Here is a 52,962-nt window from a genome sequence, read left to right on the forward strand (position 1 = left end):
CCTTCCCCGAAGCCCCCCCATCGGGCCGGGCCCCTGCCCCAGAGCGCCACCCGGGGAGCCCCAGCCGAGTCCCGTGCCTTCGCGGCCACATGGCTCCTGGCGTCATCGCTCCCCTGCGCTGCCGCGCGCCAGGCCTCAGTCCCGGGATCGTTAAACACCAAGACAAAAATGGCAAGGGGTATCAGAAACCCGCCGGGCAAACTACTGCCTAGTGAGTAGATCGGGGGTGGGGGGCTTCCAGATGTGTCTCCTTTCTATCCTGTGGTGCGCCACCGGGGAAGCTAGGGGCGCCGCAGCAAAGTAAGGCCACCGCGGGCCGACGAAGCCGAAGGTGTGTTATGCTAGGGCTGGGGGTGCTCTCCCCGGACCAGCCAGGTGAGCGTCACTTCTTTCCCGAGGCCTCATCCTCCCCAGGTCTCCAGCGCCCGGGAAACCCTGCGTCCCGGGCCACCAGGGGGAGCCGACGGGCGAGGGAGGATGACCTCGCTCCAGTCCAAACCTCACTTCGAGGATACGCAGCTGGGTGTGCGGTCCACGCAGGACGCGACAGAGTCAACCTCCTTTTTTTTTTCTTTTTTCTTTTTTTTTACTGCTGCGCAAATGACTCCGGGGAGTCACCCTGGCTGCATGTGTGGGCAAACAGTGCCCTGCCTCGGGCGCGGGGATCAGAGAATCCCTCAACACGGGCTCTGTAGCCTCTAAAACTGGAGGAGGGGTCGCTGCGTCCTGTAGCCTGGCGGCTTCGCGGGTCAGAGCGGCCCAAGGATTCGCCCGGGCCACGCCGCTTGCTGGCCACCACTCCAGGGATCTGGAGCTTCGGGGCTGGAGTGCTGGGGAGGGGCGTTGGCGCTCCCGCTTCCTCCGAAATCCTTCTTGCAACGCTGGGCGGTGCCGAGAGCGGCGGGGAATGCCCAGAGTCAAGCTTCCATCAGCTTCATGAGAGTTAGGGACGAGCGAAGACCGGGACTCCAATGGTCTCCGGCCCCCTTTCTCGGGACAGGCGTGTGTGTCTGTTGGTCTGTCTTCACTGCGTCCCTGCCTCCTCTTTTCCACTCCAACTAGTGATTGCGTGGGAGCCGAGCGCTCTCCCGGGAGCGGTGCTCACACGCCGCGCACTCTCTCGCGCGCGCACACACACACTCGTCACACTTGCCAGTCGGTATCCTCGGTGTCCTGGGTCCCTGGGCGCCGCTGCTCCCGCAGCTCCTAGGCTGCCGCGGCTCAAACATCTCCGGAGCTCCTGGCCTTGACTTTACCCCAGTCTCTCGACCTGAACCGCAATCAGTACAACTTAAAGAGTGCCAGACCGCTCGCTTGCCTCCACCTCCCTCCCCATACACACACATTTACACCAAATCAGAGATTTCCTTTCTCGAACTTTCCTGAAGGGGCGAGATACAAAACCAAGAGAAGTCCCCTTTCCTTGCAAATTTCCTATCTAAGCTCCAAAATGGCTTTTTATTTCCCATTGTAGTAAAAAGAAGGGAAAAGTTTGCTTAGAGTGGTGGGCGGGAAGGGAGGCGGTGGAAAGTGGATCTGAACACCACCACCACCATCTCTCCTCAGCTTTCTAAGTCGGTTCCTTTCCACCAGCTGAAATCAAACAGTTCTACTAGAAATGATTCCATTCCTTTGAGGTCCTTCAAAAAGGTCCACTTTGGAGATGGACGATAAATCCGCGCTGCCTGGAACCCCCCCCCCCCCCCCCGCGTCATTGCTCCTTCTGGATCCTGCAGTGCAGATCAGACCCGAAGTAGCCCCCAAGGGAGCGGGTTTGAAAGCCCAGCTCCAGGTTCCTGGGGCTGCGTTTGACAGGTCAGCCCCTCGCGCTCCTCCTTTCCCCCTCCTCCCTGTCCGATCCCCCTCTTCCACCCCACCCAGACCCTCGCGTGGGACCCCGACACCGATCTTGGGGCGAAGACGCGGCTGACAGTTAAATTGCAATGTAGGCCGAGGGGGGGAAAGGGACCGTGTCTCTTTAACGGGCCCTGCAGACAAAGCGTCTCGCCTCCGAGCGAGCGGAGTCGGGCGCAGCCGCGCGCAGACCTGTCAGCGCGTCTCCCGCGCTTGGGAGAGAGTTTGCAAAGTCATAATTATATCTCTTAACCTGTCTTGCTCTCTGCAGAAGAAGGTCCCATTATATTGAAATGAGATTATTAGCCATCAAATACTTTCTTTCTCGGGAGTTGTTTTTTTTTTTTTTTTTTTAAATTCAAATACCTTAACGACTTGGCAATTGCATTTTGATCAGATTTAGTTGGCTCCCCAGCCCGGCGCGGGAGCCGGGGTTGGGAAGGCAGATGGTTGGGGAGGCGGGGAGGGGGGTGCCAAAAGAGTTTTTGAAGAGAAGCAACCCCTCTTCTATCCTTCTCTTAGGTCTCAGTTATCCGATGGGGACCTGTCGGTCTGGGGAGGGAGTGTGAGGTAAGGGAACCTGGGGCAAGGTGGGGGGACATCTTCTATTTCCTCCTGGCTGTCTGCTGAAGCCACTTCTCTAAAAAAGGAACCTGAGTTTGGGGTGCAGCCGGTGTGGATCTTGAGGGAGGGACCGGGCTAAATAAGTATGAGGGCTGCAGGAATAGGGGTGGGTCTGGGGCACCAGGTAAGGTCTGAGACTGGAGCTGGCTTAGCTGTTTCCGCTCAGGTTGGCCCAAGGCTCCCGCCAGGTTCCTAGCAGATGGAATTTCAGTATGTAATAAATGGGTTTTGCTCTACGCCCAAGGTCTGTCTGGTTTTACCGAAGATTGTGAGCCCCTTGAGGGGGAAGCCCATCTTGTTTCCAGACCCTGGAACCTCTGTCCCTACTGCCAGAAGAGCCCTCCCCCCACCATCCTCTCCCTGGACTGGGGGTGGGGGAGTGGCAGGGTTGGAAGGAGGCTGTGAGGTGGAAGATTTTCCAGACTCTAATTGTAAAGCCCCTCACTTTGACTTCCCCTGGGTGGGAGGAGCAGCCAGGCTTCTGTTGTCCTTGGCTTCAGCCCAGACTCAAGGAAAATATAGGGAAGCAAGACAGCTCACCAGTCCCACCTCCCCCGCTTACACACACTCTCATGCTTCACATACAATCCTGGTGGGTCCAGTCCTACACCCAGTTCCACTCCATCACCTTCCGGATGAGCATCCGTCTTCAGGTACTCAAAAGGCAAAATGGGATGCCACGTCCAGAACCTTGGCTTCCAGACCAGGCTAGAACCATGGCACCATGGACCAGGCAACCTTTGTCTCTGAGGCTCAGTTTCTCACTGTGCACAAGGGAAGTCTTGGACTTGGGATCTGTACAGTCCCTTTCATCTCTGACATTACTTTCCTATAAAGATTCTTATACAGTGGTCATCTAGAAGATTCCAGAGAGGCCACCCCACTCCTCCCCCTCATCTCTTCAGAAAAGCAGCCCAGGGTCGGGGAAAGAAGTAGGGCTCTAAAAAGTCTCCAGATACAAAGGCTTTAAGGAAATTTCAGTGTCCACTGAAACTGAAGCATGCGTAATGTAGGCCAGGAGTTCCATGGGTAGGGATTGCCTCAATGCACATCATGTTCCCCAAAGGGCATATACAATGTTGTTCACAGCAGCGCTCTTCACAACAGCCCCAAATTGGAATCTATCAAGTCCATTGTCAACAGCATGGATGAATCAACAACTGGTATAGGCACACAACAGAATACTACAGAGAAAAGAGGAAAAATGAACTATTGCTACACAACAGGGATGATTCTCACTGACGATGTTGGGCTAAAGAAACCAGACACGAAGGAGTTCACACGCCATGTTTCCATGTATTAAAAGCTCAAAAGGTGGGGCGCCTGGGTGGCTCAGTCGGTTAAGCCTCCAACTTCGGCTCAGGTCAGATCTCATGTTCGTGGGTTCGAGCCCCGCATCAGGCTCTGTGCTGACAGCTAGCTCAGAGCCTGGGGCCTGCTTCCAGTTCTGTGTCTCCTTCTCTCTCTGCCCCTCCCCCTCTCATGTTCTGTCTCTCTCTGTATCAAAAATAAATAAAAACACTAAAAAAAAAAAGAAATCTTTAAAAAAATAAATAAATGAAAATAAATAAAAGCTCAAAAGGAGGCAAAAGGAATCAGTGCTATTAGAAGGCAAGATGTTGGTTACTTCAAGAGAGGATGAGGGGAAGGGAGTATGAGAGAAGCTTCTGGGCTGATGGTGATCTGAATCTTGATCAGGTTAGACAAGTGTCCATGTAAAATTTCACTGAGATATGCACCTATGCTAAATGCATTTTGTGAATATGTAATTAAGCCTCAAATGGAGATTTTCTTCTCAAACCTCAGCCTCATCCACACACACTCACATTCTAATGCCTCAAACTCCATAACAGCAGGAAGTCAAATATTGATGTCATACTGGGGCCTCCTGCCCTGTGCTGAGCACTGTGGAGCATCCACAAATGTATTGAAGCCCCTGCCTTCAAAGGGTTTTTGGACCAGTCTGGAGACAGATGAGCATCCATGCAACAACTGAGGAACTATCCAGTGGTAGCTAACGAGTAGTTTATGATCATGTGAGCTGGATAGCCTGGATTTGAGTTCCCAGTTCACCCCTTACCAACTGTGTGACCTTGGACAAGTGACTTTACCTCTCTGTGCCCTGGTATCTGAAACAGACAGGACCATACATCTACTTGCTCACAAGGCTGTTTGCGATGATTACATCAGATGCCATGTGCAACAACATAGGGTAGGTGCTCTGTAAATGCTCTTATCACCTGGTGTGGGGCAGCTCTGGCTCAGGCTGGCTCAGAGTTCAGAGAAGAGGGAATGAGTTTAAGTTGGAGAGGGAAGGCTGGCCAAGGAACAGACAACTTGAGCTGTGGAGAGGCTGATGAAAGGGGGCTTTAGAAAGATGATCTGGAGCAAAGGTTCTCAACCAGAGACTATTTTGCCCTCCAGAGGCCATTTAGCATTGTCTGAAGATAGTTTTGGTTATCACAACTCAGAGTGCAGGTATCCTATGAGCACCTAGTAGCTGGAGATCACAGATGTTGCTTAACATCCTATAATGCATGGAGCAGCCCCCACAACAAAGAATTGTCTGATGCAAAATGTCAGTGGTGCCTAGGTTGAGAATACTTGATCTAAAGGATAAAGAGGATTTGGTGGCAAAGGACAGGCATCCCAGTGGGGAGAAGGGTGTGTTCTGGAAGACCTGAGGGCAGATGGCATTGGGGAGCGCCCAGAGGTATCCTTATTCAGGTCTTCATCCCTCAGGCTGCAAGTTCCTCATTCACCTTCCTAATTTTGGAACTTGCTGGGGGTCTAGAAGGCTCATCCTGGACCTGGTTTCTTTGCAGATCTCAGGAGAGACATCAATAAAGTAAAGCAGATTCCTCAGAGATTTGCAAGGCCACAAGTATCACATCTGCACTAGAACCCAACTGGAGGAAATCTCTAGGGTCTAAGGGACTCATGGAGAAGGACTTGTCCACTGCCATGCAATGCATCGGGGAAGGCTGAGGCTCCACCCTCGAGCTCCATCATTGATGTATAGCAAGTTAGGGAAGAAGGGATTGCAGATATTGACTAAACAGCCTAAAAGAGAAAATATGACATTGATTAAAAATCTAAAGGAAGATTGGCACTCAACTTTGGAAGTTCCCAAGAGAACTAGGTGATTCTCTAGGGGCAACTATAATTCCAGGCCCTGGAACTATGTTTCATAGTCATTGGGTTCCAGAAAAGAGGAAGTTGACATGGAATAATCAAAAAGTTTCTTGCCTGAAGCAATTTCTTTGTTCCAGGCACTATTCTAAACACTAGGGACACAGCGTGGAAACCCTCATGGGATGTCTATACAATAGGAGGAGAATGATAAACTAAAACAATGTATAATGTAACACCAGACATTTAATCGAGCGCCTACTGTGGGTTGGGTGTTCTTTATAAATATTCTCAATTTGCAAGAAACTTTAAGATAGGAATTCCTTTCCCCAACTTAAGATAGAGAAACAGACTCAAAGAAGGTATGTGACTTCCCCAAAATAGGACGACTAATAAGTGGAAGATTCAGGATTTAAACTCGGGTGGCCAATTCCTGATAAAAACACTTAGTAAACTTATAAGGAACTTCCTGAACTTGACAAAGACTACTTACAAGAAAACAAAACTCTACAGCCATCATTATATTAATGTTGAAATGGTGACAGTTTCTTCCTTTAGATCAGGACAAGTTAATGGATGTCCACTTCAACATTTCTATTCAACATTGCATTGGACCTCTTAGCCAGGGCAATGAGATAAGAAAAAGAAATGAAAGAGTTAAAGATTGGGAAGGGGAAGGTCAAAATATTATTATTCATAGATGACAAGAAGTTGTATATAGAAGATCCTAAAGAATCACAAACTACTAGAACTAATAGGTGTATCTAGCCAAATCACTGACTACAAGTGATATATTCAGATGAGTATAAGTTTCTTTATACCAGCAACAAAAAAATAGAAAATAAAATTATAAAAAGCAATGCAGTAATAGGTGAGTGATACCTAAAGGGTATGTGGTTTCTTTACAAGGTGATAAAATGCTCTAAAATTGATTATGATGATGATTACACATATCTGTGAATATACTAGCAACCATTGAATTGTACATTTTAAATGGACAAATTGTATGGTATGTGAGTTATATCTCAATAAAGCTGTTCTTTTAGAAAAAAAGATAAAGGTAGGTATTGCAGAGACTCCTCTTCTTACACTACCCATCGCCATCACCAGTACAAAGGATACAGAAGTGCTGACGCGTAGGAACACATGTACCCCAGTGTTCATAGCGGCACTTTCTACAATAGCCAAATCATGGAAGGAGCCTAAATGTCCATCACCTGATGAATGGATCAAGAAGATGTGGTATATATACACAATGGAGTACTACATGGCAATGAGAAAGAATGAAATATTGTCATTTGCAGGAAAGTGGATGGACCTCGAGGGTGTTATGCTAAGTGAAATAAGTCAGGCAGAGAAGGATAGATACCATATGTTTGCACTCATAGGTCTAACAGGAGAAACCTAACAGAGGACCATAGGGAGGGGAAGGGGGAAAGAGAGTTGGGGAGAGAGGGACACAAATCATGAAAGACTATTGAATACTGAAAATGAACCATGGACTGAAGGGGGAGGGGGAGGGAGGGAAGGGGGTGATGGTCATGGTGGGGGGCACTTATTGGGAGAGGCACTGGGTGTTATATGGAAACCAATTTGAAAATAAACTATTTAAAAAAAAAAAGAAGGAAAGAAAAATCCCTTAGGGGTGCCTGGGTGGTTCAGTCAGTCAAGGATCTGATTTTGCCTCAGGTCATGATCTCCTGGCTCCTGAGTTCCAGGCCCACATCAGGCTCTCTGCTGTCAGTGTAGAGACCTCCTCAAATCCTCTGTTCCCCACCCCCCCACCCCACCCTCTGTCTCTGCCCCTCCTCTGTTTGTATGCTCTCTCTCTCTCTCAAAAATAAAACATTTTAAAATTCCTTATAAAAATACAATTTACAACAGGAGCAAAACCCCTCCGGTACCCAGGAACAAATCTAATGAAAAATGTGCAAGACTCCTACACTGAAACTATAAGACATTGAGAAAATTTAAGGTCCTAAATAAGTGGACAGATATACCATGTTCACAAATGGAAAGACTCATATTTTAATGATACCAGCTCTCATCAAACCAATGTATAGATTCAATACAATTCCAGGCAAAATTCTACCAGGTTGATGGGTTTATTGAAATTGAACTCAGGTAGTTCTGAGTCCATGACCCACTGATACTGGACACTAGAGAAAAAAAATCCGAGGGTCGCAGTGTACCCTGTGCACAGGGTTACAGGCAGCCATAACTTAAAAACCATTAACCCTCCATTATAAGACCAGAACCCTGAAAAATCCAGCTGGGAGTAGAATGAGAAGATAAAACTATTCTCGGTTCAAACAAACAATCGCCATGCTTTTAGTAGACACACAAAAAAAGACCATGATTGACTGAATATATTTTTATTTAAACAAGAATGGTAGAGAGGCCTGGGATTTGTCACCCATCACAAGTAATATCATTAAGGATATGGCTTCCTGGATGGAGATATGGCTCCCTTCCAATGGGGTATAGTGTGCAGTGACTCCCCTAGCAAGGACTTGGTGAGTGGGTCAAGAAATCCCTGGGGCCACACGCCCATGGGTATCAGCTTTCGTGGTGGTGTGGCATTGCAAGAAATTCTTGACCCACCCCAAGGTGGCCCCTGGGCCTTGGCCTTGGCCTTGGCCTTGGGCTCTGGAGAACTCTGGGAGAGTTGAGCCCTGAAGATAATCCCCGGAGGAGACTGCTGCTTCCTCCCGGCTGAAAAGTTAGGGAGCACCTGAGAGGCTGGGTGTCGAACTGGAGGGGGCCGGGGATGTAGCACTGCCTTGGTCCTCAAACTGCACCCACAGAGGTGGAGCTCAGAGACATTGGGCACAGAGAAGCAGAGCTTATTCCCCGATAAGTGAGAGGGCAGAGCCCTCAGGCTTTCCTCTGCCTCCCATCTTGATCCCTTAGGGTGCTTGGCTTTCCTAAAGGAGAAGAAATTCAGATCAGTCGAAAAGAGAAATAAAGAAAAGGCAAAGACAGAGCCTCCCTGTCCCAATGTAATACTCACTCTGCCTCTTTTGAAGAAAAGTTGTTTTCCTCCAGGAGCAAGGACTTAGACATGGATTCTACAAAAGGGTGTCTCTTCATTTTCTCTAAAAAGAAGATAAATAGATAAATTGAGAGCTGGGCTGGGGGGGGGCAGCAAAATATCAGTGAGTCAGAGGAGTTTTCAGGGAAGGGAGAGGAGGGTAAAGACAAAGAGGAGAGGATTCAGGCTGGAAGATTAGAACATCCCACAAATCCTCTCTCCCAACACACACCTCCAGTAGGGGAATCAGTCAGACTGACGCTTTTATGCAGTCTGGGCTGGTAACTGAAATGTGAGAGAGGGGACGAGAGGAAAGATGTAACTGAAGGCAAGGGGGAAATTCCCTTTTCCATCTCTTGCAGTGTCTTTTTGAATCCACAGAATTCCACTTAGTGGCATCACGGAAGATGCCTGTCCCTATTATGATGTCACAGATGGGTTGCAGCTAGTCAGTCCCAAAGACCCCATGTTGAGTCGCTGAGTGACGTCTCCCTGGAGCCTAGAAGGTCCTGCCTCTTCCTCTGATTGTACACTAATAGCATCAGTTCTGGGAACATGTCAGGCTCCTTCTTCACTCCGGTTACCACATGCCCAGCACAGTGGGACCTGACATGGAGAATACAGCACTCTTCCTGATCTCATGGAGCCTGCAGTCTAGCTGAGGAGAAGCTCACACAGGACACCATGTGAATACCATTGGTGAGTACCCGCCATCTGCTGGATTCAGTGTGTTATACCAAGAGCTAATCCAGTCCATCTCCACAGGCTGGGGAATCCAGAAAGATTTCTGCTGGGGGGGGGGGTGGTGGAGGAAGAGTAGAGTTAGGCTTAAGAATGGATGTGTTTGAGTCAAGGAACCAAGAAAGAGTAGCTGGACAAATGCAAAGCAGGATCAGGAGCCAGGAGACCAGCTTGGCTGGGATAAGGGATTCACATTTGAGGAAACCAGGCAAAAAGAGGACTGGAAAAGCAGTGTGGAACCCTAGTGGGAGGGTCTTAGGTTCCAAGGAGAGAATTTAGGGCTTATTGAGGGTAATCGAAAGTCTCTGGAGATGAGCTACAGAATTATATCAGCCAGGGGCCCCACAGGAAACAGATGCGCATTCAAGTTTGAAGAATCAAAAGAAAATTTGATGAAGGGTGTATTAGGTTTCCTAGAGCTTCTGTAACAAATTACCACAAACTGGGTGGCTGAAACAGCAGACATTTACTTCTCTCCCAGTTCTGGAAGCCAGAAGTCTGAACTCAAGGTGTCAACAAGATTGGTTCCTTCTGGAGGCTCTAAGAGAAAACTGTCCCATACCTCCCTCCTAGCTTTTGGTGGTTGCCTGTAATCCTTGATGTTCCCTGGCTTGTAGCTGAATCATTCTAATCTCTGCCTGTATCACCATATGGCCATCTTCCTTGTGTGTCTTCACATGGTCTTCTTATAAAGGCATCAGTTAGGGCCAACCCCAAATCAGTATGACCTCATCTTGACTAATTACATCTGCGAAAACCCTCCTTCCAAATAAGGTCACATTCTGAGACTCTGGATGGACATGAATTTGGGAGGAAGGAACTATTCAACCCTGTACAAAGGGTAGCTGGGGCTATAAATGCAGAGAGATGTAACCACTTCTTAAAGGAAAAAGAAAGAGTCAAGTAGAAGAACCAGGAGAAGAGTCAGATAGAGAAGACCACCTTGAGAGGAGCTGTGACCTCTGGTGAAGCCCAAATCAACTCTGGGAAAGGAATCAGGTCAATAGGTGCTCTACCCTCTCACTCTGCTCCCTCTCTTGGACCTTCAGTCAATTTTCCCATCCAATATGAAACCAAAGGACATGAAGGTCATTCTTGCAGCCCATACAGATCATCCACCCAAGGTGGCCAAAAACGGGTTCTGGAGAAGCAAATGGAAGATGGCCAGTATGTGGCATAATGCCAGTAAGGGGTTGACAGCAAGACACATTGAGAGGAGACAGATGAAGATCCAGGAAAGAGTAAAGGTCTAGACAGGGACCAGCCCTCACATCTGGTCTTCTTTAAAAATGTTTTGATGTTTATTATTTTTGAGAGAGTGGGAGACAGAGTGCGAGAGTGGGAGGGGCAGAAAGAGGGGAAGACATAGGATCAGAAGCAGGCTTCAAGCTCTGAGCTGACAGCACAGAGCCCAATGTGGGGCTCGAATTCAAGAACTGTGAGATCATGACCAGAGCTGAAGTCAGACACTTAACTGACTGAGCCACCCAGGTGCCCCACATCTGGTCTTCTTTAGGACACCAGTCATGTGGTTGACTTTGAAGCATACATTTGTGTTAGGACAGGGAGCCTTAGGGGTAGAAGGATGGATTCCAGCCACTGGAAAAGGAAGCATGATGAGGTGACTTAAAGCATCTGAGTCCATAGGCTGGCATGGGACCAAATTTAATCACAGTCACATTTGTGGGCAGACTCACATTATTTGAAACTTGAATTTGAGTGCCTTTAGGTGGATCCTTCATGCCCAACTCTGCCCTCTGCCTCAACCATTTCCCATTGTGCACATTTCCCTTTCAGTGCACACTTAACTCATGTCCACTACCTGCCCAGCCCCTGGAAGTGTTTGAGTGTTCAACCTCTACTTGAAGACATAGAGTGGAGAGAAGAAACAGACTACCTTTGGGATAAAGTTCCCCACTGCTCTGCATCCCCCTACCCCCACATAAGACAGAATCATGGGGGTAGGGGAAGGGATCGGCCCCTGAACTTTGGAAAAGGCCAGGTGAGAGTATGGCCCAGGTGAAGGGCTAGTGAAAAGGCTTCCTTTAAATGGAAATGTTTCCTGGGAAGCCCTTAACTTTTATTTTAGATGCTTCTTGTCTGTCAGGAGACTTGGACAAATTCTCTAATACCTCTGAGTCTCAGTTTCCCTTTCTATGAATAATGATGCCCATCTCATAGGGTCACTGCAAGGATGAGATGAGAAAATGGTCATTTCCAACTATAATATCAAGGATCGTGGAAGTTACTGTCTGCTTGCTTTCTGCACCTCCTCATCTCCCATTCCCTAATTCATACTGATCATTCTGCCAAGACCGAGCCAGTCAAGGTCACTAGTGACCTCCACGTGGTCAAGTCCAATGACCAGTTCTCAATTCTCATTATTACCAACTTATCTAATGGAACACCTTAGGCTTTCTATCTTCTTGAAATACGTCCTTCACATAGGCTCTGGAACACCACACTCTCCTGGTTTTCATATGACCTCCTTTTCAGTCTCTCTTGCAGGATCTTCTTCCTCTTCCTGACCTCCTTGAGAGTCAGTTTCCCAGGACTCCATCCTTGGGACACCCCTCCCCACTCTCTACACTCACACCGTTGGTGATTGGATGAGTATCCTGGGACTGCTATAACAAAATACCACAAACTGGGCGGTTTAACCCAACAGAGATGTATTTTCGAGCAGTTCTGGAGGCTAGAAGCCTGAAATCAAGGCACATCGTCCCTCCAAAGGCTCAAGGGAAAAATCTTTCCCTGCTTATCCTCGCTTCTGGTGATTGCCTGAAATCCTTGGCTTTAGCAGGGCAATTCCTATCTCTGCCTCCATGTTCCCATGACTGTCTTCCTCTATGTGTGTCTGTGTTCAAATCTTCCTCTTCTTAAAAGGATACCAGTCATTGGGTTAGAGCCCATCCTAATGCAGAATGATCTCATCTTAAGTTGATTAAACCTTCAAAAACTCTATTTCCAAATAAGATCACATCCACTGCTCATAAGGGATATAAACTTTAAAGGGATGCTACTCAACCCAGTACAATGGTATCGTGTGGTTTCATGGTTTTGAATATGATCTGTACATTCTTGACTCCCTAATGCATATCTCCAGTCTACACTTGGTTTCTATTTTCCTGCTTCATATCTCCTGCCCTCTCCACACCTCTACTCACAAGCCTAACCATCACTTCAGATCTACTGTGTTCTGAATGAACTCTTGCTCTACAACCTTGATCTTCCTCCTTCTCTGTAAGTGGCTCTATTTGGCAAGCAGTTACACAAGCCAAAAACTCTGGAGGTATCCTTTGTTCCTCTCTTTCTCTACACCCCAAACGCAATTCATCAGAAAATTACATTGGCTCTAATTTCAAACTATATCCAAAATTCAATCACTTCTCACAACTTCCACCCCTACAAAGCTACCATCCATTGTCACCAACTATAGGAGCCTCTGACCTCATCTTCTGCTTCCCTCCTCATTGCACTGTCCCCTGTCAACTGACAATCTGAATTTATACTCATGAGGATCTGGTCTGCTTCTGCTCTCATATTGAAACAACTCACAAAGTCATGTCTCTCAGCCGTAGCCTTTGGAGGATTATAAACAAATTTTTAACTTCTCTCAGGGGGTTCTTCTCCTCTTGATGCCATTTGTGGTTTCTGAATTGCTTTATTCATTCATTATTAATTCACATTTATTGAGTACCTTCTATGTGCCAGATACCCTCCTGGGCTCTAGGAAAATAAGAATAAGTAAGAAATAGTCTCCTCTCTTCATGTATTCCTCATCTAGTAGGAAAATGGAGGAGTAAACCACATATGATCTATGCATAAGGAACTATCTTCTTTTTTTAATGTTTTATTTATTTTTGAGAGAGAGAGAGAGAGAGAGAGAGAGAGAGAGAGAGAGAGGGAGAGAGAGAGAGACGGCGTGAGCAGGGGAGGGTCAGAGAAAGAGGGAGACACAGAATCTGAAGACAGGCTCCGGGCTCTGAGTTGTCAACACAGGACCCGATGCGGGGCTCGAACCCACAAACCATGAGATCATGACCTGAGCCGAACCTGGATGCTCAACTGACTGAGCCACCCAGGTGCCCCAGGAACTGTCTTCTTGAGCCCCAGAGAAGAAGACACCTAAACCAGCCCCTTAGAATATCAGAAAAGATGACTCCAACACCACACAGGAAGGTGCCATTGTTTTCTGTATCTTACCCAGTGCTAAGGATTACTGCATATTTCTTGAAACATATTCATTCAAAAAATGTTTGGGGGGGGGCACCTGGGTGACTCAGTTGGTTAAGCATTTATTTCCTGCTAAGGTTATGATCTCACAGTTTGTGAGTTTAAGCCCTGCGTTGGGATCTATGCCGACAGCTCAGAGCCTAGAGCCTACTCGGATTCTGTGTCTCCCTCTCTCTCTGCCCCTTCCCCACTCATGCTCTGCCTCTCTCTCTCTCTCTCTCTCTCTCTCAGAAATAAATAAACACTAAAAAACTTTTTTTATTCAACAAATACTTAGTGAGTAAGGTGCTGGGAATAAAACACTGAACAAGCAAAACTCCGGCCTTTATGGAACTTATGTTCTATTGGGAAAGACAGATAACTAACAAATAGGCAAATATAATGATAGTGTGGCCAATGATATGAAGAAAATTAAAGCAGGTAAGGGAATAGAGAATGATGAGAGGTTTGGTTTTGGAGTTGTCTATGAAGCCCCTCTGAGAAAGTGACATTTCAATAGGGAAAGGGTGCAGTTTTCTGGGATCACAGTTTTCCAGACAGAACAGGAAGGAAGAGCAGGGAGGCCAGTAGAGGCATGGAGCGGATGACGGCTGTGATGAGGTCAGAGGGTAAGCAAAACTCCCATCACAGGAGGCTTTGAGAGCCCAGGTGAGGACTCACAGTGCATTTTAAGTATGAAGAGGTTAGAATGAGAATGAGTTGTGCAGACTGTCTTTTAAAGAGAATTCCTCGGGGTGCCAGTGTGGCTCAGTTGGTTAAGCGGCCGACTTCAGCTCAGGTCATGATCTCATAGTTTGTGGGTTCGAGCCCCGCATCAGGTTCTGTGCTGACAGCTGTTTCAGATTCTGTGTCTCCCTCTCTCTCTGAAACCTCCCCCACTCACACTCTGTGTCTCTCTCTATCAAAAATAAATAAACATTAAAGAGGATTCCTTCAATTACAGGGAGTTAAAGATGGAAACTAAGAGACCAGTTATCAGGCCCAGTGGTGGTCCATTTGGGTGCTTACCATGGCAGGACAAAACACTAGAGTACTTGGACTTCATTCTAAAGGTCTTGGGACCACTGAATTCTTTTGATCAAGAGTTTGTGACATGACTGGGTTTTTTTCAGAACAATCACGTAGACAGCAGGGAAGACAGATTGGGAGATCAATAGTGGATGGAGCTGGCTACATAATTTGCAGGGCCCAGTGCAAAATGAAAATCAGAGACCCTATTCAAAAATAAGAACAAATTTCAAGAAGACAGCAGTTACGCATTAGATCAGGTGCTGGCCCCTTGTGAGCATGGGGCCTGTGGGACACTCATCCACAAAGCCTGCTGTGACACTGGAGGCATGAGAGACTTCCAGATTTCACCCCTTCCCCTCTTGAATATCACACAAAATATAAAGGAAAGCAAGAAACAGAAACATAACTCCATCTTCCACAGGATTAGAAGACATTTAAATCCCTGAAGCCCCAGAAGAAACAGAGCAAATGGCAGAATGACATATGACCTAGCAAAGAGAAGAAAAGTCAAACCCCAGTATCTGCAAGAGGTATCATGGAGAAGAAAACCTATTGACTACAGTAAATTCAGGAAAGACTTAAAAATGGGAGACACTAGATCCTGAAGAAAACCACAGTGAGGCAGAAGGCTAGACACAGGGATTGTCTGAAACCTGGTATAAAGGAGTAATGAGACCATTCTAGGGACCCACATACGCCATACAATCAGCCAATCACACCTCCCAATTCTCCAGGAGGCCTGACATTTGCTCTGCGTTATGGCATGATAAGTGAACCAAGGAGGCTCCAAAATGGGAACATCAAAAGGCCCAGGAAAATCAAACCAGAGTCTGCATGGTAACAAGCGCCCTGGACCCTTCCTCACTCAGCTCCCAACACCAGCAGCTTGGCTCCCACACAGGAGAAGAAAGAAGCCTTCTCCAGAGAAACCAAATGGCCCCAAAGAAAAGCCTGGCAAATACTGGCATTTGGAACTCCCAATAAATACAGCCAGCCAGCCAGCGGATCAAGACATACGAGCCCATCAATATACTTCCAATCAGAAACATCCAAAAATAATGTAATATTAAAGAAAGACTCAAACTCCACAGGGAAAAAAAATGAGGGGGGAGAAACCTCATAGAGAAAAGAAGGAATTGTAGAAAACAGAACAATCCAAATAAATTAGAAGATTTTTTATATGTTTTTTATTTATTTTTGAGAGACAGAGAGAGACAGCGTGAGCAGGGAAGGGTCAGAGACAGAGAGAGGCACAGAATCCGAAACAGGCTCCAGGCTCTGAGCTAGCTGTCAGCACAGAGCCCAATGTGGGGCTCGAACCCACGAACCATAAGATCATGACCTGAGCCGAAGCCGGACGTTTTACCAACTGAGCCACCCAGGCGCCCCCAAATAAATTTGAATTCATAGCCTGGAAAGGTAGCAGAAAATATTGCATCCATGAACCAAAACCAGAATGTGATATTTAAAAAAAATAAAAAGGAACAGAGAACAAATTAAAAATGGTGGTCAGAATGTGAATGTCAGTAGTAAGGTTGATGATAAAGTCAATGAAATGTCCTACAAAGTAGAACAAAAAGATCAAGTGAGGGATAATAACGGAGAAGAGATAAGAAAATTAAAGGATTAGCCGAGAGGCTGAAAATGGACTATTAGGAGAATATGATGAAAGAACTGAAATTGTGGCAGGTTGTTATTTCCCAAAGATTGCTGCAATACCTCCTATCCCACACATTGTTCTAGAACCTTGCCGTGCCTCCATCAAGGGATGCCATCTAACTCTCTCGTCCTTGACTTGAAAGGTTTTTGTGACTGTATTCACCAATACAGTATGTGACTTCTAAAGTTGGGTCATCAAAGGCAATACTTCTGCTTTACTTGCTGGAGTAATTGCCCCGGAGCCCTGAGCTGCCACATAAGCAGTCTGTTTGCCCAGAGGCTGCCATGCTGCGACGCAGCCCAAGCTTGGCCACGGTGGGATCACCCAGGCTATCCCAAAAAGACAGAGAGAAACACTCTATGCCCCGACCTGCTCCCGTCCCCGCTGCTCCAGCTCCGACGACCACCTGACTACAATCTCATGAGAGAGAACCACCTAACTGAGCCTTCCCCAAGTTCAGCAGAGATTATAAAATGATTGTTGTGGTTTCAGGTCATTAACTTTGAGGGTGACTTGGTGCATAGCAAACAAGAATGTTGCCTAAGAGATAACAAAATTTCTAATGTTCAAAGATATGTTGACAGGCTTAAAAGGTCCACTGAAGGGGCGTGGCATAATTAATAGAGCCACCCTATGGCACAGCGTGTGAAATTTCAGAACAAAAGAATTCAGTAAAAAAAAAAATTAATGGTGAGTGTGAAGATTACATAAAGCAGGAAAATAACACAGAACAAATATCAGTATGGCACTGAATTTCCCAAGAGTAATGACAAACACTAAAAACCAATGGATCAATGTCTTTACATGAGGTACCATATGCCCTGGTAATAATAAACTCCCAAATTAAGATAACAGAAGTTTATTTCTTGCTCACATAATAGTCCTGGATGAATGTTCAGATAATAGACAGGTTCTTGTCCATAGGACCCAGGCTGCTTCCACATTGTGGCGCAACTGAACTGCCACAGGACCCCTCCGAACCTTTTTTATGCTCTGGTTCCTTTTGGCTCTCTGGTAAAGCCTGTTCACCCCTTTTCAGGATATTTTCAAATACACAAAACAAAACTGATACTAGTAGAAAGCAAACCAACTGTATTGGACATAGAGCTAACAAAACATAAAAAGACAACCTGATATAGTAATTAATACATGTGCCTCTATATTAATTCAATAGCTAACAAGACAATATATTTCAGTGAGCTAAAGTTACATTTATTCTTTAAAGACATCAGTGTGAAAACTGACTACAATGGTGGCCTGTGTACCTCTCAACTTCAAGGAGAATTAGGAATTTTTTAAAAATAATTTTTCTTTGAGGGATGCCTCAATAGCTCAGTCAGTGAAGTGTCTGACTCTAGCTCAGGTCATGATCTCACAGTTCATGAGTCTGAGCCCCACATCCAGCTCTCTGCTGTCAGCGCAGAACCCACTTCGGACCCTGTCTCCCTCTTCCTTTGCCCCTTCCCTGCTCTTTCTCTCGCTCCTTCAAAAAATAAAGATTTTAAAAACTACTTTTTTATTACATATATATTTTTTTATTTGAGAAAGAGCGAGCACACGCAGGAGCAGAGGAGAGAGACAGTGGGAGGGAGAGAGTGAGAGAGAAAGAGTCCCAAGCAGGCTCCACACTCACACAGAGCCCAACAAAGGACTCAATCCCACAACCGTGAGATCATGACCGGAGCCAAAATCAAGAGTCAGCTACTTAACCGACTAAGGCACCCACATGCCTATAAAGTTCTTATTTTAATTGCCCCATTTTGCAAACCTTTGACAACTGCAAAAAACACTCACTTAACTCTACATATTAACTGACCAACAACTGCAGGCAGGGATTCCTGGAAAGCGGCATAGATATCTGGTTCACCAGTATGAGACCACATGACTTCACCATTTGGTGGCTGAACACTCCCCCTGCTCAGTGTCGGCCAGTCGTGTTGCATGACTGTCTGTCAACAGGAAGACTGCAATTATGTGTGATCTGGTGGCAGGTCTAATAACTGCTGTAATTCCCGAGTACTGACGAATGTAATGATATTTTGAGATATCTGCAACAACTGTAATGTGATATGAAAATATCTGTGATTTCTTCTTGTGACAAAGTCACAGGTCCTGCTAATACTACTGCTTTGTGGCTGCATTCAAACAGAAAGAAAAGCCACATCTCACTTCAAAGTTAGGGAAAATAAAGATATACTTTTCCCATCCAAATTTATAAAATCCCCTGAACTTCGGGTCCCTGGACCCCAGGTTAGGACGCTTGCTCTAGAGCTTTCTTTCATATCTGCAGCCAGCGCATAGAAAAACATACACAGAAGATAACACAGGGGAAGTCTTGACATGCCAGCCATGAAATTGGCACACACGATGTCCATTCACATTACACTGGAGAGAATTTAGCATATCGTTGCACTCCCAACAAGGAAGACTGGAAAATACAACCTTAACTCTGTGTTTACAAAGAAGAGCGAGAACAGACTTGCAGACTCAGCTGGCAGTCTCTTCCACAGGCAGCAGCAGTGTGACCTTCCTGCTACTCATACGGTCCCATTCCAAGGGAGTCAAAGTAAAGCCCTGTCCCATTTCTTCGCTTTGTTCTATGTCTATGTCCTTGAGGTGATGTGCAGTCTTTTCTGTCAAGTCTGATGGAATTTCTCTTGGTCCAAAGACTTAGGGGTTGAGTCATACCCTCCAACCCTGGATGCATCCAATATATAGGGCAATTGCAAGGAAGACTGGGAAACACAGGCAGTCCCTGATCCATAAGAGTGGTGGAACCCTGATGGGATCCCCAGACTTGGCAATAGGGTTTGGTTACTTCATGGGAGTCTGCACCTTCTTTCTTGGAGGAACTGTCCATTGTATTCCACAGCCTCTGCTCTGCCCTTTGGGAAATTCTCCCCTGTCTGTTATCTCCTAGGGCGACATCTGACACATAGATTCCCCCATTTGGGGAGTGCCAGTGCTTTCACAGCCCACTCTTTCTCTTGGAAACTTGGAAATCCAAGTGTTGTGTTTTTTTAGGTCATATTTGGGAATTTAGGTCATCCTTGGGAATGTAATATCTTCCTTCAACTAGATTTCTGATCTATTGATTTCCCACTGGTTACATGTGCTAGTAACCACTGTCGAAGTTTCCTAGCCATGATTCTAAAGTCTGTTTATTTGGTTTTTGCTTCTTTGGTCCCTTGCCAATCCCTGTCAAATTAATATCAGCTACTGTAAAGCCATCTGTAGCAAGAGGCTTATTAGAAAGACAATGTCCTTAACCCGATCTTGCCACAGGGATGACTAACTTCTGTTTAACTGAGAATGATTTCACGGTCTTGTGACTTTATTTGGTCTTATCATCTCCTCTGTGGGGTCCAGACACTGTTTCTTCAACCCCTAATCCCTGCTTGCAAGCAGACCAGTGTTTCCCTGATGGCAACCTGTTAAGGGAGGTACTTACCAACAACAAGCCCTACCTGCCTTTTTCCACCTCTTCTATGCTAGGTACGTCTCTGTAGAATATTAAATTATCTTGTATCAGTTTTACCAAATGCTTTTGTGCCAGCATAATGAGTGTCTCCAGCTCGCATTCTGTTACATCTGATTCCTCACCACCTATCCCCAGCTAATGCTACTTGTTTTAATTTCTATGACGGTGCCACCCCACTCCTAGGGACAGAGAGAGACAGAGCATGAGCGTGGGAGGGGTAAGGGGGAGAGAAGAATCTGAAGGAGTCTTCTGGCTCTGAGCTGTCAGCACAGAGCCTGACATGGGTCTCGAACTCACAAATCATGAGATCATGAACTGAGCCGAAGCCGGACGCTTAACTGACTGAGCCACCCAGGCGCCCCTCCTAGAATCCATTTCTGTGCTAGTCTAGAGTGGGTCAGACTGCACCAAAACAGACCCCCAAATTTCACTGGCTTAAGGAAGAAGTGTTTGTTTTTAGCACAAACACTGTTCCTGGGCGTGTGACATTTTTTTCATCTCATGGCTCTGCAAACCCCTAGGATTCCATTTTCGTTATCTCCACCCATCTTTCTAGAAAGGAGAAAAGGATGGAGGAGCATGCAAAGGAGAGTTTGAAGGTGCCATGTCTGCAATTTTAATTTCCATTAAAGACAACTTAACCTCATGGCAAAGCTCCATTGCAGAGGAGGCTGGGAAGCAGTCTAACTGTGGGCCCAAGATTTTGGGGGGACAGCGAGTAGTCTCTGCCATGGTTATTTTCAGCCTAGGCTTGTATAACCAGCCAATCTGCCAATCACATATGTGGATGGTAAAAAGTCATTTTCAGACACACAAAATCTCAAAAAAAAAAAAAAATCTTTTTTTTTTTTAATGTTTTATTTCTTTTTGAGACAGAGCATGAGTGGGGAGGGGCAGAGAGAGAGGGAGACATAGAATCCGAAGCAGGCTCCAGGCTCTGAGCTGTCAGCAAAGAGCCCAATGTGGGGCTCGAACCCACGAATGTGAGATCATGATCTGAGCCGAAGTTGGAGAGTTAACCAGCTGAGCCATCAGGGGCCCCCCACCAAATCTTTCAATGACCCTTTAGCAAAAAGCTACTAGAAGAAATGTTCCACCAAAAAGACCAATTAAACCAAAAAAGAAGACAACACAGGATACAGAAAACAGGGAACAGGTGTACGGATTTACAAAAGCCTCAGTCCATATGAGAGCAGAAGTTTGGAGGCTCCACGAGAGCTCTCTCCAAGAAAAAAGAAGAAAAATGGGGCTGATAACTGATGGTGTGACAGACTGGAAAAGTTCCATAAGGTACATCATAAACACTGTTGAGGAATGAGGAGAATTCAGTCAGGGTACAAAGGACACTAATTCCTAAAATAAAATACTTGCTAAATTTAACAAAAACAAGTTTTACAATAGAAGAGATTCAATCACAAAACACTATTTAGCTCAGCAGTGAGCAATCTTGACATAAAACCGTAAAACTGAAATAGACTTAACCAAAAATTAAAATGCAATCAGGAGGGTTTGGAGAAGGGAGTATAAGTGAGCTAACCTCCTCTTAAGATACAGATTAGACATGAAGTTATTAACATGAAGTTCTTCTACGGTAACAGTCCCAAAATATAAATGCACAATATAATCGAAGTTTATGTCTTATTCACTCTACACTCCTCCAGTGGGTTACCTGGGGCTCTGCTCCATATGGTCACTCAGGGATCCAGTCAGAAGCTCTATTGACTTGTAGCTACATCATCTGGAACACAAGACACCCCAGTTCCGTGGCAGGCCAGACAGACTAGAGGAGCATGCACGAGACTCTTCAGTCTCAGACGTGATACTCGTCACCTCCTCGGACAATGTCATTGACCACCAACAGCTACATATGCCTGTCTAACCAGAGCGTAGTCCTCCAAGTGCTCTGAAACAGAACACCACTGGTAATGTTCACCGGGGATATTGACAAAGCAATCCGAAATGAATGAATCAAGAGACAGTATCACATGCATATTATTTTAAAGTATGGAAGGAAGTACCAGAACATGTTGAAAGACTGAAAGGAACAGCCCAAAAGTTTGAGAATGTTGCCTTTGGTGAACCTGGCAAGCAACCAGGGTGGGGAGTGAAGCAGGGTAGTTATGCGAGATCATAACCTGAGCCAAAGTTGGCCACTTAACCAGGCACCCCTGGCCCTATCTTCTTTTCCACCCTCATCTTTCTGTGCCCGCTGGCTTCCCATATTCCAGCCTCTTTCTTCTACTTACTGTTCCCAGAACCTGCCAGGAACCTCTGGCTTCTTTCTTGGCCCCTGCTAAGCTCACTTCCTGGAATGCCTTAACCCCCACTGGGTGCATCTCACTCAGGTTAGTAAGCCTTCCCAGATTCCTGGCAGCAGCTGAGGAAGGGAAAGCTGCCCATTAGGTTAAGTGGGTGTTGTGAGTTCAACACCCACTTAGGGACTCCAGTGTTGGGAAAGTCAATTCTCAGAGCCCTGGTTTTCCAGCTGAGATATTAGGGTTGCCCTGGATTATCTTTTTTTTTGTTGTTTGTTTTTTGTTTTTTTGTTTTATTTATTTTTGATACAGAGAGAGACAGAGCATGAGAGGGGGAGGGGCAGAAAGAGAAGGAGACACAGAACCGGAAGCAGGCTCCAGGCTCTGAGCTAGCTGTCAGCACGGAGCCCAATGTGGGGCTCGAACCCACGAATGTGAGATCTGACCTGAGCCGAAGTAGGAGGCTTAACCGACTGAGCCACCCAGACGCCCCTGGATTATCTTTTACATCTCTTTCGGGTCTAATTCTAGCCACTTCCCTTCCCCAGCCAAGAAAAGTACCCTGGAATTGTAACGTAGCGTAGAGCACACATTGTAGAGCTGGAGCCAACGGCCTGGGTTCAAACGCCGCCCTCCCACTTCTAGCTGCGTGACCTTGAGCAAGTTCCTAACCTGTGTTTCATTGTCTTGCTATTTAACGGGGGGTAGTAAGAGTAATTGTCTCAGGATTGTTTTAAGGATTAAGTGGTACATGTATCACACATATGCACGTGCCATGATCCATATGAAGTCTGCTATAACCGCTCTAATAAGACTTTAATTATTATCATTGACTCAGCTGTTGGAGCAACAGGGCCCATCCGCTTTCTCCCCAAATCCCCAATGCCTAAGTTTTGCCCAACACTTTTTCCCCAACGAAAGGAGAGAACTATTGTAAACTGCTTGCATTATTTGAGTTAGGTTTCAGGAACTTTCCCTAGCCTCCTTGAACTGGCTTCCCTTTCAGAAAACCACCCCACCACATCAAATCGTGTCTGGCCCTTCGTGGAGCATTTGGAAGACTTGAGGGGCTGGATGAAGAGGTTGTAGCTGGAGGGAGCGGAGATCATTTTAAGCTTACACAGGGCATTCCCTGTCTCTGAGACCTCAAATGATGTAAAAGTCTGAATTTAAGAGGGAAAGAACTGTCCCCAGAGTGCTGGGAGCAGTTGAACGTGGAGCATGCCCAGGGGCTCCCAGGAGGTCACCCCTCTTTGAAGGAGACCTGGGCAGCACTGGCCCTCCCTGAAACATACAAAAGGCAGGTGGTTTCTTTACTGCAGGCCACTACCTGGAGATGGGGGCCCCTGGGAAGGGAGAGGTGGGGAGGAGGGTCCCTGCACAACTAGCGGGCAGCCTCGAAAGCACTGTGGAGCCAGGCAGGCAGAGGCAGTAAAAGCTGCAACTGCTAAGGACTGAAAAGTCCAGGTCAGAATCCAAGAGAATGAGTGATGAGGGCCAAGAGCTGGGGGACTGGTCAGAGGGGACCCAGGAAAGCAGCGGGAGGGAGCAGCTCTCAGGAAAAGTTGGGGGGCAAGGTGAGTAATCCAAACCAAGATGGGTACCTCTGCCTACCATATCTATCGCAGGTTATTTAATAAAGCGCTAGCAAAGTGACTGCAATTTCAGTGCTAATGTACCAATGTCTCACAGTTCCGCGTCTTAACCTCATTGCTGGGGCTCCGGAGGCCCCCTCCCACCCCCGCCTCCCCAGCCCGATGTCCCCCTGCAGCCACTGGGGCGGAGCGTCTCATTTAGCTAGAATGTCATCCATTTATCAAAGGACAGGATTAGCCCCCCTCCTCCACATTCGGAAGGCAGAGCCTTGCTCTTTCTAATTTCAACTTGGCAACAGCTTAGGTTATTAACCTACTGAAATATCCTCCAGGGTCTCCCTCTCACACCACGCTGCTTCTTCCCATGTTTTCCCAGCATTCACTCTCTGATTCCCTTTTTCTCTGGGGCTGCGAAACTAAAGTTTTCCATCTCCAGCTCTTTCCATGTGGATAAAAGACCTCCCTCTCCTCACTCCTGCCTGGTGCCAGATGGGCACTCAGGGGCATTCATGGTGAGTGGAAGGGCTGAGAGGATGCTCTCTAGGATATAGGGAGACACCGGGTACCACTTTCATTGAGATATGGGGAGGCAAGGAGGGAAGTGGATGGAGCTCTGAACCGGAAATCAGGAGACCTGGGTCCAAGACCTAATTCTGCCACCCACTCTATCTTTGACGTTGGGCAAGTCAACTTCTCCTCTCTCAGCCTCAGTTTCCCTATGTCTGAACTGAGAGAAAGGGATATGAACCAAGGGTTGAAGCACTCAGGAAACGCTGGAAGTCAGATGGGTTATCTAAATGAGTGGATTGGCCTATGTGTAAGATAATGAGGCGTGGTAGGCAAATTGGAGGGAACATGTCAAAATGGAAGTCATTCACATTTTGAAAATCAAGATTTCACCAACCAAAATAGATCTGCTGGAAAAATTAGGCCCTACCTTTCCAAATTAGCCTTTGGAAAGTCCTTTGAGGTCCCTTCCCACTGTAACATTCCACCATATAATCATCTAAACCAGCAGGGCCCATCTTAAAAGTGTGCTAAGCAGCCTGGGTGGCTCAACTGGTTAACCGTCCAACTCGGTTCTGGCTCAGGTCATGATCTCACAGTTCATAAGTTCGAGCCCCATGTCGGGCTACATCATGAAAGAGTAGAGCTTGCTTAAGATTCTCTCTATCCTCTCTCTCTGCCCGTCCTGTGCTTGCGCTCTCTCTCTCTCTCTCTTTCTCAAAAAATAAATAAAAATAAACTTAAAAACATTTTTAGTGTGCTAAGCAGATAGAGTATGAATAGGTCTCCTGACCACTCTCCCCTCCCCCAGGCTCTGACATACAACTGACTTATGATCTGAAATTTCTTGAAAAAGTGTAGTTGGGTTAAAAATATGTCACTTGATATTCCTCCCTTCAAAAGATAAAACCTAAATCCCCTCCTTTTGTATATGAGTTAGGCTTAGCAATTTACTTCTAACAAACAGAATATGTTGGAAGTGGAGTGTCTGGGTGGCTCAGTCAGTTAAGCATCTGATTCTTGATTTCAGCTCAGGTCATGATCTCATGGGTCTTGGTTTCGAGCCCTATATCAGGCTCTGCGCTAAAGGTTAAGAGTCTGCTTGGTATTCTCTCTCTCTCCTTCTCTCTGCCCCTTCTCTGCTTGTTTGCTCACTCTCTCACTCTCTCTTGCTCTCTCTCAAATAAGTAAACTTAAAAAAATTGTTTTAGGGGCGCCTGGGTGGCTCCGTTGGTTAAGCGTCTGACTTGGGCTCAGGTCATGGTCTTACATTACAGTTCATGGTTCGAGCCCCACATCAGGCTTTGTGCTGAGAGCTCAGAGCCTGGAGCCTGCTTCAGATTCTGTGTCTCCCTCTCTCTCTGCCCCTCCCCCACTCATTCTCTGTCTCTCTCTGTCTCAAAAATAAATAAACTATAAAAAATATTTTTAAAAAAATTTTAGAAGAATGTGTTGAAAGTGACATAGGTGACTTCTGAGACTAAGTCATAAAAGGCATGGCTTCCTCCTTTTCCTCCTCCTCTCTTCTCTCTCCCTCTCTTTCTTTCTCTGTCTCTCATTACTTTCTCTGGAGGAAGCCAGTTGCCATGTCATAACACAAAAGCAACCATATGGAGAGGCCATTGTAGTGAGGAACCAAGGCCTCAATGCCAACAGCAATGTGAGGCAGCCATCTTGGAAATGGATCTCCCAGCCCCAGTCAAGCCTTCAGATGACTGTAGCTCCAGCCAAGGCCTTGACCACAACCTCATGAGAGACCATCAATCAGAATGACCCAACTGAGTCACCCAAATTCCTGCCCCACAGAAACTGTGATATAACAACTATCTCTTGTTTTAAGCTGCTCAGTTTTGGGGAAATCAGTTACATAGCAATATAGGATAAATACATTAAGAAACAAACTTCTTATTCCACCTTCCCATTTTCCACAGTGAAAGATAAGACAAATCACATTATTAAGGAGAACAAAGGGTAGTAAACGTGAACACAAAAATTTAGGAGAAAAGCAGAAAGGATATTACATGAACAAAAGACAAGCTTTGCCGGCTTTATAATTTGCTCAAAAGCAATATTGAAATTATCAGTAAATTAATCATTAGAAATGAGGTACTGAGCTGTATTATAAATCATAACTGAGTACCACCTAACTCAGACTGCCTGTTGGACACCTTACTTCAGAGGACCCCACCGTCACCTCAGCCTTAACCTGGCCCGTCCTCAGCCCACCTTTTCCCCCTGTTTTCATGTCTCAGAGGATGGCACCAACCATGCATCTCCGGCCTAAGGCAAAGAGCAAGACACCTCAGGCTCCAACTTTACTATAAACAGTAGGTTTCACCTGAAATATTTCACCAGTTTAATGACAGCAAAGGAAACACAGAGAGAAGTGGTTCTCTAAATTTTTCAGAGTGCTCCCATTTCTCTAAGGACATGCATATCTGTCTCCCTACATGTTCTGGTCATCCACACAGTGATTTACTGCATAACAAGCCACCTTACCACACAGTGATTTAAAACAATGCTCATGGGGTGCCTGGGTGGCTCAGTAGGTTAAGCATCCAACTCTTGATTTAGGCTCAGGCCATGATCTCACTGTTTGTGGGATTGAGCCCACATTGGGCTCTCCACTGTCAGTGTGGAGCCTGTTTGGGATTCTCTCTTGTACCCTCTATCTCTTCCCCTCCCCTACGCATGCTCTTTCTCCCTCCATTCAAGATAAATAAACATTTGAAAAAATGCTCATTTATTTTGCTTGTGAATCATCAAATTACATGAGGCTCACCAAAACAACTCCACTCTGCTGCACAATATCTGGGCTCCTAACCAGGATGATTCATGGGGCTAGGGGCTAGGCAGCTGAAGCTGGCTCATACCAGCCATTTGTTAAGTACTCAGAAATTTTTGCAAGCCACTAGAGTAGCTCAACATCAGCCCTAGTGGGACTAGTCACAACCAGAAATCAACAACCACCATAAACTAGGACACTGCTTTCCAGAGAACAGGTTTTCTGGGATCCCAACACTGTTGGTTGGCCACAGGTCCATATCTCTCTCTTCCTGGCACATGGCTAGCTTGGGCTTCCTCACAGCATGGGAGTCTCAGGGGAATTAGGCTTCTTGCAGGATGACTGGCTTCCAGAGAGCAAGCATTCCTAAAGATCTAATGAGAAGCTTCTTCAGACTTAGCCACAGAAGTCCCAGAATACCACTGCTCTCAATTTCTATTGGTTATGCAAATCACTAAAACAAATTCAGATTCAAGGAGAGAGATTAGAGTCCACCTTTCAATAGGAGGAACAACAAAGAGCATGGGGCTAACTTTAATCTACCACAGCACAGTCAGGGAGACTACGGTGCAGCAGAAGGCTACGAGACCATTCATCGGAAGTTTTGAGTCTACCCCTTGTCTCTACTTCATATTACATGGGTGCCTTCCGGCAGGTCACTTAATTTATTTGAAACTCCTTTTCTTCAGATATTAAATAGAAAGGAAAGGAAGGGAGGGAGGGGAGGGAAGGGGAGGGGAGGGGAAGGAACCAGGATCCACCTTAGCAAACCAACTTGCATGGTCACCTTGCTATAATGAATACACCAGGTTTCAGAGAAGAAACTGAGTAATTTGAACTGGGTCAAGGGACCCAGTGGTGAAGAAGACATTCTGAGGAGAACTTAGGAAGTTAGAGATCTCTAATGGAAGAAGGCAGACTATCAATAGATCCATAAATGTACACATGAAAGAAAAAACTGTGTTTTTCCTTCTAGCTCAAGTCATTTCTCCATTCCCAATGTCAAGGTGCCTATCCAGGTCCCAACTGGTGTGCTTGCCTCCAATCTCATCTCCAATTTCTCTGGGGATCGGGGGGGATCCCCAACCCCAGAGGATTCTATCAAGGATGTACACCGTCTCGTATTCTCTCCTGGCATAACCCCTTGGAGGGCTGTCCATAACCTGCCAAAGAGACCGACCTTCAACTCCAGGCATGGCAAGTGCGAGCCATGGGCTGACCCTCCTATGTATCTCTCCAACCTCCTCCCCTTTCCTCTCTGGCCTCACACTTTATTTACATTCTAGTAATTCCAAAACAATTTTTATCTCCTGGCATGTGGTACTGAAGTTTATACCCTGTGATGGCTCTGTCTGCTGTCCTGTTAGCTTAGAATGCTCTTTTCCATTCCCTTTGCCTTTACAGCCATTCACGAGTCATGTCCTCAAGGAGGCCTTTCTGGATGCCCAAGGGCAGGCACAATGCCCTCCCCTGTGCTCACTAACTGGCCTCGGAACATCCCGTGAACACTTCTGGCCTTGGAATCCTGCAACAGTTAAGGGCACAGACCTGTGGCTGAGACTGTCTGGGTTCAAATCCTAATTGATCTTGGGCAAGTGATTGAATTATCTTGTGCCTCAGCCTCCCCATCTGTAAAATGGATTTAATAGGATTCACCTCTTAGGACTAAGTGTGTGGTTTTTTTTTTTGTTGTTTTTTTTTTTTTTTTTTTTTTTTTTTTTGCTGCTGCTATTGTTGTTGTTTAAGTAAGCTCTAGGCCCGATGTGGGGCTTGGACTCACAAGCTTGAAATCAAGGGTTGGATGCTCTGCGGACTGAGCCAGTCAGGCACCCCCTAAGTGTTAATAAAATACACCTATCACTTTATACACATATCAGGCACATATCAAGTACTCAACAAATGGAGGCTCTCCTCTTCTGACGTGGCTTGCACCGGGCACTCAAGGTCAAAGACTGGATCCTGATATTTGTCGGTTGAAATGAACCCCATTTAGGGGGTCTTAAGAGCCCTTCAGGGAGACTCTCTGCTCCAGGGGGAAAAGACTAGAAGTCAGACGGTGGCCAGGAGACCAGAAGAAAGGCTAAAGGTTCTAGAGTGGACTAAGTAATACAGAGAACTGAAACTTGAGTCTTAGCGGGTGAATGGGCTGAGTTTCCATGAAGAAAATGACTTTTTGCACAAAGCCAGGCTCCTCCTCCTCCAAAGTCCCTGAGAAAACCCAGCTCCGGCCGCAAGCCTTCCTGCTCTTGCCATCTGCCTGTCTGTCTCTCATTCTCCCTGCCCTGTTCCCAGGTGGCTCTTTCCAGAGAAGGGTGGCCTCTGATGCCCAACCTCCAGAACCACACTTGTGCCTAACCTCACGCAGAGACAAACAAACGTTATAAAGCACCTTGCATTACACCCCCCCACCCCCACTCGCCCAGCTCCAAGTAGCATGCCTGGAGGTTTCTCCACAAATTTCAGCTTCCCCTTCTCCTGCCTCACATTTCTAAATACACCCAAATTAAGATGTTTTATGAGCAAACCAAGTTATACATAAAACATTTTTACATTCTTAAACTGACAAAGTGATTTAACTTTGTAAAGAGTGCTTAAAAGTCGAAGTATTACATACACTTCAACATGTCCTCAAATTTCCACCAAGAGAGAAAGAGAAAGAAGGAAGGAAGGAAGGAAGGGAGAGAGAGAAAGAAAGAAAGAGGAAGGGAAGGAGGGAGGATGGAAGGAAGGAAGGAAAAGAGGGAGGGAAGGAGGGAGGAAAAATATTGAACACCTCCAGAATTACCAGACATTTTGCTGCTCTGGGCTAGCCCTTGAGTGGCACATTGTACCCTCGAAGAATCCTGTCCCACCAAGAACACTCTGGAGCGGAGAAAGATTTCACCATGTCCTTTGTGTCCAGACACAGGCAATTTCACCCCCATCCCTTCTCCCACCCTGTGCTGACCTCTGCCAGGATGAGGGGGTATAAACAGCTGGGTCCCTCTGCAGAGTCAAGCTCCCAGAGGCCAAACACCTACCTAGCTACCAACAGTTCTAGCCCCTCCAGCCCCTCCTCATTATGATGATATCAATGCCTCATCTCTTCCCAGACCCCGTGGCAATTGCCTATGGTCCTCCTACACCTTCACCGGGTTGAGGAAGAGGAGGAGAGAAGCCAATCACCCCACCAGGGTCCTATCCTAACCCCTTGTGAAAGCCAGGGGGTGGATCCCTATTGAGAAGGTGCTACCTGGTCTGTGTCTCACAACAGATAACAGGAGATGCTCACAACCTTATCAGCAGGAACTCCGGCTTAAAGTTCTGGATAGTTAGTGGGCAAGGTAAAGAACAGGAGCTTAGAAACAGACATCACCTACTTAGGAAGTAGGCACCCACTGGGATCTTAGCAGGAGAGGCAGTTTGACCTAAAGTCTCGGATTTAGAGTCACTCAGTCCTGGGTTTGAATCTTGACTCTCCTTACTGGCTGGGTAAATTTTCTACCCTCTCTAAGCCTCAGCATCCTCACGTGTAAAATGGGGATAATAGTTATAGTGCCCACACCATGGGGTTTTTGTGAGGATTAAATACAAAAGGGTTTCATAGACAGCTTGACATATAATAAGAGTTCAGAACTATGACAATTACTATCGTTACTCCCAAGGTCTGTGATCATTTGGCATAATAGGAAGACTTGCTTCTGAGCCAGCACCTGCCTTTCCACCCCCCCGAGGCAGGTGTCCAGTCCATTACACCGCACAAATGCCTCCAGAGACACCTGCAGGACCTCCAGCTGGCCATCTCCAGCCCCAGCCTGCCTCCTTGCCCCCTCCCACCCTAGCTCAGAGAGTGAGCCTCCTGGCCCAGACCCCAAAATCCTATCCACAATCCCCAACTCCAAGAAAGGGAACTCCAAAAGGCAGAGCAGTAATGAGATGGAAGATTTGGGCTAATCCTGAGCCAAATGAGGGTCTAATTCGTGCTGTAAAAATCTGTCAGCTGCTAGTTAACAGCTCCTCTTAGCCCTGAGCCCGGGGGGAGGGGGAGGCCTCTGCTCGCAGGAGCATTCAGGCCTGTACCTAGGGTGTTGTTTCTCTCCCTTTTCCTTCTTTTTTTCATTTTTGGAATGTGAATATAAACTTTATGGAGGGGCCTGGTCTCTGTTCACACCGGGTGCTAATAGCCCACAGCTGAAAGCAGAGGGGTGCAGAGGAAAACGGGGAGGTGGAGCCCCCGGAAAGCTAGGGGAACCAGGAAGGGCGGGGGAGGGGCTGGTGGAGGGGGCCCAGGAGGCGGTGGAAGGATATTTAATATTGAATTTGCTGCCTTTTTTTTTTTTAATGTGGAAACTTTTAGACACAAACCGGCCCCTGTGTTTAAGACATTAAAACATCTTTAAGCATTTTCTGGTTTGAGTTTGCTCTGTAGCCTTCCTGGTTCCTGGAATGTATTTTATTTTTCTTTTAAGTCGGTGAGAGCAGAAGGAGAAGGGAGGGAGGCGAGGGGGGGGGAGTGCATTTTCTACAGATTTTTCTTTTTCATGTTCCTGGGGTGGGGAAGAGGGCGGAGAAGGAGAGAACAGGGCTCCCTGTGTCTGATCCTTAATCCCCAGGAATCCCGCTCGGCCTTTATGGCCCCTGCACTTGCTGACACGGGATACACGTGTACATTCCCGGTCGCTGTCTTGGCGTCGCCCACCCTGGGAGGGGGCAGCTGGGAGCACGCTGGGTCTGAGGTCGCGCGCGCGCTGGGGGCAGCGGAGGAGCTCACCGGTCCGGCGCAGAGGGAGCGGGTGGCGGGCGGGGCAGCGGTGACCCGCCGCCTGCGCAGGGCCCGGACCCTCTCCTCCTGGCGCACGGCGGAATCTCGCCCACTTCCGCTTGGCACCCGAGCGGCCGTCTGCCTCAGCCGCCTGGGCCAGGGGCCACGCGTGGCAGGGACAGTGACTCACGCGGCCCGGAGGCAGGGCTGGAACGCGCACGTGTGGCGAGGCCCGAAGCGGCGCCCTAGATCTCAGGGCGCAGCCCTCGGGACCTAGAGACATTGGCGACTTGGAGGAGGAGGCCCGAAATCCAGATTCCTGGGCCGCGGGGTCTGAGCCTGGACTCCGAAGAGCCTTAGCGGGGAGATTGACGGGGAGATCCGCACAGAAACCTCGCTTTCTGCGGAGACGCCTGGCCGGGAGCGCGGCTGACGCTTAGATGGGGTCCCCAGACCACGTGTCCAAAGTAGAGCAGTCACCCTTACACTATTCCGTCCTCATGACGCGGCCAAAGAATCTGGCAGGCCGGAAGCCTACGTGAGCTCGCAGTAGGTGCCCACTAATTGCCGAGTTGGGAGTTCTTGCATCAGTGGTGCGTCAGAGCTCCAAGGCTCCCAGGGCACCAGCCCTGCTCCCATACCTTCCGGTAGCCCCTACCCCTGCCGGGTCTCTGGTTTTCCATTTGAACAATGGAGAGGTCCAAACACCTTTTGGGGGAAGGAGAAGTGCTTAGTTTTCACAAGATGGGGGGAAATGGGTTGGAAGTGCCTGTCTAGGAGATGCAGATTGGGCTGGCAGCCCGGAGGGGGTGATGGGGAACTCACTGGGAGTGTTGAGAGAGATGGACACGTTAAGGTCTGGGAAAGTGCCCTTGTAAGGTCATCTGTCTCCTCCCAGTGTGGCGAAGGGGCTGCTGGACAGAGATGGTGAGTCTAACCCGTTCAGGGAGGAACCCGCCCTCCTTGACTCTCAGGCAGGCGGGACAGGCTGGCAGGGAGTTTGGGGAGGGTCTGGGGGTAGAAAGGAGACATGTTAGACCGCCAGGCGCCCGGGTCTCACAGAGCTTAGGGCAGTGCCACTTCTAGAGGTTGCTGGCACTGTGCATCTCAGAGGCAGAGAGGGCACCAACCCTGCAGAGACTGGGAGGTGCTGGTGGGCAGGCGGCTTGCACTCCGTGAAAGTCGAGGACTTGAAAGACTCGTTGCAAACAGGATTTATTTCTCCTTCACCACCCAGTAGTGTTTCAGAGCGCCCAGCACCATCTGGGGGTGGGAGGGGGAGCTGCGTTGTCCGGGGGCTTGCACTCCGGGGAGGGGCGGGGAGGAGGAGTAAGTCAGACGTTAGTAGAGGGAAAACACGCCGCCCTGATGATCTCAACTCCCAAAGTTAAGTCCTGACCTGGGCTTACCTAAGGTCTTATGAGGCTGTCCCTCCTGCTTAAGGGGATTTTGTCCTAAAATTAGAAGGCCTTTAAAGGTCAGAAACCCTGAGCTCCATAGGTTCCTGCCTTGCCGGGTGCCATGACACTACAACGAGCCCAGATGGTCGTCACACCCCCACCGTGTAGGCTCGGTCCCTGCCGACCTGCCGACTGAGCTGGGTGCTTAGCTGGCACTCCTGCGCCCCAGCTAATTGCAAAGCGAACACTGTTTAAGTCACACCTTCAGCCCCAGAAAAGAAGAGTATCCAGGACCAGCCTTACTTCCTAAAAGACTCTCCCTCCTGTTCTCCTCTCCTGAGGATGGGGAGCCAGATCGAGACCTCTTAGTAGGGGGCAGATAAATAAGCCTGCGAGGCATCCTCAAGGCAAAAATCGGTAGGCTCCCGGCGAGGGGCAGCGGGGGGCCTGGTGCACGCTTTCTGGAGACCCCAGCGCTCCAGCGCGCGTTTGTCCCTCCCGGGAAGGGCAGTTCCAGCCAAGCCCTGTGCGCCCTGTGCGCCCTGCGCGCCCTGCGCGGCACATTTCAGGGACCCTGGAGGCGCTAACGGTTCTGCCTTCGGGACGCAGTTCTCTCTTGCAAACCTGCGGGCCCTGCAGTAATTTGGTTCTGAAAATTGGTGCCACAGAAACAGCTGAGAGCTGGCAAGGCCGGCGCCCCCAAGGGTCAGCGTCTGTCAGTCCGCATTAAGATATGCAAAGCCGAGGCGCCTGCGCAGCCGCTGATGCCTCTCGGCCTGGTGCGTAATTGGTGTCAACTGTTTGATTGCGATAATTGCTACTGTCTGGGGAAGTGGCTTCCAGGCCCCAGTGGGACAGAGCCAGGTCTGCAGGCGGCGGGGCCTGCTGCTGGCCCCTAAGAGCTTCCCTGACCTCCGATTCCTCTGCCTACAGTTCCCGGAGACCTGCAGGCCTGGGACTTCAGAGGGACTCCCCATTCAGTCTTTCCCTTTCTCTGAGGGGGGCGGAAGAGCTGTTTCCCCCGCCCCCAAGAGCGCAAACTACAGCTCCTGGAGAGAAGAGGGATGGCAGGTGCAGGCCTGCGTGACTCACCCCACGATCCACCCTCCCCACCCCAGAATAGTCTCAATAGAGATTACCTTTGGCCATTATGTTGGCTGACCCTCACCAAAGCCTGCGAAGTCAGTATTATTAAATCCTGGTTTAGAGGCAAGAAACCTGAGCCTCGGGGCCTGTTCTGTGCGATACAGGATGTTTATTTAGCAGCATCTGTGGTCTCTACCCACCCAATGCCAGGATCACACACACACACACACACACACACACACACACACACACACACACACTGCTCTTCCTGGTTACGATCACCAAAAATGCCTCCAGAAATTGTGACATGTCCCCAGTTGAGAACCACTGGTTCCAACGGGGCCCCCATGGTGTCAGGAGCTGGGTGTTTGGCAAATAAAGTCAGTTCAATGGTTCAATTCTTTTTTAAAGAAAAATTTCTGCAGCATGTTTCACGGTAGAAGAAAGGAGGCCTGGGTGGGGAGGGGCTGTAGAGATGACTAAGGAGCCCTTCCGGCTTTCAAAGCTTAGCTTCCTGGTTAAGCAAATGGGGTTTGCAGTCAGATGGTCCCAGGGTTTGCATCTTAGCTGCTGTTTTACTAAGTGAAAATCTGTGCCTCAGTTTCCCCATCTGTAAAATGGAGGCACTAGTAATCACCTCATAGACTTATGATGAGGATTAAATGAGCTATTGCTGGAAACTGTTTAAGAACAGCTTGGAACAGGGGTGCCCCGGTGGCTCAGTCGGTTAAGCTTCCCACTTTGGCTCAGGTCATGATCTCATGGCTCGTGGGTTCAAGCCCCACATCGAGCCCTTTGCTGACAGCTCAGAGCCTGGAGCCTGCTTTGGATTCTGTGTCTCCATCTCTCTGCCCCTTCCCCCTGCTCTCTCTCAAAAATAAATACTAAAAAAGAACCACTTGGAACATAGTAAGCACTCAATAAGGGTTTGTTAAAATAGATAAAGCACTTACTATCTATCTAAAGGAAGGGGGTGGGAGGTGAGGGATTCTTTGGTGTCTGGAAATGAGTATAATGTGGGGCAGAATCAGGCAAGGGTTAACCAGAGGCAGCAGTGGTGGGAGAAGAAATTCTGCCTGGTAGACAGAGGTGGCCTTGGAGTTGAGGGGTTGAGGGAGGCTGAGTCTTCAGAGAGAAGGAAGAGATTAAGGGCCTGGGGTCCACATGCATTAGGAGCTCTGCCCTGGTCAGTCATCAGACAAAGCCTGTTTCATGTGTATGGAGTGGAAGCAGGGAAGATGATAGTGCTTCTGAAGGCAGCCTGATGTAAAGCTAAAATGAAGACCCCCCTCCTCCAGGAAGTCCTCTGTGAACCTTCAGCCATTTCAAAACAATCCCCATTCCTCTGAATGTCTGCAACATTGCTTGCTCTCTTCTTTGGATGTGACATCAGATAAAGCGTTGTATTATTCTTTTTAGCAACCTACTTTGTGCCAGGCATAGGCAAGCACTTTACATTTGTTATTATATTTCAGAATGGTTATGCCCTTCATCATTATTAGTAATTTATTATGCACCATACTATAGGATAATATGGACTACATGCACTATTTCCTTTAATCTTCACACAACTCTGCGGGTCCGTTGAGTAGAGGTTAAGAGCATGCGCTTTGGAGTTTGAACCCAATGCTAACACTTGCCACCTATGTAAACTGGATGCACACAACCCCTGGGACCTCAGTCTTCTCATCTATAAAACGGGCTTCATAAAATCTACCACCCAAGATGCTTTTAAGCAGCCAATGAGCCCATGAATGCAAAGCACTAATAAATGCCTAGACCCTGACACAAGTATACTTAGAAACTCCCTGGAGTCTACATTTATTAAATAACAACAATCACAGTGAATAAACTATATTGCCTCTGTTTTCTTAACTTGCCTGGATTGGGGAGGGTTTGGAGTCAAGGATTCTGGAATAGTGAGGCTGTGGATGTGCAAACCCCAGTGGAGAACAGTGGGGAAGCGGAGCATGGGGCGGGGGCAGTGGGAGTGGCCTACCTTGGGTGCAGGCAATGAAAAGGTTCATTGTGTGTAGAGGATGTTAAAATAACAATAAAATAAGAGTCGGTCTGCTTTTTTCTTATCACCACGTACCAACAATTCTGTATTTGTGATAATATACCCTTGGGGGGAGGGTATGGAAATAAATCAGTCTGTTGTCCTATGTTCTAAGCAATTACTGCGTTTCTGGGCTTCCAGTGGGCCCACCTCTGGCACTTCCTCTTTTATAAAGATGGTCCACTGCCTGGTCGGTCCTCTGAGGGACTCTCACAGACACCGCCAGCCCCAGACGCTCTGGACTCCTCCGCTCCACTCCTGACTTGGGGAGGAAGTTTGTAACACTTCAGAATGATCGGAGCTCTGTTGTCTCACGTTCCTTCAGAACTGAGTGATGACGCACAGTCACTGTGAAGACAAGGTCGTAGACTCCAGCTGCCTCAGTCCCGTTCTCCATGCAGAGCATCTACCGCAACCCCCAGAGTTTACTCTTCGGGAAGATTTTCTTCCTGTGGATCCCCTCCCCTTGGCCTCCAGTAAACCGTGACCCTAATTCTTATGTTAGTAATCAGATACTTTTGTCTTTTCTGAACCATAATATTCACTTCATTATTTATTGGTATAATCATACATTTAAAATTTTTTAGTCTTTATTTATTTTTGAGAGAGAGAGAGAGAGAGAGAGAGAGAGAGAGAGACAGAACATGAGCAGGGGAGGTACAGAGAGGGAGGGAGACGCAGAATCAGAAGCAGGCTCCAGGCTCTGAGCTAGCACTCAGCACAGAGCCCGACATGGGGCTCGAACCCACAAACCGTTAGATCATGACCTGAGCTGAAGTTGGATGCTTAACCAACTGAGCTGCCCAGGTGTCCCATAATCATACATGTTTTAATAGAACATTTCAACTGTCTGTCTTTTCTGGCCATGATTATTTACCTGTTATGCCCTATTGATTCATTATGGTACTCTGGGGTGCCTGGGTGGCTCAGTCGTTTATGGATCTGACTCTTGGTTTCAGCTTAGGTCATGATCTCACTGTTTGTGGGTTTGAGCCCTGCATTGGGCGTTGGGTGTTGGGCTCAGTGCTGGCAGTGTGGAGCCTGCTTGAGATTCTCTCTCCTCTCTGTCTGCCCCTCCCTCACTTGTGCTCATGTGCTGTCTCTCTCTCAAAATACATAAACTTTAAAAAAAGCCCTCCTATTATTAAAGTGATAATTTGGTCATACAGGGGCTTGTTAAAAATGATTCACTCGGGGCATCTAATACTTACTTAGGTAAGCCAATGGTCTGCCCTCCGGATCCTTGTGGCTGCCCCCACCCCAGACCCTGGAACCCCTGGAATTTCCTGCCCAGCTGCCCCGTCCCTCCCACAGCAGCCCCCACCGCTGCACCCCCAAGCAATCTTCTCTTTCAGCTGAGACTGTGTAGGAAAGCTTTTCAGAGGAGCTAATGAGTGGGTGGTCTGGGGGGTGGGGAGCAGGTACACTTCGACCCAGGCCCCAGCCTCCCAGAAGGACCTGTTTGGGTCCACAGTGTATTTGGGAAACTGAAGCCTAAAAAGGAGTGATGCTTAGCCTGAGGTCACCAACCTAGTAGGGTGGGTCAGGGAAGAGCTACATTCAACTCAGCACCCTTGGCCTCCAAGCTGGCACCCTCCCCGGACATCACTCAGTCTGAGACTGACAAGGATGGTCTACGGCAGGACCGTGGTCACCAAGAGCAGGCCTCAGTGGATACTCTTTCTGGCCAGGAGGTCCATCATGGGGCCCCTTTCTGAGACCAGAGTAGCCACTCCCCCCCAGCCCGCCTCTCCCTCCTCATTCCCCCCACCCCTACTCCACAGTGTGAGCTGAGAGCAGGGACAGGCATATGATGGAATTCTCTAGATGGGGGTCCAGAGACCCAGAGGCACTGGACTTTCCCTGAAGAGCTGGGATGGGCATTAAGCCAGACCTCTGTATCCCTTGTCCTGGAATAAGGGGCCATGGGGGAAGGGAGCAGTACCCTGTGACCCAGCTCAGTGAGGCTGCCCCTCTTCTTCAGGAAAAGGGAAATCTAGGGTCCCTTCAAGGCTAAGACTCCCAGCATCTGTGAGTTCTACTTCCAGGAAGCCCCTCCCTCTCCCCGCTGGCTCCGCAGCTGCTCCCATTTCAACCAGCACCAGATCCATTAATAGCATCAGTTTTATTTGCACCAGCCCTGGCTCCCTCCCTGCTCCCCAGGGGTGCTCGATCCAGAATGCCAGGCCCTGCTTCCTTTTCTCCTGGAACACGCTGACTCCCTCCCTTGGGTGCCCAGGGAGTTGGCAGGATAATAACCTGAGAGAGGAAAACTCTCTTCTCCCTGCCTTCTAATCTGCAGCGCTCACCAAATTAGAAAAGGCGTCAGAAGCCCATTGGGCTGACTGCCGCAGGGATGTCAGGCCATTAACCCCAGGCCATCTCCTGCCAGTATGAGGGGGGGTGTCAGAATCCCCCTCCCGCCCTTTGCAGCCCTCCTGCCTCTAAGCAGGAGTCGAACCCACCTCAGTGTCCATTTCCCCATCCCCACCTCCACCAGTTGGCATGAAACCTCTACCTCTTCATTCCCATCTCCCTCCCTACCCTCCTCTCATTATCCCTCACCGGCACCCTGCTCTGTCCATTGGCACAGATTTCTGGAATAGCCAGAAGGGCCTTGGAGGCTGGGCCAAGCCCCCATTTCACACATGAGAAAACTAAGACCCAGGGAAGGGACATTAGTCATCCGGTTCTTCCTTTGGGAACCTAGATCAGCTGGCTCTTCACTTGTCCATTCAGCAAAGACTGGCAACTGCTACTCTGTGCCTAGGCCCCATTTCTAGGCACTGAGAACACGGCCGTGGGCAAGACAGATGAGTCCCAGCCTTGGAACTCACGGGTGTCTTCCTGGAGGCTGCCCCTGCTTGCTGACGCTGGGCTGGAGGCCCCCCACAGGGGACTGCGATTGTGGGTTGACTTGGCCTCCCCACTAGACCACGGTCATCTTCGCAGCAGACCATGCGCTGTTCAGCTCTGTATCCTGGGGCTTGGTGTGGGGCCTGGTCCCATGGATCTTTCCCAAAAAGTCATGACTAATGCTTACATAGCACTTACTCTGTGCCAGGCACTGAGGGCCAGGCACTATCATTATTCCCATTTTAGAGGAGGGAACTGAGTCCCAGAGAAGTTCAATGTCTCATCCAAGGAATCCAGCTAGCAAGCAGTTTGAATCCAGGTGGTCTGGCCCCAGATGGCAAACTCTTAACATTTTGCTGTGAAGGAAGGAAGGAATGTCACCAATCATGAGGGTGCTGGGCTTCTCTGGTTACCTGTTCCCATGCCTCAGGGTCATAGAGTTCTTCCACCTGACACAAATCTCTGCACATGCAAATGCCACCCCGGGCTTGGGTTTGTGACTCCCAAGCAGATAAAGCATGCAGATAGCACCTGAGCTCAGTAGGATCAACTCAGCAAGCAGAGGACCCAAGCTGAACTGGGCTGGGAGTCCCAGCAGCCCCCTGATACAAATTTCCATCTCCTGCCATCCCAAATTCTACCCACACCACCCCCTCCAGAAAGCCTTCCTGGGCCTACAGTACCAGCCAGAGCAGGAAGGGGTCCAAGCCAGCCTGGGTACCACCCAGTCTGGCATAGGCTGGTTGTTCTTTCTAATGGCCTGGGGCAGGGCCCATAGTACGTGCCAAGTAAATGTTGGTTGCTTGTATTCTCCTTGGGTGGTATGGTGAGAGCCAGGTCTGAATCCCTACAGCCCTGCTGTCATGAGCCATGAGACCCCCTGGGTAAGTCGTCCCATCTCTAAGCCTCAGCCTCTTCGTGTGCGTGGAGGGGCCAGACCAGCCAGCCTCTGGTTACTTTCCTCTGTAAAACTCTGGCTTCTAACTGTAAATATCAGTTCCCTTTCTGGGTCACTGTGAAGCAGGATCTCCTTCCTCTATCCTGGGCGAGGCGATCAGGTGATCAAGTGAGGAGTGTCTTCAAAATGACCTAGAGGGGACATGTCATCTTCAGGGAGGGACCGGGCAACCTCTGGGAAGAGGGATCTTTTTATGGGATCTGGGAAATGGGAATGAGGAACGGGAATAATGCCAAGCCCTGCTGTGAGTATCCAACACATTTTCCTGTGTTCAAGGCTCACAGCCTCCCTGGGGAGAGCGTTCTTGTGCCCATTTTACTGATGCGGAAAGTGAGGCTCCTCCCCCAAGCTCATATAGCACGTGACTATCTGAGGGAGGATTGGGACAGGTGTGTTGGACTCCACAGACCTAGTGGTGCCCTCTAGCTGTCCTGGTCTACATGCGCCTGGACCACGTCCTGCCCCTGCACTGGGCGCCTTAAGATCCAGGTATGGGCTGGATGGGGCTGGAGGGCATGTATGGGGCCATTGTGCTCACACGACCGCTGGACAGCCATGGCTGTGCACGTGCGTGCGTGTGTGTACGTGGGGAAGACGGAGGACACAGGTGAGCTCGGGGGACATTGGAAGCCCGGGATGGGGGTGGGACGGACAGAAGGAAAGAGTTGAAAGAATATAGAAGGAATGAGCTGATAGGCAGAGTAAGGAGGACGGCAATAATAACAATAATAATAACAAGGCGAGCACAAACCTTGCCTTTTTTTTTCCAAGCTGAATGTGAACTGGAGCAGGGCTGAGGGGATTAATCTCTTAAAAACTAAGTGCCGTGTGAGGAGACAGGCAGTGATTAAGGTTTTAACTGATCAGTCTGCATCTGACAGTGAACCAGCTATTATCCTAACGGAATCAAACGAACATTCAAAGCCGTGCTCAGCCCCAAACATGAAAGGAGATGTCATCTGCTGGCAGCTGGCAAGCCGCAGGGGGAGCCGAAGGGGAGAGAGGAATGGAGGGAGAGGGGAAGAGAAGGAGAGAGAGCAGCGTGTCACAGGCAGGCGGTGGGCGGCAGGAGAAGGGAAGAGGAGGAAAAAAGGAGTGTCAGGGGCAGCAGAGCCACTGCAGCTGCCTGGCCTCCTCCGGGCCTTGCCCCTGCGCCCCCACCACCAGATCCGGGTCCCAAAGTGTCCCGCGACCCGCTCAGGACCCGCAGGGCCCCCACTTCCTAAAGGAACAGGAGGGGACATGATGGAAGCGAAGGGCTGGCTGGGGCTGCCGGGTTCCTGAGATCAGCCTCTACCCCCCCCTCGGCCCCCCCGCAGTTCCAGCCTATCGAAGGCTCAGGAAATTCTTCTTAAATAAACGAAAGAAATGGGATAAGGGAAAAGAAGCAAGACAAAAGAGAGAATGCCTTTGGGACGCACCTGGGCTCACCTCTCACTTCGTTCTCCAGGCTGCCCCACAGGACCAGAGACGGGGACCCATTTACTGCAGACACCACAGCCTGAAAGCGGCCTGCGCTGGGGTTTGGGCCTCTCTGGCCCAAATTTCTCCAATTTTTTTTTCTTTTTTTTTTTTTGCCAGAAAGCGGGGGAGAAGAGCAGAGACAGAACTGAGAAGCACAAAGACAAACCAGAGAGAGGCGCTGAGATCTCTTCCTGCGCTTTCATCCTACTTTCCCAGCACAAGGGTACTGGGCACCGGGGATTCTAGAAAAGGCTTGCTCTGGACCAGCGCCTGATGCCCCGTTTGTGCTCCTGGAGAGTTTGTGAGAAGAGGGGCTCAGGGAAGGGTGTACTCTCAAGGCCAGACCAGCTGAGGTGAGATGGAGAGACCCCCTGGTACTGGCCTGAGACCCATTCCGTCCTCTCTTGCTCTGACCACAGAGAGGCCCGAGCAGGAGGCGGGGCAGGCAGCAGGGTCCTTGACCCCGGGAACGCCAGAGGCAACCCCAGGCCAGCGGCTGCACACACACACACACACACACACACACACACACACACACACACGAGCGTGCCCGAGTGGTGGAGAGGGGATGGAACCATGGGGAGAAGGAAGGTTTCCAGAGACCAAGTGAAAAATATATGAGAAATCCGAAAAATTGACTCACACTCGGGGACCCTGTGTACGGGACAGTGATTTTTCATGTGGAACTGGTCCTCTGACTGCACTTTCCTTCCCTCACCGACTCTCACCCACTTGAGGAGACATCTGTTTCTCCAAGAAAACAGACATATGGCCCTCCTTTTTCCTTCTTTGTCACACACTCAGTCACACACACACACACACACACACACACACACACACAGAGCCAGTCAGTGCTGCGTCCCTGCTCACCGTCTGCTATTTGGCCTGCAGGCCGGGTCAGGTCCGTAGCCCCCTCCCAGAATTGTTCTTTTTCGGTCCAGGTCCACCTGGTAGGCCAGGCAGGGTCCAGCCCATTCTCCAGGGCCCTGCACCTTCCTGAACGCAGCCTTTAGACCTGGCCCGGGAGACAGGAAGCCAAGGCCACAGCCAGGAATGATGGGTTAAATGGGCAGGACACCCCCCCAGAGCCGCAGCGATTCCCTCCCCACTCTGTCAGTCCCTGCCCTTACCCTCTGCCTAGAGCAGGGTTCAGGACACGCCTGAATTGTGGCACCGTCCTCCACCGCTCTGTCTCTAATTCACCTGTATGCCACTGCCAGGGGTCTCTTTCTAAGACAGCCCAGATGGTGTCCCTCCCTTGTTAGAGACCTATCATAGCTCCTGGTGGCCTGGCTGGGCTTGCAGGCTCTCTAGTCTGCCCCTCCCCCTCCTCTCTCCCTTCGCTTTCTCTGTCCTCCCTCACCCCCTCCCCCTCCACAGCCAAGTCATGCTCTCTGTCCCCTGGTACACACACATCCTCTCACTTTACATTGCAGTCCATCCACCACAGCACACCCCCTGCCACCTAGCCCGTCTCCTCTCTTTAGGGATGCTGAGGTGACCCTCACCGCAGGTCAGACACTGTTCCAGGCCCTTTCCAGGAAATAAATCAGTTTGTCTTCGATAGCTCTTACAAAAAAGAAACTGAGGCCAAGGAAGGTTAAGCATCTTGCAAAGATGACACAGACACATCCAGAAAACGGCCGGCTAAGATTTGAAAACAGGGAGTTTGGGGCCCGTCCTGCCGCTCAGAGGGGGTCCCTCTCTCCCTCCTCCAAGTCTCCCCTGTCCACCCAGCCCCTCAATCTCTTTGCCCTCCAACTTCCTCAAGTATGTTATCTGTACCTCTCATGGGCTCTTCAATTACACAATACCTTGAATTAGGACTTTGATCTCTGTGTGTGTTAATTTTATCTCATGAACTAGATTATTTATTATCAGGAGTATACACCGCCATTAGTCTTGTAGCCCCGCCACCCCCATGCCAGTCACCCAGCACCATGCTAGGCATAGGGTTAGAAATAAAAATAGCACCAACTAGCATGTACTGAGTGCTTCTTATGTGCCAAGCACTGTTCTAAGTACTTTCCTTGGATTGATGTAGTTACACTTCACAGATGGAAAATTAGAAAAATTAAGTGCTCTTCTTGCTCAAGGTCACACAGAGGGTGGTAGCTGAAATTCTTCCCCATCCCCCCATGAAGAAACAGGTTGAGTTTATTTCTTGTCCCCTTGAACATAAACCACAATGCTGCAGGTGTGCCACTCCTGGGTGGAAGCCTCTAGAAGGCTTGGAAGCTTCCATTTTTGTGCTTTGGGAGCTGCGAGCTGCTGTACGCAGCTAGAGAGGATCACGTGGAAGGAGGAGGTCTTGAGGGCGCACGTAGAGCAGGAGGGCAATCACCGCGGCATCCAGAGCAGTCCTCCAGATGACTGAAGCCCTGGCCACCAGCCACCACAATAGCAAGAGAGTTCCGCAGAAAAACCGCCCAGCGGAGCCCCACCAGCCCAGACACTAGGAGCGTGAGCATATGGTTGTCTTCAGCTGCTCTGTTTTGGGGTGGCTTTGTTACACACCAACAGGTGGGTCCTGTTATTAATCCTATTTCCCATAAGGGGAAGTAGAGGGAGGGATATGGAAGATACAGGATTTGCTTGCATAAGGTCATGCAGCTTTGTCAGTAGAGAGTGGGGATAAGGTGAGGGCCCACATCCTTGTGACTCAGAGCTTGGGGAGAATGACCTGTTGCAACAGGACACCCTCAGTTAGTGACCGAGGTGACAGGTCCCCATGGACTGGGCACAGCCCTCAACCAACTGTACTCAGTGAGTAGATCAGAAGGTCACAGCCGAGGGGCCGAGAAGACAGGACTCTGAACAACACCCGCCCCCCACCACACACACCTTCATTGATCTATTTTCTCTACAGAATGTCCACAGATGCTTCTCTTTGAAAAACGTGTTCTCATTTTCAAACCACTGGACCAGATCACTTCTGAGGCCCTTTTGAGCTCTGATATTCCAGGGCTCCATGAATGAGTGATGGGGAATGAATGGAGGGCAGACCCTCAAGCTGCTGGGGGGTTCCATCTGGATGGATGATGGGCACAGAGAGGGAGCGCATCCACGAAGCACTGAGCGATTTGGAATGCAGGAGAGTTCTGGAACTTGGCAAGAGAAAGGTAGGGCGGAAGGTGCTGCTAAAAGCATCTGCAGGCATGAGAAGGGAGGGAGGAGGGTGGGGGGAGGGTGTTGGGAGGAAGGCAGTCACCATGAGAGGAGTGTGTGGCATCGAGGCGCTCAGGAACTAGCAGGCATGGGGCTCAATCCCAGCTCTGCCCTTCACTAGGTGCTGGCTGGTGGCCCTGGTTTTAACCACTCTAAGCCTCAGCTTCCTCGCCCATAAGACAGAAGTAGAGGAGAAGCGATCTCATAGGGGGGACACGGTATATGAGATAACGCAGGGGGAAAACACAGCCCAGTGCTTGGTAATTAGGGAGCACTTGATAAGTGACACCTGTGGCCTCCTTTCAGCAGACCTGCAGTGACTTGCATTCTCTAAAGTCCCAGGAGCATAGCTAATCTCAGGAGGCCCAGCAAGGTGCCCTCCGTGGGTCCCCAGGTAGAGGGACACCTAGATATGTGTTTGGGGAAGGGAAGTGGGAGAAGTAAAGCAGAATCTGAGGCTGATGGGGCATGGGCGTCATGCAGAGAGAGAGCAGGGGCATGTGGCAAGCATCTAGACACCCCAAGCCTGCCAGGAGCTGGGCACTGAGCAACAAGCTTCAGAGGAGCCAGTGGGGGGGCCGACGCAAGGCTGCCTCACCAACAGGGATGTTAGTGGGGTCATTCAGTGGAACGAGCCCGCCGAAAAGGCTGGGAAAGGATGGAGGAGGTTCAGATACCATTCCACCCTGAGATCCACTAGGAGAGAGACATCGCTTTGGCTTGCGGGGGTCCCTAGGATCTAGTAAGGATTTGGCAGCTCATGGCACAAGAAGCCAGGCCCACGAGTGACGCAGGACAGAGCTCTCGGGTCAGAGAGACAGCCTTCCTTAGTGGCTAAAGCCCTGACTCTAGAGCCAGGCGACTGGAGTCCAAATCCTGATTCTGCCACTAACTGGCTGCATGACCTTGAGCAAGTTACTTCCCCTCTCTGTGCTAAATGCTGTGGCAAGGGCCATGGTCCTGATCTCCCAGGGCTCACAGGCTGGCTGGGGAGACAGAGGCTCAGAAAAAAGCTTGCCAACACACAGGTGGCAGGAGACACACCCACTCACGAGAGAGAGGAGCAATGCCTTGAACTGGAGCTAAGGGGAATTGGTGTGTGTTCTTGGAGACGTTTCACGGACCGTGAAATGCCAGCTGGGTTTAGAGAGACTAAGGGAAAGGTATTCAGGGAGAGGAGAACCTAGACACAAGGATGCAAATGGTCTGTCCCATGGGAGCAGGAGGTGGGTTCTCAGCTGGGGGCTAAGGCTGGAGGGGCCCTAGGGAGTCAGACACCTTCCAAAGAGATGGAGGAGTTTGACGCTCCCAGCGGCATCTGCTCCCTCCGGGCTAAGGCAGGGGTAGGGGGCACAGAGATGAGTCAGAAGGACTCACAGGTGCCTCGATGAGGCTACACCCATTCCAATAGCCCCTGCCAGCTGCCCCAGCCTCCCCGGGTCCCCAGGGTCAGGCCATTACAGGGTGAGATTTATCATGGGCAGGTGTGCTCCAAGACGGTATATTATCTGGGATTATGAACTGTAACAGGATAATCTCTCTAATGTAATTCAAGCTCTCGACATGGCTTATGGCTCCTTAATGTACCTCAGACTGAAGAATTACAAGAACATTCTCCCCCAAGCTCCCCATGTCCCTCCCTCCCTCCTCTGTCAACCCCTAAATGATTTAGGCAATTGCCTGAAGCCGGATCTTGGCATTAAGTCATAATTCAGTGCAGTTCAGTAAACATGATGGGCAAGGAGCTTTTTCCTGCCTGCATCTTCTCCCACAGAAGCCTCTCTTTCCTCCTCTGTCCAAACCCATCCCCCCACTCAGGGACGGGCTGGATATACAACAATCCAGGAACCTCAGTACCCTGGGACTCACCCCTAAGATACCCTCTGGGCACCAAGGCTTAAGCTGCCAGGTTTGGGCTTGGGGTCCCCAATTATCTGGGATGATACACCCCAGGAGTTTGCACCCTCCAGAGTGAGAAGACAACCCCAGAGCCACAGAGTAATGTCAAAGCCACGGGTCTTAGGAATGTTCTGGTCCTGTGGATCAACCCTATAAACCCCTGCCCCCTAGGGAAACATTCAAATCTTATGCAAGCCACACCACGGAATATTTTCCAATTTTTATTTTCTATAGTTTTGCCCTTCCTGGAGAAAAAAAGAAGAAGAAAGAGAAAAAAGAAAAACCTTCCCTAGGGAGTGCTGATTCCCTACAATTAGAAATCCTCCTCTAACCCAGCTCCTTTCACTGTACAGGTGGTGATCTTGAAACTCAGATGGGTCTTTCCTAATCACAGATTATGTGTATTGAACGCTTACTATGTACCAGGCATTTTCCTAAGTACTTGCATGAATCACTCATTTCATGCTTCCAAAAGTCTTTCAGCAGGTGCCATTATTCTCCATTTACTGGTAAGATAACGGAGGCTCAGAGAGGAGAAGTTGAGGCCACAGGTCCGTTAATTTGGAAGATGGGACATGAGCCCAGGCAGACTGGCTCCAGACCCTATGTTTCCAACCACTGCCCTACTCCGTGCGGGGTCACAGAGCACTTGAACCTAGAATCCGGTCTCCATCTACTGAGTGCCCTGCTGATGTGGCAATAGGACAGGGCAACAGGGTATTCTCCTGGCTTCTAGACAACATGAGTGCCTTTCCACAGTGACCCTCGAGCATTTTTGCTTTCCGATCCCTAGGATGGTCAGAAATCCAGACTTCCCCTCCCCCAGCCAGTGGGAAGGCTACTAAACAGCCCCTCAGCTCAGTGCAGGCAGCATCCTTCCTTCCTCCTCCGCTGCATTCTTTGTGCCCAGCCCCCACCTCACCCCCTCACCTTAAACACAGAGCTAGAGGCCCCTCCTGGCTGCCAGGATCCAAGGAAGACCAAAGAAATCTCCCCTGTGGTTTTGGGGAACCACAGGTTAGGAAGAGTTCCTCCTAAACTCATCTCAATAAAAACAAGGCGATCTCACACGGGCAGATAACGGCATCTTATCAGTCCCTTCTGTCTGCACGACATTGGTTTCCTCAATGTTCTTCTTGACCTTGGCTAATCACTTGGTCTTCTGATGACTCATCGTTCCCATCTCCGAAGTGGGCTAATAATAGCAGCAAGGACTGGATTAGAAGAGGCAAGTTAAAAAAAAAAAAAACTTTGGATAAAGCACTCCATACTCACGACACACACCAACACATACAGGCCCCCTGGGTGAGTTGGTCATGTAATTGTGGATGTAGTTGTGTCCCCATGCTCATTCCTGCACTCGTACCCTTGTAAAAAGAGAAAGATTCAGGTTAGTGGTCTATCTCTGGTCTCTAGGTCCACAGTAGACTAGCTCTCTCGATGCAGTCCTGGCATTTAAGAACTTTGCCCAGGGAAAGGCTGCTGCATTGTCAGAGGGGGGCCCTGCCGGGTGTAGAAGGAATTTACAATCTATAGTGCTGGCTCATTGAGGCGTATAAATGCAAATGACACTCGGTGTGACGGAATGAACACCAACGGAGGATTACATGGACACCTGAGTCATGATCCTGCCTCTAAATTCCTTTCGCTGAACCTCTGTTTTCTCATCTGTAAAATGGGATGGGGGAAGAAGTCTCAGGTCCCTTCCAGTATAACATTCTACGTTAGAGTTTACTTCCCTGGCGGATTTCCCCTGCTCCTTTCTCAGGTCTTCAGATTTTGCCTCTTCTGAAGAAACTCCCTTTTTGTGGTCCACCCAGCCCCATCTCATCTTGCTCAGAGACCTGTTATTCCAGGAGGTGCCACGAGGGGGAGCCTATAATTGGATGTCTGGGGTCAGAAAGGAAGCCAACTCAAGTGAAAGGTTAGGGAGGTAGTAGGCCCGTCCCCAGGGACCCCAAGACCAGGATTTAAATAGAAACTTGAGGGGCCCAGAGATGGGGCTGTAAGCTCCAAAGACCATTCACTACACTCAGGAAGGACTGAGATCTTGCTTTACGTTATTTCTTGTACTCCATCATACACTTTTAAGTGCATATGGTGGAATGATCTGATTTGACCCTCTGTCTAGTTTAAGAGTCATTGGAGGCAAGTGGAATTATCTATCACCACTACCGTTGGGAGAACTGAGATTCAGAGAGATTCTAGGCTTACCCAAGGTCACACAGCCAACTTGGGCAAGAGCTGCTGTTGATGGTCCAAGTCTCCCCACCACTGGCCCAGGTCTCACTATGCATGTCCCTGCCTCTTCCAGGACCTTGCCCCAGGTGGGGCACACAAGGGACCTTCAGGGATGCTTCTTGAATGAATGAGGAGGCCCTCTGAACTAGGGTGCAACCTCCCCAGGGTAAGCCTTCTCTGCCTTCCGTTGGTCAGCACAGGCTCAGAGTCAGCTGACAGCTAGGCGCTACTTTCTACCTTTGCTCGAACCTTGAACCTTCCCAAACCATAATGTTCCCGTCCGCCCATATTGCCTGCATGATCCGGAAGTGCTGGCGCTGTGGTCATGCCCTCTTCAAGAGCCCTCGCCTCCTTTCTTTGCCTTCCCAGTCTTGCTCAGGTAGGTCACCTCCTTCAGGAGGCCTTTTCATCCCCTCCCACAGTGGGAAGAGCTGGGATCAACAAGCAATTGGTATTTAAAAATCATGAGAAAGGAGTTCAAGCTTCTCCGCAGTGGGAACTGAGTCTCATTCATCTTGGACTCCCAGCACCTATCAAAAACTCAGATTGGCCATCAAATACCAGTCGTGCATACTGCCCCCTTGTGCCTTTCTACCTTAGGGACCTTTTTATGAGAAGGCATTTTAAGCCTATGTGGCCTGAACACATAAATGATTGATTGGTGTTCCCCTCCCCTTTTGCCCTGTCCCAATCTTTCAAGTATTGGGAAAGGTAACAATTCCAGATCTCTGGAGAAGCTTCAGAGCTCTCCTCAGGCTATCTGCAGCCCCTCTAGACCACCAGCTAGCTCTCCACACTTTATATGGGTACTTTCTACAGCCGGCTTCCCCCAGGCTTGGCTTCTCCAGGTGACCAAAGGCCTTCTGGTCAGGGAAGTGAAGTGAGTCAAAGGAAGGAGGCAGCCCCTCAGTGGGGGTGGGGGGCCCTCTTCTGTCCCCTCCTTTTGACCAGCTTTCTGTAAGCCGTCTCCCCTCCTACAAAACCTGCCCTACACTTCCCACTCCTCCCCTCCCCACCCCACCACGTGAAGCTGCAGAAGGCCAAGGGCTGGACATTTAGCAGGTAAGGCGTAGAAGGAGCCATGGGACTCTCAAAGCACAGGAAGAGTTTCATTGGATCCAATTCACCTGTGCCAGTGAGGCAAGTTGGGCCCCAGGAAGGGAAGGTGTCCGGTTCATTCCATTTACTCATTCATTCAGCAAATATTTGCTGAGTGCCTACAATGTGTGCAGCCCTGTCCTAAGACATCTTTGAAAAGCCTCTGACTTCATGGCAACTACAGTCTCGTGGAAGGAGATGGACAAAGAAATCAGCAGGTTATGTTGGTAGCATATTACATGGTGATAAATGCTACTGAAAAAAGCAGGGGAAGGGAAATGAGAAGCCTGTGTATATTGGCAGAGGGAGGGTCAGAGAAGACCTAAGCAAAATGAGAAAGCCAGCGTTGTAGGAACCTAGGGAAAGACAGGTCCAGGCAGAGGAATTAGCAAGTGCAAAGGCCCTGAGGCAAAAGTATGTCGTCCTGCCTGTGGCAGAGTGAGGAATCCAGTGTGACTGGAGTGGAATGACAGGGGTCAGATCATATCCCCCTTCTGCTCAAAATCTAATGGCTGAACATCTCACTCAGAGATCTGATCCCCTCTCTGCCCTTCCCCTCTTTGCACTCTGTCTCTCTCTCTCTCTCAAAAATAAATAATAAACATTAAATATTTAATAATAATAAAAAAGATAACTGTGGGGGCATCTGGATGGCTGGGTTGGCTAGGCTTCTGACTCTGGTTCAGGTCATGATATCAAAGTTCATGAGTTCAAGCCCTGCATGAGGCTCTCTGCTCAGAGCCCACTTCAGATCCTTTGTCTCCTCCCCCCACCTTCAGCGGCCTGCCCCTCCCCTGCTCTCTCTCAAAAATAAACATTTACATTTTTTAATAAAAAATAAGATAATAAAATAAAAAGATAACCCGGCTGCTCTGCTGTGAACAGACCAAGGGGGACAAAGGATACAGAGGGACAAGTTAGGAGGCCTTGCAAGATTCCAGGCAAGAGAAGATGGTGGCTTGGAACGGTGGGATACGTGGGTATGTGGTGAAGAGAAGCAGATTCTGGACATATTTTGAAGGCATTGTAAACAAGATTGGCTGAGGCATTTGGATGAATGATGACAGCTAAAGAGAGGAGTTGAAAATAACCCCAAGATTTTCTTCCCCAGCAACTGGAAAGATGAGGGTGCCCTTTTTTGAGACAGCAAAGGGGATGGTAACAGTCTGGGGGGAAAGATCAGAATTTCCAAGGTGGACAAGTTGAATCTGAGATGCCCGCTGGATGGTCAAGGTGGAAGCAGGATTTAGAGGTCTGTAGGTCAAGACAGAGACTACGGTAGAGCTAGGAGAACAAAAACAAAATCTGAAATCTTCGATTCCCACTAGAGCTCTTTCCAGCGTGGGGAGGACTGACTCTCCCGCGTGTTGAAGGAGTCAAATACCTGTGCTCAAAACCGAGGGCGCAAGGAGAGGAAATAAGGTAATCCCTGCGTGCACGCCCCAGCCCCAACTGCCTCTACGCGGGGCTGGAGAAGATCCGGGGACCCAGTCCGCGAGGCCGGGTGGGGGCTGGAGATCTCAGGAAGCTTGGGTGAGGCCCGAGGGGGTCCAGGGCTCCGCACACACGCATCGGGGGCGGGGCAGGGGCTGCTCAGACTCGGGGGCGGATCTCAGCTGAGGTCTGGGTTTCTTCTCTCAGCAACGGTCTTGACTCGTTTCCTTGAGCCACCGTCAGATATTTATTTAACCTCGCAGTTCAGCCTCCCAGGGGCCAGCAGGGAGGGATGGAGGCAGGGAGAGGAAGGCCGGTGGACATGCGGAGCAAAAGGGAAACATTTTCTTCCCTCTCTGCACAGGCCCCGCCTGCCTCACTGACTCGTGAGGTCCCACCCCGGACCTCCAGACTTTTGGGGATCAGCCGGCCCCTAGGATTCCAAGGGAATTCAGGAATCAAGCTAGTCTGCCTCCGTGGATTTAAGAATTAGGAAACCGGTGGTGGGGTGACTTGCTGTAGGACCTACAGTGAGTCTGACTACCAGTCTCTTGGGTCCCCCACCCCTTGTCCATCAAATGAGCACCCGTGGTGCCGGGAGAGTCAACGGACAGGGGTGCTGTGAGAAGCCCCTGTTTGCCAGCCTTGCGGCTTTGGGCTAGACACTTCACCTCTCCGTGCCTCCCTTTCTAGGTGTGTAAAAGGGAGTCATCACTCTAACCCTGCCGTTCTTGTCTTGTTGACGGACAAATAATTTAAAACAAACAAACAACAACAAACAGCTGGCAACTGCCGAGCCCAAGTGAGCCTGGCACTGTCCTGGGCTCCTCGCACAGAGCTTACTGTTGCCCCTCTCTGCACACCCTGCCGCCGGTCTAGATGGCCAGGAAGACAGCTAGAAGAAGGAGCGAGGGGAGGCTCGAACCCAGCTCCCAGGCCAGAAAGGAGCTCCCGGCTCCCCAAGCCACAGGCCCCGCCACAGGCTCAGGGGTCAGTGCTGGGGGCACTGGGGAGGGGAAGCCGGGGGCCAGGGGGAGCGGAAGTCCCTGCTCAGAGGCCTCACTTCCCCTCCCCCCCAGGCCGGCCCCGGGGCAGGTGAAGAGGGGACCGGGCTCCGCTCCAGGTGGCGGGGCAGCGACGGGGGTGGGGAAAGGCAACAATAGCACTTTTATTTGGGACTGTTTGGCTCCGAGCGGGTGGGCGGAGGAGGAGGCCGCCGACGGGGCTGCGGGGGAGGGGGTGGTCAGCGGCATCTGGCTACACACCTGCTCCTGCTTAACCCTGTGCGTGCTGGGGCTGGGCGCGCTGCGGAGGTAAAGCTGCGCGGCTGCGGGGAACCAGAGCCAGGCCGCGGAGTGCGCGCCTGCCGACAGCCCGCCTCCGGGACCCCGTGCCAGCCCCGGCGGTCTCGGGGAGCGCGCAAATGGGGATCCCCGGCGGGACAGTGGGGGATGTCTCATGCCCTTGGCTGTGCCCCTCGACCTGCACTGGCCTCTCAGGAGTCTGCCTCCAGCAGTCGCGCGGCTCGGGCGGGAGAGGGAAGGCGAGGGCTGGCTGCAGGGCCTCGGCGCGGATTCCCCGCCGCCCTCGGGCCATTCCGGGAAGCCGGCCTTCCGGAGGCGGCGCAGCGGCCACGGCCATGC

General features: G+C 49.4%; 1 protein-coding gene and 2 long non-coding RNA genes across 3 annotated transcripts in view; 2 read left to right on the top strand and 1 right to left on the bottom strand.

Annotated features, from left to right (window-relative positions):
• Positions 1-7,969: 7,969 nt before the first annotated feature.
• Positions 7,970-9,020, bottom strand: LOC115297000. Its single transcript, XM_029945473.1, has 3 exons — positions 8,877-9,020; positions 8,624-8,708; positions 7,970-8,537 (listed from the first exon to the last, which is right to left on the bottom strand). The coding sequence occupies exons 1-3, from the start codon at positions 8,995-8,997 to the stop codon at positions 8,045-8,047; spliced, it is 699 nt and encodes a 232-aa protein (XP_029801333.1). The 5' UTR covers positions 8,998-9,020; the 3' UTR covers positions 7,970-8,044.
• Positions 9,021-9,123: 103 nt separating this feature from the next.
• LOC115296448 lies at positions 9,124-43,282 on the top strand. Its single transcript, XR_003910890.1, has 3 exons — positions 9,124-9,343; positions 41,597-41,832; positions 42,967-43,282. It is a non-coding gene; the product is annotated as an uncharacterized LOC115296448 (long non-coding RNA).
• A 9,297-nt stretch (positions 43,283-52,579) lies between these two features.
• Positions 52,580-52,962, top strand: part of LOC115295157 — a 1,418-nt gene continuing 1,035 nt past the window's right edge. The window contains exon 1 of the long non-coding RNA XR_003910357.1: positions 52,580-52,632. This is a non-coding gene — a long non-coding RNA (uncharacterized LOC115295157). The remainder of the gene's footprint in view (positions 52,633-52,962) is intronic.

Source organism: Suricata suricatta, chromosome 7 (genome assembly GCF_006229205.1).
Source record: "Suricata suricatta isolate VVHF042 chromosome 7, meerkat_22Aug2017_6uvM2_HiC, whole genome shotgun sequence".
Taxonomy (NCBI): domain Eukaryota; kingdom Metazoa; phylum Chordata; class Mammalia; order Carnivora; family Herpestidae; genus Suricata; species Suricata suricatta.

Excerpts from the sequence above, each read along its gene's own strand:
- LOC115297000 (XM_029945473.1), bottom strand. The coding sequence starts at position 8,997 with ATGGAAAAGGGAATTTCCCCCTTGCCTTCAGTTACATCTTTCCTCTCG. Across the intron at positions 8,709-8,876 it reads GACTGATTCCCCTACTGGAG|AGAAAATGAAGAGACACCCT; the intron begins GTGTGTGTTGGG and ends TCTTCTTTTTAG. Across the intron at positions 8,538-8,623 it reads TTTTCTTCAAAAGAGGCAGA|GAAAGCCAAGCACCCTAAGG; the intron begins GTGAGTATTACA and ends CTTCTCCTTTAG.